Source organism: Miscanthus floridulus, chromosome 3 (assembly GCF_019320115.1).
Source record: "Miscanthus floridulus cultivar M001 chromosome 3, ASM1932011v1, whole genome shotgun sequence".
NCBI lineage: Eukaryota > Viridiplantae > Streptophyta > Magnoliopsida > Poales > Poaceae > Miscanthus > Miscanthus floridulus.
In genome coordinates this window covers 70,879,269-70,951,357 of record NC_089582.1, presented here as the reverse complement: position 1 = coordinate 70,951,357, position 72,089 = coordinate 70,879,269, and the positions used below count along the sequence as shown (strand labels likewise).

Genomic DNA, 72,089 nt, shown 5'->3' with positions numbered 1-72,089 from the left:
GGCCGAGTTCTCATACAACAATAGTTATTAGGAAAGCATTAGAATGGCTCCATTTGAAGCACTCTATGGTTGTAGATGCAGAACATCGTTGAGTTGGTCTAAGCCTAGGAGAAAGAAGATTCTTTGGGGTTGACCTTGTGAAAGAAACAGAAGACAAGGTTAAGCAAATACAAAGTAATTTGAAGATAGCTCAATCCTAACAAAAGAGTTATGCGGATAGACGACGTAGACCATTGGTATTTAATAAAGGAGATTTTATATATCTGAAAGTATCACCAATGAAGGGAGTTACCCATTTTGGTGTTAAAGGCAAGTTGGCACCTCGATATATTGGACCATATCAAATTTTGGAGAGGTATGAAAAAGTGGCATATCGCTTGAAATTACCTAAACATCTTGTAGCTATGCATGATGTGTTCCATGTTTCTCAATTGAAGAAGTGTCTCCGAGTGCCTGAGCAGAATGTTGAGGTTGAAGGAGTGGAACTTGAACTAGATTTGACTTATTCCGAATATCCTATCTGAGTTTTGGATAAGAAAGATCATGTTACTCGAAGGAGGACAATCAAGTTCTATAAAATACAATGGAATCAACATTCAGAAGAGGAAGCTACTTGGGAATCAGAAGATTACTTGTTAGAAAAGTTTCCAGAGTTTCTAGCGTCAATATAGAATAGAGTAATATTAGTTGAGCTCGGTTGTACATGTTGTGTTTTGTAAAGGGACCTCAACTGTTTTATGGATAGATCTTGAATGTGTTCTCAGTGACACATTTCCTTTTCCATTACTTACCCTATGGCTTTGAATCTCAGGGCGAGATTTCTTTTAGGTGAAGGATTGTAACACCTCGGGTGTTTAAATTTTAAAACCTCACATGTCATCATATGCATTGCAAAGCATTTGGCATTTGGTGAAAACTTTGAGATGCATACACTAAAACAAGTTTATATTTATGTTGTATGTGTTGAATTGTATTATTTGACTCAAGGTCAAAGTTTGTTTGGATTTTGAATTTTCGAGAAAACCCTGATTTTCAGCATTCAAACCCTACCCTAAAAACTCATTTAAAATCTAAGCATATTTTGGGGTTGAGCCCAAAAGCAAAATTGTAGAGCTTGACAAGTTATGCAAAGTTTGTTTTTGGAGTTTTCAAAGTTGTTATGAAAAATTTGGAGTAATTTGAAAAGGCGTAATTCGTTAAATATTCCCTATTTGAATTCAAAAGTTCATTTCAAAAGGTAGATTGAATTAGGGGTTGGTTATAAAAGCAAAGTTGTAGAACTTTTGATTTTGAACAACTTTTATTTTTGGAGATTTTTGAGTTGTTATACAAAATTGGGAGTAATTTGAATTTGAACATGAATGGCAATTATGTAATTACTATGAACAGTGTTCACCGCTCTCGCTACACCGCCGGCGACCTTCGGCTTGCTTCCAGGCGCGTCGTGGCCATCCGTGGCGTCACGCTGGTGCGGGGAAAGACTCCGTCGTGGCTTCCTTTAGCTTCTGAGCCGCGTTATAAGTACCGAGACGCCGTCGTCGTCGTTTTTCTTCCTCCTCTGTTTTCTCCCGCCGCCGCAGTCTTACTCCGTTGAGCTTTTGCCGTCGCCATAGCACCCTCCAATCCTCGGTAACACTTGCCACAACTCCGCTGATTCCCTGTGCGCTCAGCCAAACTATCCTTGATGCTTGACTCCGATGGGAACTCGCTGACCACGCTCTTCTTCCTCGCGGTCGGCAACATCTCCATCGTGGCTGCGTCGTTGTGGCCAGTGCTCTACGGTGAGCCTCTGACCTTGTGAAGCCTTGTTTCAGCTTCTTCGTGATGCCATGGTGCTTCGTGCCTAGTTGATTGACCATTTTGTCCACCGCAGTAGCCGAAACATCATCGTCGTCGTGGCTGGCTCCGCCGTGGTTGCTGTGAACGTCGACCAACTCCTCCGTTGATCATCCGGCTCGGCTCTTGACTTCAACTCGTTTGGGGTGAGCTGTTGGTGCTTCCCGGGCCCTCTATTTAAGCTTTACAAGTCTCATGTCATCAGCATAGCACCACAGCGCCATCATGGCCGCCATGATCAGCGAAGTGCTCGGTCCAGGCAGTAATCGGTCGTGTTTGTGCCACAAATAGATGCGCCGTGATGTAGTGATCATGTTAGTACCTTCGCTGTCGTTGTTGGTCTCGCCGTCGGCGAGGAATCGCCGGTCAACACGCGTGTCACCAGAGTCAAAGCCAGAGGTTGAAGATGACAAGTGGGTTGGGGTTGTCAGTGACTCAACGTTCAAATGGAATTTTTTATTTTAGATTTAAATGAATAGTGATGTAATTTGTTATTTTTGTGTAGATTTATTTAGAGCACCAAAAATTATGAAAATTTTTGTGTGACTTCTCTGTGATGTATAATATTTAATAAAAATATTAAATAATGTTTTTCAGTAATTTTTGAATGTGATGAAAATTGCTCAATTAATTAATAAATGGATTTCTAGGATTTTTCTAGGCTAATATATTTATCCAACAATTATGAAAATTGTTTTGCCACTTAGTTATCATGTGATGAATATTTACAAAAATTTTGAGGTCCTTTGGAACAAGTTGATTTATTTCATAATTGTTAATTAAATAATTAATTCATAAAAGCAAATAGTAACTTTTAATGATTTAAGTTTTGATTGAATTTTTGATTGAGTGATGTCCTTGGGTCATAAGTTGGTAATGATCTTTGGCAATTGATGTAAGTAGTACAAAAAAGATTTGGTTAGTTTGACTTGTAACTGTACCACGAAGGAAAGTTGTATTCAAATTGTTAATTTTTGCATCCGTCATCGAGCATCATGTTTCGTATTCCGCATCATGTTAAACATGGCATTGTTACTACGTGTAGTGAACGAAGGTGAACATGTGATAGTTAATCAAGTTGCAAAGGAGGTTAATCCGTATGTTGAGGTCGGATCAAATACTTGTGAAACATCGCAGGAACCAGACTTTTTTGTCAGCGAACGCAAGCCCCGGATGCATACAACCCTACCTTGCGTTTTACAAATTAATTTCGCTTTTGCTCTTTGATACTGCATTAAGTGATTAGGAGTCAAGTGGAAACCTAATTGGTACATTACCAACCTTGCTTTTCCATATCTACTTTGATTACCTATTTTATTCGTAAATGACTAGTTATGCTTAGTCATGCTCAGTCGGGTGATTATCTGTCACCTGTGAGTTTTAAATGGATCTTTGGTTACTTATGTTATCATGAAATATGAGAATGTGAAGTAATAAATCGAGACCGGGCAGACTCGGTGTATGGGAGCCACAAGACATGGAGGTTTTGTGAGCGGGTTCTTTCCGCCTATGTCGATTAAGACACGCCCGTTGTTGAATTGCATGAGGTGAGAATTTGTTGTACTAACCACATACATCGGTAAGCCTTAACTTGGCAATTCTAGTACGAGAATGGCTACTCGCGCACTGGGAGTGGAGAGATGGCGGGAATAGCGTGTACCCACATGGCCATGGGCTGGATTGGTGGAGTACTGTGTTCTCGGGTGGCATGGACCTGTTCTTGTTTAGAGGATCCGAGGGTAGGTTGGTATATGTAGGTCGAGGACTTGCATATGTTGTGTGGTCTGGAATCCCCAGCTGGGTTTATAATCAGTTCGAATCGTCGTTGCTCCTCGGTTATGGAGACTCAACTCACTGTTCATCATCGTAGTATTAATAACTAGAACTTGAGAATGGTTTGTGAAGGTGTTGGATATGAAGTTTCATGATCTCATTATGGATTGTGTCATCTTTGTATATGATTTTATGAAGTTTTAACTTTTGAAATAAAGAATTTTGTTAAAGAGCTTTTACACAAAATAACTTTGATTATTGCTAAAACCATACCTTGAATCCCTGAGCCTGCATTCCTGAGTCTTCTCAGTTTTATTTCAGTTAAGTCTTGTTGAGTACTTTTGTACTCAGGGTTCATTGACCCTTGTTGTAGGTGAGCCTCATGGGTAGATCTGTTTTGGATCATGCTGCATGACTATTGTTTGATCTGACAATGAGAAGTAAATGTGTGGCCCTTGGGCAAGGCGGTTTCATTGTGTGTTTTGTATTATATTATAATGCCACTCCACTATTTTGTTTTGTAATAATCGTCAAACTTAAATGTTGTAATACTACAATGACTCTGTAATGTGATCCTGCTCAGAAATCGTGGATGATTCGAGGTTCCCCGAGGACACCCGACAGTCTTCTTAAGTTACTAGAAACATATGCACAGATGTCAAAGGTCATCGGACAGTGATTGGTGCATGTGGGCCCTATAATTTAGGAGGTTCTACCACATGTAGGTCAAGCGGAAACTCATTTTGGTGCATTTGGAGATAGTGTTAATCTCAAAGAAAGATAGGTGCATGGTTTGCGCCAAACATACCAGTCCCAAAAATCATTTTGGACACATCCTATGGTACTCCTCGGTGACTTGGGTCAAGTGCATGCTCGTTTCAGTCTATTTGGAGATAGTGTTAATCTGGGCACAAGGTAGGTGCTGGTTTTGCACCAAATTTACAACCTCTAGAACTCCTTGGTGAGGTGGGTCAAACAGAAGCTTGTTTCGATCCATTTGGAGATAGTGTTAAACTCGACGCAAGATAGGTGCATGGTTTATGCTGAATATACCATAGGCTTGGAAATTATTTTGGATGCACCCGATGGTACTCCTAGGTGATGTAGGTCAAGCAAAAACTTATTTCGATGCATTTGGAGATAGTGTTAATCTCAACGCAAGATAGGTGCATGGTTTGCGCCGAACGTACCATAGTCTCAGAAATCATTTTGGACATGTCTGATGGTACTCCTTGATGATGTGGGCAAGTTGAAGCTCATTTTAGGTCTGTGTGGAGATAGTGTTAATCTAGGCGCAAAGGTAGGTGTTGGATTTGCATCGAATGTGCCACAGGCATGAAAATCATTTTTGGGCACAACCTCTAGAACTCCTTGGTGAGATGGGTCAAATGGAAGCTTGTTTTGGTCCATTTGGAGATAGTGTTAACCTCGGTGCAAGATAGGTGCACGGTTTGCGCTGAACATACCATATGCTCAGAAATAAATTTGGGCACAACCTATGGAACTCCTAGGTGATGTGGGTCGAAAGGAAGCTTGTTTTGGTCCATTTGTTGATAGTGTTAATCTTGACACAAGAAAGGTGCATGGTTTGTGCCAAATGTACCAAAGGCTTAGAAATCATTATGGATGCACCTGATGGTATTCCTTTGTGACATGGGTCAAGTGGAAGCTCATTTTGGTCCATTTGGAGATAGTGTTAATCTTAATGCAAGATACGTGCATTGGTTTGCACCGGACATACAATAGGCTTAGAAATCATTTTGGACACACCCGATGGTACTCCTAGGTGACGTGGGTCAAGTGGAAGCTCTTTTCGGTCTAATTGGAGATATCGTTAATCTCAACGCAAGATAGATGCATGGTTTGCAGCCAAATGTACCATAGGCTCGAAAATCATTTTGGACACACCTGATGGGACTCCTAGATGACATGGTTCAAGTGGAAGCACATCTTGGTCCTGTTTGGAGATAGTGTTAATCATGAGGCAAGATAGGTGCACGATTTGCGCCAAATGTACCACATGCTCAGAAATCATTTTGGGCACCACCTAGACAGAACTCCTAGGTGACAGGGTCAAATGGAAGCTTATTTCGATCCCTTTATTGATAGTGTTAATCTCGACACAAGAAAGGCGCATGGTTTGCGCTGAACATACCATAGGCTCAGAAATCATTTTGGACGTACCTGAATGGTACTCCTAGGTGATGCAGGTCCAAGTGGAAACTGCTTTTGGTGCATTTGGAGATAGTGTTAATCTCGAGGCAATATAGGTGCATGGTTTGCAGCCGAATGTACCAGAGGCTCAGAAATCATTTTGGACACACCTGATTGTCCTCCTAGGTGACGTGGGTCAAGTGGAAGCTCGTTTCGATCCGTTTGGAGATAGTTTTAATCTCGGCCCAAGATAGGTGCACGGTTTACGCTGAACATACCACAGGCCTAGGAAATCGCTTTGGGCACACCCGATGGTACTCCTAGGTGATGTAGGTCAAGTGGGAGCTCATTTCGGTCCATTTCGAGATAGTATTAAGTCATGCAAGATAGGTGCATGGTTTGTGCCACACAGTACCATAGGCTTAGAAATAATTTTGGACTGCACCTGATGGTCCTCCTCCTGAGACGTGGGTCAAGTGGAAGCTCGATTTGGTTGGTTTGAAGATAGCGTTAAACTCATCGCTAGATTGGTGCACAGTTTGGGCCAAACATACCATAGGCTCGGAAATCATTTTGGACGCACCCTATGGTACTCCTAGGTGATGTAGGTCAAGTGGAAACTCATTTCGGCGCATTTGGAGATAGCATTAATCTCAACGCAAGATTGGTGCACTGGTTTGTGCCAAACATACCATAGGCTCAAAAATCTTTTGGGACACACCCGATGATACTACTAGGTGACCGTGGGCAAGTGGAAGCTCATTTCGGTCTATTTGGGGATAGTGCTAATCTGGGCGGAAGGTAGGTGCAGGATTTGCACCGAATGTACCACGGGCATGGAAATCATTTTGGCACAACCTATGGAACTCCTTGGTGAGATGGGTGAAAAGGAAGCTTATTTCGGTCCATTTGGAGATAGTATTAACCTCAGGCGCAAGATAGGTGCATGGTTTGCGCTGAATGGACCATAGGCTCTAAAATAATTTTGGGCTGCAACCTATGGAACTCCTAGGTGATGTGGGTCAAACGAAGCTTGTTTCGGTCCTATTTGTTTATAGTGTTAATCTTGACACAAGAACGGTGCATGGTTTGCGCCGAACGTACCATAGGCTCATAAATCCTTATGGATGCACCTAATGGTATTCCTTTGTGACGTGGGTCAAGTGGAAGCTTGTTTTGGACCGTTTAGAGATAGTGTTAATCTCAACGCAAGATAGGCGCACGGTTTGTGCCGGACATACTAGTAGGCTCATAAATCATTTTGGACACTCCCGATGGTACCCCTAGGTGCACTACAAGGATTCACCTCTAATGCCATGCCACACGATTGCAACAGCCACTATTTTGGTTGCCATAGGGGGGTCGTATTGCAACCTTTCCATAAAATGGTTGCAATATGTGTCTATAATACAACGGACTTAATGTGCTACAATATGTGTGATTTGTCGTTGCAATAGGCATGTGCTACTGCAACCATTTAAGAATTGTGTTGCAATTTGTTGCCATTATTGCCATGGAGCTTTTGAGTTGCATTAGTATTGATTTTCGTTGCAATTACTTGGTGTTATTGCAACTATATTGGATTTGGTTGCTTTTGCTTATAACTATTGCCACGATTGTTCTGGGTTGTCATAATCTTTAGTGGTGTTGCAATTGCTAGGTGGTTATTGCAACAAAAATTCTGAATGGATGCAAAGCATGTTCCTATTGCCACTGTATTTTGGGGTTGTAATAATCTTCTGTGGTGTTGCAATTATTAGGTACTTATTGCAACTAGAATCCTAAATGGACGCAATAACATGTTACTATTGCCATGTTTTTTTTGTGTTGCTAAAGACCAATGTGTTCGTTGCAATAGACTGTTGTTGGTGACACTCATATTTGGTGGGCCTCTGAGCGTGGGCAAGGGCCCAACAAATTGATAGCTATCTAGTTAGTGTTGTTGGCAACTACATGATCCATCTATCCTAACAAATATGTACATGTCCCTTCCGATCAAATTTTTGAACAACTCACATAATGACCAAAACCAAAGTTGAGTTATGTTCGAAGTTCTCATATACTAATCTTTAACATGGCATGGAAAAAATGACAAGAAAAATAAAAAGGGGGTCCACCAAGATTTGAACCTACAACCTCACCACCACCACCACCAAGAGGACACCAACACCCCCTACAACCACTAGACCACTTGCATGTTTGTGAAAGAGTGTTTTATTTTATTTGTTATAGGAAACAACAGCTTGAGCTATGAGGTCACAAATTTCAAATTGTTCAAACAAAGTCAGATGGAGAAAATGACCTAAAAAAAGTTCTGAAGTAATCTGGTCATGGGCTTAGCTATCTTGGAAAAATCTAGAATAAAACAATGATAAGAACCTGCTAGCCCTAGAAAACTTTGAACTTCATGAACCGAAGTCAGGGCCTTCCAATCCATGACCTCTTGAACTTTAGATGGATCTATAGAAATTCCATTTTCTGACAGTACATGACCTAAGAAAGGTACTTTCCATAGCCAAAATTCACACTTGCTAAACTTTGCACACAATTTATGCTCTCTCAACCTAGACAAGACAACTCTCAGATGCTCTACATGATCTGCCTCATTATCAGAGTAAATCAAGATATCATCGATAAACATGACCATGAACTTATCAAGCTCAGGCATGAACACCGAATTCATCAAATACATGAAATAGACAAGAGCATTTGTCAGTCCAAAAGACATGACCAAATACTCATACAAGCTGTATCTAGTGGAGAAAGTTGTCTTAGGTATATCCTCTGGCCTGATCTTAATCTGGTGGTAGCCTGATCTAGAATCGATCTTAGAGAATACTTTTGCTCTTGCCAATTGATTAAACAAAATATCAATACGAGGCAAAGGGTACATGTTCTTACTGGTTACGGCATTAAGCGGCCTATAGTCCACACACATCCATAACAATTTATCCTTTTTCTTCACAAATAAGGTTGGACAACCCTAGGGAGATGAACTAGGTCAAATGAGACCTTTGTCCAAAAGTTCTTGTAGCTGAATTTTAAGTTCTGCTAACTCATTGGGTGGCATCCTATAGGGTCTTACTTGTGATAGGTGATATACCTGGCACTAACTCAATTCTAAATTCCACATCCCTATGAGGCAACAAACCAAGCAACTCATCTAGAAATACATCTAGAAACTCACAAACTATAGGAATATCACAGAGAGTAGTGGTTTGGATGGCACAAGCAAGTTTTGAAGATAAAAACTTCTAGGAAGTGGCACTAGGAAAGCACCATCCCCTTTTGGTTCCCTCAACATAATGGTTTGAGTCGATGTGTCGATAAGAACTTCAGTGCCCACTCATCCATTTCATGCCCAATATCAAATATATGGCTAATCTTGGCAATACTATAAGATCCATAGTGTACTACCGCTCTTGTATGGAGATGAGTACATCTCTGACTATTTGGTTTGTAGAGATAGTAGCCCCAGCTGAACTTATACTATAACTACCCTTGTCTACCTCAATTATCTTTTGATCATGCTTAGATGCAAATGTTTGGCTCATAAATGAATGTGAGGCTCCAGAATCGAATAAAACAATTGTGGGGTGTTTGTTAACAAGAAACATACCAGCGGTCACAACTTCCCCTGCATGGAATCTCCTACACAAGCTATGTAGTGCACATACCCAGGATGTGCCTTAGGATTGGCCTACTTCTAATTACCCTAGTTTGGATTTCCATTCCTCTTGGGATAGGGGCACTCCTTGTCCTAGTGGCCTATCTAATTGCAATTAAAGCACGACTGGTTACTTCTTGGCCTTGCTGAGCTTCTATAGCATAACCGTCCAATTTATAAGAGCACAAGTACAATAGCAGCCCACAAGCAGTTCGCACTATCATACTTGAGCCCATATAAACCCAGTAGTCCATCGAGTACCACGAAGGGTATCGATTAACCATCAACATACAACCAAGATTGTACATGATTCAACATACATGTCACACATTACATAAAGTTCACAATTACAATTCCATATATCAAAGTATGATTAAAAGTTATTACAAACCAAGTTCAGGTAAAATAGTAGCGGAAGCAACTAAAGTTTGAAACCAACATCTCCATTGTTGTTCAAATACTATGCCAGCTCATGATGACAATCCCACAAAAGCATAAGAGAGGGATTAACAAGAGATGCCTTCCCAAGGCCCTACTCCTCGTCCATGGTGGGACAGAAGTAGCTCTTATAGTAGCCATGATACATCGTATTATCTGCAACAATGGGAAATAAACCCTAAGTACAAGAAGGTACTCAGCTAGACTAACCCATCATAAACCAAAAATAAAGTGACTCCAAGGATCATGCAAGGCTTTATAAGTGGAGCTAGCTTAACAACATTTTTGCATAAAAAGCCACTAATTCAACTATACCTTTTATAACTCGATCATCAAGTTAATTATAGCTATTCATTGCTAGATTAGCAACTAACCTGTGCCAATCATGTAATATATTGTTAATGACAGCACAATAATAACCATAGCCATTTAATATTTCATTCTCAGAACCCTTCCACTTGCCATTACCACTATGATAGAAGGAAGCTCAGTCAAGTTTCTCACTATCTAGGAGAGACGACGATTCGAATCAATTTCAACCAGCTAGGGAATTTATTCCTAACACAAACCCAGGTAGACCAGATCAACGGTCACCTTAGGTCACCTTTGGTAGAACTCAAGTCCACATTTCGTGGGTTTGATCAGCACCGCACAATTAGGGATGACCAGCTACCAGGACATTTAGGCCCTGCCTGCCCTTGGGCTCACATCTGGCTCCCCGCACATCCTTACTACCATCCAGAGTGTGCACTCTTATAGAATGGGGCCTAGCCTAAGTTGAGCTACTCGGCTTCACGGTCAAAACGAGTTATCCGTCCAGCTAATTGATAGGCATGCATTCAAAATGACCAAGGACCAACAATGGTATGGTCCTTAATCGGCGTAGACAGAATCACAAACATAAAAGACTCCATCCAACATAGACTCCATCTGGCCTCAATTTACAACATCCATGGTTCTTTTACACAATCACAAATATAGCCAAACATGGTTCAGTGCCCACCTATATCCCGCATGTTATAGGAAATCACCTAACTTCTACTGGTCTAAGCATAGCTAAGCATATATTCGATCCTAGACCTACACAGGGTTAAAGGTATATATCTAGACAAGGTAGTTCTATGTATCAAGTGCTTCCAACCAAGTCTTATAACCTAATGCATCAAACATAAAAGACTCAAGTGATATTTTGTAAAACATGGGAGACTTAGAATGCTTCGGGGCTTGCCTTTGATAAAGGAAGTTGGCCTATGATGTCGGCACTCGGGTAGGTCCTCAAGAGTTTGCTCCTCTCCTTCTAGAGCTATGGACTGAGGTGCCTCCTATTGTTCCTTCGGCTCTTCATTGAATTCCAATAGAGTTATCCCCTCGGACGATCCTATATGCATGAGCAAGAAATAAGATATAGTGTTCTCAGCAGCATTGCATTAAGGTGATAACAATTTATGTTTTATTTTTCTGAGTAGGTGCATATCTCTTCTCTAGTAACTTAAACAAACAATTATGTAAATCAGTTTCTAGACTACAAGACAGTAGCCACTTGTTTTGACCATAACTAGAGTTATACACATCAAAATAATATGGTTGTGGACATTATGGAAATCCTATGAAATTTCCTACAACTTTATTTTAATCATCTTAATGAAATTCAGCAGTTATCTAGGTCAAACAATTCAATCTTTTTAGATCTGTCTAGAGAGCAAGCATTTCAAATAGCAGACTTCCAACCACCATAATTCTCAAACCATAAGGCCTATAACTGTTAAAATTTAACACAAGGTAGATAAGTAAATTATCTACAACTTTTTTATTAACCATATTTACAGGAAAGATCATTATCGTCATGAAATCATCACCACAACAGAAACTACACATGCAGTCATCTAGTTGAATTATAAATCAATAATTAACTAGTTGCCTCTAAACAAATACTTCTAAGACTCACTAACAGTATCAACAGATTATATGCATCACACACACCATAGAAAACATCATGGTTATGCCTAACTAATTTATTTACATTCATTTATTATTTTCCTTAGATAATAAGATGATTTACATAGTAAATATTTGCATTGCTCAATAAATTCTATAAAAATTATAGTAGGCTACACATGACCCTAATAGTCCACTGCACAAATTTCATACCATTTGGATAAGTATAGCTACCTCTACAAAAATGACAAGTTACATATGCCTATTTTAGCAAAAATAGTTTAGCATAGTGAAGAGTGTCAAGCAACAGATTTAATATTTTTCTTACTTTCCTCCTAGCGTGAGAATACTGTGTAAAATTTTGTATGATCATTTGTTATGTATTTTTACCGCAATTAATTTCGCTAGAATCTAGCAATTAATTAAGATTAAATAGGAAGACCATATTACAAGTATGAATCCAACAAAATTTGGTTCACCTCATTTGGATACTCCTAGATCTAGATATAATTTTTGCAAGTTAGCAACAAAATCTATGAAAACTAAATAAAGAAAATCAAATTTCCACTCGGGCGCTACAGCTAGGTGCACCTGGTCCATACACCCACTGCTGACTGACAGTAGGGGCCCACGGTCAATGGGACCCACTGGACAGACGCATAGAGCTGAGGCGGCGCTTTGATCGGCTGAGAACTCATCGACGGTGAGGTCACTGGTGATGAGGTCACCACCGATGTGTTCCCCTCCTCATTCTGCACCTAGTGAAATAAGTGGGTGAACCCCTGACGGTGGTTGGCTACGGCGGTGGTGCTAATAGCGGACGGCAGGCGGCGCTGTGGTGGCACACCGGTCGTTTCTGGCCACGGCAAGCTCTGATGAGCACGGCTATGGCTTCCTAGTGGAGTAGCAGAGATCTAGGGTTAAGTTGGGGTTATGGTGGAGCGGCGGCGAAGCTTGGCCGCGTGCGTGGTAGCACGGCAGTGCGAGCGCAATGGCGGCACGGCAACAGTTCTGCTCCAACTGAGGCCAGCATCGGCCTTAGGCTCTTGCCTTGAGTTAGACCTAGCTCTATCCTAACCCTAACAAGAGGAATGCATGAGGGAGATGGCTCAGTGGACCACAGGCCATAGTGAGCGAAAGCTCAACGGTGCTCCGGCGACGGCAAACTCGAACTGTGGCCTCACCGGAGCTCGAATGATAGCACAGGCGGTTTAGGGAGGTGGAGGAGATGATGGCGGAGGTGTGGGCGAGATGTCGTGGATAGTGGTACGGTGCTGGCAGTGAGCGGGCATGGCAGAGCTCAATGGCAATGGCGATGGTGCTTAGTGTGCTCTGGCATGGTGAGAGCGGGAGTGAAGGCAGAGTGAGTGAGCATGAGTGAGAGAGAGCAGCGACGTCGCACGGTTTTGCTACTCACCTCGGCCTAACAAAGTGGGCCTAATGCTGGCGTACATCCTCCATGCGGCGGCCATGGCTTGACGCCGGTCGGCCATGACACGCGCGTGGCGCCGGATTCATACACCACTGAACCTGACTGACAAAGCAAGTTCAAGCGATCAGTCCTCCTAATCCATGCCTGCTTTAGCAAAAATTTCCTTAATAAACATTGTAGAGCTACATGAAAGCTACAAGATTGATTAAAAGAGTTTTGTCTAATTCGCAATGGTTTTCAAACTACAAAGCTCTAAAGTGAGCTACTTTGAAACTAAAATCAGCATTCTACACTTAGAAAAATTTTAAGTCACAAAACAACATTTTGTTGGAACTTGTGAGCTCTATTGGACCATGTTAGACACTGAATTAGCTCATGACCCTTAAATAAAGTTTGTTACCCATGATGTGAGCTACAACTTTTATTTAGGTCACATAGCCATGTAAACAATCTAAGCTACTGTTCAACTTTGGTCAAACTAGCATCATGAAAATGGCATTACAAAGTAAACCAACACTTAGAAGCAAAATTGGCTTAAGTCATGAATACAAACATTGTTCCAAATATCATTCTAGATGTGTCTAAGGTATTTTGGTGACCTCACAACCATCTCATGCATTGGTCACATATGATTATAAGCATAAGCATATATATATAAGCAACATTTCATGTGACAATGTATAAGAATGAGATGAAATTTCATATGCTCATGTTCATGATTGCTTGGTTGATGCTTGTGCTCATGAAATGCAAGTGTCAAATGCAATGCTTAACACTAGGGTGTTATAGCCCCTCCCCCTTATAGAAATCTTGTCCTAAGATTTACAAGACCTACCAGTTCTTCATAAAAAGTAGGATAGACTTCACGCAAATCATCCTCCTATTCCCATGTGGCATCTTGTTCTCTGTGGTTATTCCACACCACCTTGTATAACTTAATGACCTTGCTCTAGGTTACTCTTTTCATTTCTTCTAGCACTCGAATTAGTTTCTCTTCATAAGTCAAATCCGATTGGAGCTTAATGTTGGTGGGTGCAATAGCTTCATCAGGTATGCGGAGGCATCTTTTTAACTAAGAAACATGAAAGACATTGAATATTGTACTCATCTCTGGAGGAAGTTGTAACTTGTAGGTGACATTTTCCTTCTATTAATAATCTGGTATGAGCCTACATATCTAGGCGCAAGCTTCCATTTCACTCCGAATCTCTACACTCCCTTCATGGGTGAAACTTTTAAGTACACATAGTCTCCCACTTCAAAGGTTAGTGGTCTTCTCCTTTTATCAGCATAACTCTTTTGTCTTGACTGAAGCTACTTTCATGTGCTGTTGGATAATACATACTTGTTCTTCATCTTCTATGACAAAATCTATGCCATAGTACCTCCTTTCTCTAGGCTCAATCCAATTCAAAGGAGTTCTACATTTGCTACCGTACAAGGCCTTAAAAGGAGTCATCTTGATGCTCTCTTGATAACTGTTGTTATAGGAAAACTCGGCTAAAGGTAACCATTTCTCCCATGAACCCTTGGAGGATATAACACAAGATCTCAGCATGTCTTCTAAGATTTGATTCACTCGCTCAGTCTATCTAGAGGTCTGAGGGTGATAAGCTGAGCTTCGCACAAGGTTGGTCCCTAACTACTTATGCAAGTGCTCCCACAATCGAGCAAGTGAATTGAGAGCCTCTATCTGATACAATGGTTCTTGGCACCCCATGCAAGCGTACTATCTAAGCTATGTAGATTTATGCATACTGATGCGGTCGATAGTTGGTTCTCATAGGAATGAAGTGCACGGACTTGGTCAAGCGGTCTACAATTACCCGTATTGAGTCAAAACCCTTCTGAGTAGTCGAGAGTCCAACAATAAAATCCATGCTAATTTCTTCCCACTTCCATCCTAGAATAGATAAAGGTTGCAGTAATCCTAGTGGATTTCAAATGAATGGCCTTGACTCTACTGCAATTATCACACCTAGCAACATAGGTAGCGATCTCTTTCTTCATCTTGGTCCACCAAAAATGGGTTTTCAAATCTTGATACATTTTGCTACTACCTAGATGGATAGACAACTTGGATAAATGAGCTTCATCTAAAATTTGTTTTCTAAGTTCTTGGTCTTTCGGTATCACAAGTCGATCCTCAAACCATAGCGTACCTCTTTCATCCAACCTAAAATGCTTGGTTTCCTATTCTTTCATATTTCGCTTGATGTGGAACACACCCACATCTGTCTTCTGCAGTTCTATGATTTGCTCTCAAGTGAGCAACTGACAGTGTATTGTGCAGCACAACAGGATGTAACAAATTAAATCCATCTTCCAACATGGCTTCTAAGGCGTTATAATGAGATTTTCGACTAAGTGCATCTGCTACAACATTGGCTTTTCCTAGATGGTAGTGCACTTCCAAATTATAGTCCTTGATTAGCTCTAACCATCTATGTTGTGTCATGTTTAGCTTAGGTTGAGTGAAGATGTATTTGACACTTTTGTGGTTAGTGTATATGTGACATATGTTTCCCAACAAATAATGTCTCCATATCTTCAATGCGTGAACAACTACAGTGAGCTCTAAATCATGGGTTGGATAGTTGACTTCATGATTTCTCAATTGCCAGAGAAGCATAGGCAATAACACGGACTTCTTGTATGAGCACGCACCCCAAACCTATGCCCAATGCATCATAGAACACGTCGAAAGGCTTCTTAATATCTGGTTGTGCTAAAATAGGAGTTGTAGTTAGCATGGTTCGCAAAGTGTGAAAAGTAGCTTCACACTACGGAAGTCCAATTGAACTTTTCATCCTTCTGAAGTAGTCTGGTCATGGGCTTAGCTATCTTGGAGAAATCCAAAATGAAACAACGATAGTAGCCTCCTAGCCCTAGAAAACTCTAAACTTCATGAACTGAAGTCGAGGCCTTCCAATCCATGACCTCTTATACTTTAGATGGGTCTACAAAAATTCCATCTTCAAATAAGATGTGACCCAAGAAAGGTACTTTCTTCAACCAGAATTCACATTTGCTAAATTTGGCATATAATTTATGCTCCCTCAATCTAGATAAGACGATCCTCAGAAGCCCTGCATGATCTGCCTCATTCTCCTGAGTAAATCAATATATCATCGATAAACATGACCACGAACTTGTTGAGCTCGGGCATGAATATTGAATTCATCAAATACATGAAGTAGGTAGGAGCATTTGTCAGTCCAAAAGACATGACCAAATACTCATATAGGGCATACCTAGTGGAGAAAGTTGTTTTAGGTACATCTTCTAGTCGGATCTTAATCTGATGATAACCAGACCTCAAGTCAATCTTAGAGAATACCTTTGCTTTTGCCAGTTGATTGAACAAAATATAGATACGAGGCAAAGGATACTTGTTCTTAATGGTTACAGCATTAAGTGGCCTATAATCCATACACATCTGCAAGGATTTGTCCTTCTTTACAAATATAGCTAGACAACCCCACTGGAGACGAACTAGGGTTGAATGAGACCTTTGTCCAATAGTTCTTGTAGCTGAATTTTAAGTTTAGGCTCACTCATTTGGTGGCATCCTATAGGGTCTTCTTGAGATAGGTGCTATACCTCGACACTAACTCGAATCTTAAATTCCACTTCCCTATCAGGCTGTAAACCCGACAACTCATCTAGAAATACATCAGGAAATTCACAGACTACTGGAATATCGCATAGGGTAGTGGCTTGAATAGCACAAGACAAGTTTTGAAGATCAAAACTCTAGGGAAGTGTCACTAGAAAAGCATTATTCCCCTTTGGTTCTCTCAACATAATTGTTCTAGTGGTAGTGTCGATGAGAACTCCATGACCCCTCATCCAATTCATACCCAAAATCACATCTATTGCTAGTCCTGGCAATATTATAAGATCCATAGTGTACTCCCTCTCTTATATAGAGATGAGCATATCTCTCACTAATTGATTAGTAGAAATAGTAGCCCCAGCTGAACTTATACTATAACCACCCTTGTCTCCCCCAATTATCTTATGATGATGCTTAGATGCAAATGTTTGGCTCATAAATGAATGAGAAGCTCTAGAATCAAATAAAACAATGGTGGGATGTTTGTTAACAAGAAACATACCGGCGGTCACAACTTCTCTCGTGGGAATTTCTTCCACTGGTTGTATAATGCACGTATCCAGGACGTGCTTTTGGATTGGCCTATTTCTGATTACCCTAGTTTTGATTGGCATTCTTCTTAGGATGGGGGCACTCCTTGGCCCAATGACCCAACTAATTGTAGTTGAAGCATGGCTGGTTATTCCTTGGTCCTGCTGAGCTTCCCTAGGCCTGCATTTCCCTTAGGTATGGTGATGGTGAATGCCCTATGAAATGTCTTATGAGGGTGATTGGCTTGAGCTTTTGGCTAAGGAGGCCTATACTTAGGTGCTGGTGGATGAAATTGTAGCCTAGCCACCACTAGAGCTTTGGACTAGGATGACCCTGAGGCACCTACCTTAGTTGCTCTTTTGTGGCCCTTTGCTGCTAGTGTGCAAGTTGTGCTGATTCTCCTAGGTTAAGGCATCATTGACAAACTCATTATAGGTAGCACATCTTGAGTTGGCCATAGTCTTCCATTAGTTTGGTGCCAAGGCCTCTCTTGAAGCTTTGCATCTTCTTCCTCATCAAGGAGCGGGTGCAGTTGGTTGTTCAAATAATGCACCTCATGTTGAAGATCAACCACCATGTTTTGGGTATGTGCAAGCTGCTAGTGCAAGTCCCTTTCGACTCGGTCCTACTGCATGGCTAAGGCTTCAGCATTGTTTCAGTGCTGCTTCTACAATTGCTACATGGTTGTTTGCTTGGATCCACTAGCACGTAGCAGTAAGTGCCTTGGTGCAAGCGGTCTCTAGCTGCTCCTATAGTCCTATTAGCACTACCTGATCATCAGCTCTTGCTGCTTGGGGCGACAGCTCTCTGCTGATCGACATGTTCCATCTAAGTGTGGAGAATTCCCAATGCTACATAAGCTTAATCAGGTGTCCCAATGAGCTTCCCTTGCTGCCTTTTTGTGCTTGTGAACATGCTTCCTCAGCTTACGCTGTGTAGCTTCGGCTCTCATGAGCCTATCCATGCAAGTGGTATAGGACTCCTTCTAGAAGTCCTAGGTGTCCTGATGAGCATAAAACATCTTCATCATGGTGAACATTGCACTCATAGCGGGACTAGAACTATCTGCCCGCTCATCCCAGTCTCAGATCAATGCATTTTGGTTGCGCTGTGCCCAAACTATTATGGATGGATCCACCCGAGGAAAAGTACCAGTGGCACTGCCAGGTAAGCTCATCCTCGTGTTGCTAACATATCTAGGCTCAACACCTCAAAAGCAACTACCTGGGCACCTTCCCAAGGAGTTTTTCCTTTAGATTATGCCTTTGACTCCTACCACAGGGGTGCTTTGGTATGAGCTAGTATGGTTAGCTACACCTCATACCATGCCTGTCCTTCTAGGTATACCTCATTCTAGGAATAGAGAGGCGGTTCGGTATACCCCGCATAATGCAGGACCCTCCAAAGTAGGGCAGGGGTACCAAACATTTCTAGGAAAGTCTGTCTCCTAGCTAATGCTACCATCTGTTCCAACAAAACGGTGCAACTCTCATGAGAACAACATTATAATAGAAAAGAGTTACTTAACCGAATAAGACTTATAAAGGGAGGAACAATGCAAGTGTGTAATGAATGATTGATGATGATGCATGTACGTTTTGTATGTCCTCACAAACTTAGGAAAATTAAACTTCTAACGACATACAAGGTGGCATACATGTGTTCTCTCATATATAACGTAGCTAGTCGGGCTACATGTTTCATTGTTAGTGTACCTACACAAGAATTTCATTTTAGCCCAACCCCACAAGTATATATGCAGAAATAAAAATCTAGGCTCTAGGTTGCAAGCTAAATACTTTCATATATATATACCCATATATATACTTCCGCATCAAAGCTATCTGAAAGTAAATACGTCCCATATATACATATAAATATGCATATACAATCGTATCAAAGCTAACCCACAATTAAATACCTCCGTATATATATGAGACATATATATACTTTAGTATCAAAGCTAACTCTCCCCATTAGACCGCACGCTCACATCTTGCGGTCATGCCACTCATCATCTTACCTTGGGCGTAGAGACAACTGATCCATACATTACCACTCAAGTGAATGGCATCCATACAATAGCACGCCGTATGGACGACGAAAATAAAAACCCCCAAGTTAGTAGTTAATTAGCCACCTGAAATCCATAACTGGGCATAAAGGAAGTGATCATTGGCACACTCTAAATTCAAACTTTATATTTAAACACCTATATATATAGCTATAATTTTCTAAAAACTAGTTTTGAAAACAAAAACCTTTATTTTAAATACACATATGGTAATTAATGTTGAATCTTGCTCTAATGCTAGTTGTAGCAAAACCATCAAATTTATAAGAGCACAAGTACAATAGCAGCCTACAAGTGGTCGCACTGTCACACTTGAGTCTATATAAACCCAGTAGTCCGTCGAGTACCACGAAGGGTCTCAATTAACCATCAACATACAACCAAGATCATACATGATTCAATATACATGTCACACGTTACATAAAGTTCACAATTACAATTCCATATATCAGAGTATGATTAAAAGTTATTACAAACCAAGTTCAGGTAAAATAGTAGCAGAAGCAACTAGAGCTTGAAACTAACATCTCCATCGTTGTTCAAATACTGTGCCAGCCTTTCCCAGGGCCCTACTCCTCGTCCACGGTGGGATAGAAGTAGTTCTTATAGTAGCCATGATACATCATATTATCTACAACAATGGGAAATAAACCCTAAGTACAATAAGGTACTCAGCTAGACTTACCCATCATAAACCAAAAATAAAGTGACTCCAAGGATCATGCAAGGCTTTATAAGTGGAGCTAGCTTGACAACATTTTGCATAAAAAAGCCACTAATTCAACTATACCTTTTATAATTTGGTCATCAAGTTAATTATAGCTATTCATCTCTAGATTAGTGACTAACCTATGCCAAACATGTAGTATATTGTTCATGATAGCACAATAATGACCATAGCCATTTAATATTTCATTCACAAAACCATTCCACTTGCCATTAACACTAGGATAGAGGAAAGCTCAGTCAAGTTTCTCACTATCCGGGAGAGACGGTGATTTGAATCGATTTCAACCAGCTAGGAATTTATTCCTATCACAAAAATAGGCAGATCAGATCAACGGTCACCTTAGGTCACCTTTGGTACAACTCAGGTCCACATTTTGCGGGTTCGATTAGTGCCACACAATTAGGGACGACCAGCTGCCAGGACGTTCAGGCCTAACCTAACCTTAGGCTCACGTCTGGCTCCCTACACATCCTTACTACCATCTAAGAGTGCGTACTCTTTTAGAATGGGGCCTAGCCTAAGTTGAGTTACTTGGCTTCACTGTCAAAACTGAGTTATTCGGCTAGCTAAGTGAGAGGCATGTGTTCAAAATGATCGAGGACCGACAATGGTATGGTCCTTAATCAGCGTAGACAGAATCACATGAGTCAACCTACAACATAGACTATGTCCTGCCTCAATTTACAACATATATGGTTCTTTTACACGATAGCAAATATAGCCAACCTTGGTTCAGTGCCAACTATATCTCGTAGGTGACAGGAAATCACTCGACTTCTATCGGTCTAAGCATATCTAAGCATATATTTGATCCTAGACCTACATAGGGTTAAAGGTATATATCTAGATAAGGTAGTTCTATGTATCAAGTGTTTCCAACTAACTCTTATATCCTAATGCATCAAACATAAAAGACTCAAGTGATATTTTGTAAAACATGGGAGACTTAGAATGCTCTAGGGCTTTCCTTTGATAAAGGAAGTTGGCCTATGATCAGGGCACTTTGGTAGGTGCTCAAGAGTTTGCTCCTCTCTTTCTAGATCTATGGGCTAAGGTGCCTCATGTTGTTCCTCCTGGCTCTTCATCGAATTCCAATAGAGTTATCCCATCGGACGATCCTATATGCATGAGCTTAGGATGTCATGGATGCATATATAATGACATGTATAATATGATATGATGTGATGAATGCATCCACTTAGGTGTTATTGGCATCATTGTATTAAGGTGATAACAAGTTATATTTTACTTTACTGAGTAGGTGCATATCTCTTCTCTAGTAACTTAAACAAACACTTATGTAAATTAGTTTCTAGACAATAAGACAACAACCATTTATTTTGACCATAACTGGAGTTATACATGTCAAAATAATATGGTTGTGGATATTGTGGAAAGCTTATGAAATTGCATATAACTTTGTTTCAATCATCTTAATGTGATTCAGCAGTTATGTAGGTCAAACAATTCAATCTTTCAGATCTATCCAGAGAGGAAGCATTTTAGATAGCAGACTTTTGACCACCATATTTCTCAAACTATAAGGCCTATGACTATGAAAAGTTAACACAAAGTAGATAAGTAAGTTATCTACAACTTTGTTATTAACCATCATCACAGAAAAGATCATTATCATCATGAAATCATCACCGCAACAGAAACTACACATGTAGTCATCTAGTTGAATTATAAAGCAATAATTAACTAGTTGCCTATAAACAAATACTTCTAAGACTCACTAATAGTATCAATAGATTATATGCATCGCACACACCATAGAAAACATCGTGGTTATGCCTACCTAATTTATTTATTAATTTCCTTAGATAATAAGGTGATTTATAGAGTAAATATTTCTAGTGCTCAATAAATTCAGAAAAAAGTATAGTAGGCTACACATGACCATAATAGTCTACTGTACAAATTTCATGCCATTTGGATAAGTATAGCTACCTCTACAAAAATGACAAGTTACATATGCTTATTTTAGCAAAAATAGTTTAGCATAGTGAAGAGTGTCAAGCAATAGATTTAATATTTTTCTTACTTTCCTCCTAGCATGAGAATACTATGTAAAAATTTGTATGATCATATGTTATGTGTTTTTACCCCAATTAATTTCACTAGAATCTAGCAATTAATTAAGATTAAATAAGAAGACCATATTACAAGATTAAATAGGAAGACCATATTACTATAGGTTTAGTATTTTTCCTAGCCAAAGCATGTCAACACAAGACTAGCAAAATTGGAATCATAGTTTAATCACTTTCCTAGCTCAAGTTATGCATTTTACAAAATATAAACTACTTTAAAAGCACTTATCTTGCTCAATTTAATTCTCCCAAAAAACTACCCTAAGCAGTAGATTTCATATTCTTATCAAATAGTACTCTTCATGATGAATCCAACAAAATTTGGTTGACCTCATTTGGATACTCCTAGCTCTAGATATAATTTTTGTAAGTTAGCAACAAAATCTATGAAAAATAAATAAAGAAAATCAAATTTCCACTCGGGCGCTATAGCTAGGTGCACCCGGTCCATACACCCACTACGACTAATAGCAGGGGCCTGTGGTCAACTGGACCCACTAGATAGACGCATAGAGCAGAGGTGGCGCTTTGACTAGTGAGAACTCACCAACGATGAGGTCACCACCGATGTGTTCCCCTCCTCATTCCGCACCTAGTGAGCTAAGTGGGTGAACCCCTGATAGTGGTTGGCTATGGCTGGTGGCGCTAATAGCGGACGGTGACGATGCTGTGGTGTACATCAGTCATTTTCAGCCATGGCAAACTCTAATGAGCATGGCTACGGCTTGCTAGTGGCATAGTAGAGATCTATGGTTAAGTTGGGGCTTCAGTGGAGCGGCGGCGAAGCTTGGCCGCGTGCGTTGCGGCATGGCAACGTGAGCGTAACGGCGGTACGACAGCATTCTGCTACAACGAGGCTGGCATCGGCCTTAGGCTCTTCCCTTGAGTTAGACCTAGCTCTAATCTAACCCTAATGAGAGGAATGCGTGAGCGAGATGGCTTGGTGGAGCACGGCCATGGCGAGCGCAAGCTCGGTGGTGCTCCGGTGATGGCGCAGCGATTGGCGAACTCGAACTGTGGCCTCACTAGAGCTCAGGATGATGGCACAGGTGGTTTGGGGAGGTGGAGGAGATGATGGCAGAGCTATGGGTGAGATGTAGTGGATGGTGGTGTGGTGGTGGCACCAAGCGAGCGTGGCGGAGCTCGGCGGCAATTTCGACTGGTGCTCGGTTTTGCTCTAGGCGCGGTGAGAGTGGGAGCGAGAGTGAGGCAGAGAGAGTGAGCTTGACAAAGAGAGAGCAGGGCATCACATGGTTTTGCTGCTCGCCCTGGCCTGACACGTGGGACTGATGCCAGTGGATGCCCTCCACGCGGTGGCCAGTGGCCTGACGCCGATCGTCAACAACGCGCGCGCGCGGCGCCGGTTTAGTCCTCCTAATTCGTGTTGCTTTAGCAAAAATTTCCTTAATAAACATTGTAGAGCTACGTGAAAGCTACAAGATTGATTAAAAGGGTTTTGTATAATTCACAATGGTTTTCAAACTACAAAGCTCTAAAGTGAGTTACTTTGAAACTGAAATCTACATTCTACATAGAAAAAATTTAAGTCACAAAATAGCATTTTGTTGGAAATTGTGAGCTCTATTTGACCATGTTAGACACTGAATTAGCTCATGACCCTTAAATAAAGTTTGTTACCCATGATGTGAACTACAACTTTTATTTAGGTCACATAGCCATGGAAACACTCTAAGCTACTATTCAACTTTGGTGAAACTAGCATCATGAAAATGGCATTACAAAGTAAACCAACACTTAGAAGCAAAATTGGCTTAACTCATGAATATAAACATTGTTCCAAATATCATTCTAGATGTGTCTAAGGTATTTTGGTGACCTCACAACCATGTCATGCACTTGGTCACATATGATTACAAGCAAAAGCATATATATATAATCAACATTTCATGTGATAATGTAGAAGAATGAGATGAAATTTCAAATGCTCATGTTCATGAATGCTTGGATGATGCTTGTGCTCATGAAATGCAAGTGCCAAATGCAATGCTTAACACTAGGGTGTTACAACTTCCTTGGCCTACATTACCCTTTGGTAGGGCAATGGTGAATGCCTTGCAAAACACCTTCTAAGGTCGGCTAGCCTAGGCTTTCTACTGAGGAGGTGTAAACTTAGGCACTAGAGGACGGAACTATGGCTTGGCTGCCATATTAGCTTTGGACTGAGATGATCCTGAGGCACCTGCCTTAGCTGCTCGCTTGTGACCATTTGGTGCCGCTTGTAGGTTGTTCTAGTTTTCTTGCGTTAGGGCATCACTGATGAACTCATTATATGCAGCATATTTAGCATTGGCCATCGTTTTCATCAACTTAGTGCCAAGGCTTCTCTTGAAGCTTTCTATTTTCTTCTCTTCTATATTCACAAACTCTAGGGCATATCTAGGACAAGTTGTTGAATGCATGCATATACTCGGTGAGAGTCTTCGTCCCTTGTGTCAGCTTCATAAACTCAGCAACCTTGATCCGCATTAGCCCCGGGGGTATATGATGCCCCTAAAGGCTATCTTGAATTGCTCCTAGGTAACATTTGCTCTAGTAGGTAAGGTAGACAAATAATGAGTCCACCAGATACCTTGTAGGCCCTTGTAGTTGATGAGATGCATACTCGACCTTCATCATTTCAGTGACCCTCAATAGATGGAACTTCTGTTCAATAGTATTCAACCACTCATCAGCCTAGAGTGGTTCTTCTACCTCTTTAAAGATCAGAGGCTTAGTCTCCAAAATTCCTTGAATGTACTATATTGATTTGACTCTGGCCTCTAATTCTGCTGGCAGACATGGGCTATGTTCTGCGCAATGAGATGTAGTGTTTCTTCCATTGTTCGCTGGCTTCCCAAGAATTGCAGTGAAAAATTCATTCGCGGAGGGTGGTAGTGGTGGTGGTAGGTCGTCATCATTACCACCCTGACTGGTGTCAGCCCCTGTGCGAGTGTGAGTCATCTACAAAATTGCATCAATAAGTGATTATTAGATGATGTCACTGAATTGGAGAAGAATGTGTAATCATGCCAAACTGAATTTACTAGAGAGAATTTAAATTCATACAATAAAATAGAGACATAATTATTCATTCTCATAACATAACAATCACCAATTTGATCACTTGTCATGCTCGCAACGCATTAACATGCATGTCATATTTTTACCTAGTAAAATGAAACTAGGAATTTCATTAAAGTTTGTACCACAGTGGACCAACATGTAAGGTTCTAATATTACATCAACGATACATTTGAAGATCAAAACTTAAGCTACATGTCCATTACATAAGATAGTAGAGGATAACATCCAGTGCACCAAACTAGTCACTAAAGCTGCTCTACACATCAGCATGGTCACCATCAAGGTCGGATAGAGCCTCACCCTCATCCACGGGCACCACTTCTTCCTCCTCCCAACCATCATCCTCAATAAACATTTTCAGGATCTTCTACTTTCTCATCAAGGATCAGGGTGCAGTTGGTTGTTCAGAAAATGCACCTCATGCTGAAGATCAACTACCATGTTTTGGGTATGAGCAAGCTGATGGTGCGAATCCCACTCAACGCGTGCCTGCTGCATAGCCTCAGCTTGGACTCTGTCACGTGCTACTTCTGCCAGGGCTGTGCGGTTGTTGGCTAAGATCCGCTGGCGCATAGTAATGAAGGCCTCAACACAAGCGGCCTCTAGCTACTCCTATAGTCCTGCTAGCACAGCCTAATCATCAGCTCTTGCCACTTGAGTGGTAGCTCTTTGCTGATCAACCCATTCCATCTAAGTCTGGAGGGCTCCCAATGCGATATAAGCTTCATCGGTGTCCCAACGAGCCTCCCTAGCTGCCTTCTTTTGCTTGCGCACGCTCTTCCTCAGCTTTCATTAACAGCTTCAGCTCTCATGAGCCTATCCATACAAGTGGTATAGGACTCTTGCCAAAAGTCCTGGGTGTCCTGACAAACATAAAACATCTTCATCATGGCTGAACATAGCACTCATAGCAGGACTAGAACTCTCTTGCCTGCTCATCCCAGTCTCAGATCAACACATTATGGTTACTGTTATGCCCAAACTGTTGTAGATGGATCCACTTGAGGAAAAGTATCAGCTACTCTGCCGGATCAACTCATCCCCAGTGCTATTGACAAATCTAGCTCAACACCTCAAAAGCAACTACTTAGGCACCTTCCCAAGGAGTTTTTTTCCTCAGAATTCGCCTTCCACTCCTGCCATAGGGGTGCTTGGGTACAAGCAGGTATGGTTAGCTGCACCTCATACCATGGTTGTCCTTCTAGATATCCCTCATTCTAGAAGTAGCAGGTGGTTCGGTATACCCCACAAAGTGTAGTACCCTCCAGAGAAGGGTAGGGTTACCGAAGATCTCTAGAAAGTCTCACTCCTAGTTGATGCTGCCATCTGTACCAATAAAATATGGTGCAACTCTTTGTGAGAACAACAGTTATAATAGAAAAGAGTTACTTAACTGAATAAGAAACTTATAAGGTGAGGAACAATGCAAGTATGTAATGAATGATTTATCATGACGCATGCACGTTCCATACATCCTCACAAACTTAGAAAAATTGAAACTTCTAGCGACATACACTGTGGCATACATACGTTCTCTCATAAATAACATAACTAGTCAGGCTACATGTTTCGTTGTTAGCATACCTGCACAAGAGTTTCATTTCAGCCCAACCCCATAATTATATAAATACAGAAATGAAAATCTAGGCTCTAGGTTGAGTACTAAATACTTCCATATATATACCCATATATATACTTCCGTATCAAAGATACCCGAAAGTAAATACGTCCCATACACACATATAAATATGCATATATATAGCTATATCAAGGCTAACCCACAATTAAATACCTTAGTATATATATAAGACATATATATACTTTAGTATCAAAGCTACCTCTCCCCTTAGACCGCACGCTCATATCTTGTGGTCATGCCACTCATCATCTTACCTTGGGCGTAGAGGCATTTGATCCATACATTACCACTCAAGTGAATGGCATCCATACAATAGCACGCCATATGAACGATGAAAATAAAAAACCCCCATTTAGTACTTATTTAGCCACCTAAAATCCTTAACTGGGCATAAAGGAAGTGATCACTAGCACACTTTAGTTTCAAATTTCAGATTTGAACACCTATATATAGCTATAAGTTGCCAAAAACTGGTTTTGGAAAATAAAAACCTTTGTTTTAAATACACGTGTGGCAATTAATGTTAAATCTTGCTCTGATGCCAACTGTAACAGAACCGTCCAATTTATAAGAGTACAAGTACAATGGCACCCACAAAGCGGTCGCACTTTCATACTTGAGCCCTTATAAACCCGGTAGTCTGTTGAATACCATGAAGGGTCTGAATTCGTCGCCAACATACAACGAAGATCGTACATGATTCAACATACATGCCACATGTTACATAGAGCTTAGAAATACATTGCCATACCTCAAAGTGCGATTGAAGTTATTACAATCCAAGTTCAAATAAAGTAGTAGCGGAAGAAAAGTAGTTTTTAAACCAACACCTCACACCATGGTTCAAATACTTGCCAGTTTGTGATCACAACCCACAAAAGCAGGATAGCTTAGATATATAAATGGAAGCTCCTTGCCTGGGCCTACTCCTCGTCCACCATGGGAGAAAAGCAGTTCTTACAGTAGCCATGATAAATAGTGTTATCTACAACAAGTGGGAAATAAACCCTGAGTACAAGAAGGTACTTAGCTAGACTTACCCATCATAAACCAAAAATAAAGTGACTCCAAGGATCATGCAAGGCTTTATAAGTGGAGCTAGCTTGACAACATTTTGCATAAAAAGCCACTAATTCAGCTATATATTTTATAATTCGGTCATCAAGTTAATTATAGCTATTCCTCTCTAGATTAACAACTAACATGTGCCAAACATGTGGTATATCCATAGTGATAGAACAATAGTAACCATAGCAATTTATTATATCATTCTCAGAACCATTCCACTTGCCATTATCACTACAATAGAAGGAAGCTCAGTCAAGTTTCTCACTATCCGAGAGATGGCATGATGTGCACACGCCTAGGGATTGCGTGTGACGAGTAGTTGTGGCCCGATCTTCTCAAAGGATCCACGAACTTGATAACTATTGCTGCATGACCTAACGATGAGGTAGTGCACCACGAGTTCTACACTCACAACAAACTGCTGAGACAATTGCCCTTCCACACACCAAAGATGCCAGGCCACGCAATCATGCCGTAAAGACGTGAAGGCACAAACTGGGTGAACCACAGTTCGGCATTCTACAACTCCCTCAGGAATCGAAAGAACAAGTTTTGCAAGCCTCTCAGGACTCACGTGTGGTTGTTCTGAATAGAACACAAGTGTTTACACAAAATTTGATAGCCAAAAGATACCTCTCACATCCTATTACAATCATACTTATAGTTTAATTGAGTGCTTTTCAGTTTATACTCAAACATAAGTGATAACTGCTAGTGTGAAAGTAAAACACATGACTATTGGCTTCCTGAAGTGGTTGGGCTTCCTAGGCCTATAGAGTGACATGAACAGTAGTATATGCTCTCCTTCCATCTTCTTGGACCTAATTTATAGGTGGCATTGACATCCTTGATTTGCATTTGAGCATAATTCGCAGCTGCCGATCCTCTTTTAGCTTCTGTCTTGATTGAACATAGTTGCATATTCTTTCCTAATACTTGTAGCAGCCTTGCACATACATGAATTAAGTGGAATCTTTTTAGCCCTAAATTTTGCACTTGAAGAATTCACTAGAGCAACACTTGTGGACTAAAATTATCATCATCCCATGCACTTTCATGTGCTCCATCATTCCTAAGAATAATAAAGCAACAACCTAAATGCATCAATGAATCTTTAACATTGTTTGTAATGAATGAAAGGTTAGCGTTCACCTAAGCATTTATTTCTTTCCCCAACTGTTTTGCCCGTTGTCTTGTAATAGGTCCAACAATGTCAATAGCATTTTGTTTAGATGTGGGAGAAGTGTCAACGCTGGGGATGTCCTCATCAGCCTCCCCCTCTTGAGGAGTCGTCCTAGACTCAAACTCACCCACCTATGGAAGTAAGTCTTTGATGTTAAATGTCGCACTCACATTTGAGTATTCAGGTGGCAGCTCTAGTATATAGGCATTATCATTTACTTTCTATAGCACCTTGAATGGATCATCTCCTCATGGTGATAACTTACTCTTGTGCTATTTTTGAAAGCGGTCCTTGCGCAAATGTAGCCACACAATGTCACCTGGCTGAAATAGTACTTGTTTCTTACCTTTGTTAGCTTGCTTTGGATATTGTATAGTCTTAGTCTCTATGTTCTTTCGTGTTTCAGCATGGAGTTTCTTGATTGGCTTAGACCTTTTGGCGGTGTCTAAATCAACCCTATCCTGCAATGGTAAGGGCAAAAGATCCATGGGAGTATGTGGCTTGAAACCATAAACAATTTCAAAAGGACAAAAATTTATAGTAGAGTGGACTGCCCCATTGTAAGCAAATTTGACAGTGTGGAAGACATTCTTCCCACATTTTTAGGTTCTTTTTCAGCGTAAGCTCTCAGCATTATAGATAGAGTATGGTTGACAACCTCAGTTTGTACCATCAGTTTGTGGGTGACAAGTGGTAGAAAATAACAACTAGGTGCCAAGTTTTCCCCATAGTGTCTTCCAAAAATAGCTCAAAAATTTTGTATCCCAATTTGGAACAATAGTCTTTGGCACTCCATGTAAACGAACTATCTCCCTAAAAAATAATTCAGCAACGTGTGAAGGCATCATCGCTCTTATGACATGGAATAAAATGTGCCATCTCTGAGAAGCAATCTACAACAACAAAAATGGAATCGCTCCCCCTCGGAGATCGAGGTAACCCTAGAATAAAATCCATGGATATATCTTCCCAAGGTACATTCAGAATTGGTAGTGGAATATATAGACCATGGGGATTAAGGCAGGACTTAGCTCTCAAGCAAGTGATGCACCGCTCAACATGTCGCTAGGCGTCACGTCTCATATGTAGCCAAAAGGAATGATTAGAAAGCATGTCCAATGTCTTTTTTACACCAAAATGACTAGCTAACCCACCAGCATGTGCTTCCTTCAAAACAACATTGCGAATAGAGCAAGCTAGAATACATAGTTTGTTAGTTCAAAATAAGAATCCATCATGCACATAGAACTTGTCCCATCCTTTAGCAACAATGCACTTAGGGAAAGGTTCTTTAAAATTAGAGTCATTAGCATGAAGTGTTTTAACTGATTCCAATCCAAGAACTTTTGTATCTAGTTGTGTAATCAAACCACATCTTTGTGACAAAGCATCTGCAACAATGTTATCTTTACCATGCTTATGTTTGACAACTTAGGGAAATGTTTTAATGAACTCAATCCATTTTGCATGGCGACGGTTCAATTTACCTTGGCTTTTGAGATATTTCAAAGCTTCATGATTGTAACACACTAGGTGTTTGTCACCAATTAAGCAGTGGGTTTGACCTCCAACATGACAAGTTTAGTGGTAATCAAGAGCTCTAGTTCAAACTTGTAAGTTGTGACAATGGTGTTGGTATCAACTCTCTAAGAATGAGCCACAACTTAAACTTGGACAACACACCTTGCTTCTATGTTGACCCTTTTCAGAGGTATGCTTGAGTAATGTAGAAGGTGCCCATTTTCATGTGTCTCACATCTATTTCCATCTACATTGACTATTGGAAAAGTTTCATGAAGTTTGGAGTCAAGAAGTCACATGAAATGATAAGTTATAACCTTGCTTGAATTGCTGTATTAAGTGAATGAAACATGGGATGTCGACCAAACCTTGCAACCTTGCTCAAACAACTCTAATTCAACTCATAAACAAAAGTCATGAAGGGTTCATGTTGAGCAAATGCCAAGAAAATGCTTCTAAGTGTGGGAATAGCTAAAATTATCTTTTTCATGATATGGTTTTGACCTAGGTTGACCAACTATTTGGAGTGCTTGCATGGAGTTGGACCTTAAATAAAAGTTGAAGTTTGAATGGAGTACAACAAACTTTATTTTTGGACCAAGCCCTGATTCAACACCTAAGTGGCTCAAACAGTGGCCTCAAGTTTGAATGCAGTGCTGTTTTGGCCCCTCTAAAATATTTCCAAGTCCCTGATTGACAACAGCGAGTTGACATGTTGTGACATTTTTATCTTCCAAATTCATATGGTAACTCAACTGGGTTTCTTAATATGAGTTGAAGTACACTTTGTGCTAGAAAAAATGAAGCAAGTCTCATCAAATTTGGAGTTCATCTGGATCTTTGAAGTTAGTTTCAAAATAAGCAAAGACTAACTATTTCCAGGAGTTAACTGAATCTCAATTTCAGTTTCGTGTACCCCACTTTGGAGAATTGTATCTTCCTAACCAAGCTGAACCAGCCCATCATTCTTTAAGCAAAGTTGCAGACCAAGGGGTGCACAACAATCTTTGTTTAAGGGTCATGGGCTAGTTTAGTCCCTCACATAGTCAAACTGGGGACTCAAAACTGAACCTAGTGCTATTTTGGATCTCAAAAAATGGCTGTCTGGAATTTTAGTGGCAATGATGATTAGCATCTCGTGTTCTTGGATTTTTGTTAAGCAACTCAAGTTGAGCCAAATATAAAAGTTGGACTATATGTTTTGGGGAAGAGCATGCAAAAAGATGGCACCAGTTTGACTTGGTTTTGACCATCAATTCAGATTTTTGCTAAATGTTGTCAATGCATTGACACTATCACCTTGGGGCTTAATTAACCGCTAATGGAGAGCTCTAATGGTGGGGCACCCTTAATAGAAATTGTAGAGCAGTTCGTGGGCTTAAACTTTGCTTTTGGGCCCAAGGTACAAATCGGCCCGTTGGTAGGCCAATTTGGCTCCCACCTTGCCCACTTCGCTGTACGCCACATGCTCGAAGAAATGCTGACGCGTCGTCCAAGCGCGAGTGCGCGCCCCACCATGGCTGGACACATGCCTTGGCCTCCTCGCTCACATCGGTAGTGGAGCGCTAGAGCGCTCACCTGCTCTCCATTCTTCTCAACCACGCACTCCTCTCGGTTCCCTTCCTTGCCCCTTCCTCGCTCTGTGCTCGCGCAGTAGCTGCCGCCATGGACGCTGGCAACTTGAGTTCCCACCACCACTGTTCCCTTGCCTCTGGCCTTCCTCTGCTCAGGCTGGCAATACCGCCACTACTCTCTATTGATGTAGCCACCAGAGCCGCATCCGTTGTGGGCTCCTATGCCATGGACAGGAGGGCCATAGGCTATAGCTGGCCGTGCCGTTGGCCAGGCGCGGCAAGGCTGAGCCCGGCCGGCCCCTCCCCGCTGCTACCGGCTCCCATTGGCCAAGCCCGGCCAACCCCAAGCCGAGCTCTGCTCCATTCCTGTGAAGAAGAGAAGGCGAAGGACCTAGCGCAATAATAGAAGAAAAGACAGGGGTGAAGTGAACAGCCATGTCTCAGGGGAATAGTACAAAGAAGGACCTGTTCATTGGAATTTATTTTCATGGAAGTTGAGGGGCCTCGATGCAATTGTGTTTTCCTTTATTGCATTTATTTGGCTAAAACTTTGGAAAATCAAAATAAATTGTACAAAAATCATAAAATAGCAATTGAGGACTTTTTGGAATCCTTGTGAGTAGATATACACAGTAGAGTAATCTTGTGATATATGTTAGTAGAAGGTTTTTGTTGTTTTTATTTATCTAAGTTAATTAGGGTTTTCTTGGGATAAATTCATATATAAAGTTGTGGTGCTCCAATTGCTATGAAAATTTATGGTAGGCTACTGATGCTATGTGTGTGCTGTGGTAAAAATTTCATGGTCATTGCATGCAGTATGATTGATTTATTGATTTAATTTGTTTATTGCTTGATAAATGGTTTTAAATAAGTTATAATTTTTATGAAGATGCAAAAATGGAAAAGGTGGTGCCATTACCTTGGTATGATGTTGTTGTGTCATGTTGATACATAATATGGCCATTTGTTTGTAAAAAGTAGTGTGTTTTAGATTTATCTTGCTCTCACATGTTTTCTTGCATTAGCAATTTGTCTTTTTTTTGTAATAATTAATCTATAAAACCAAGCAAGTGAAATTTGTGCAGTAGCCATGCTTTGGTAACATATACCACTCATAAAAATCTCAGCCCCAAACTAGTTGTTCTCATATAGTACTAAAAATACTACATATGTTGCATTATTAAAGTAGAGGATGAATGTTGATAGCATATACATGTATTTATTGTCATGTGATGCTTCTAGTAGCTATTCGTACATGCTATGATTGTTTGAATATGATTCCAAGATGTTTGGGGTAGCATATATGTCAAGAATATGTTATTTTGTAGCAACTAAATGATAGATGAATGCAGTATGCCTCTGCTGTTTGGTCTGCATGTACAGTTTTGGTTAAGCAATTAATTTCATGATGCAAATTATGTTTTCTATGAATATGTTGAATACCAAAGTTATAGATAAATTCCTTATCTTGCTTTTCATTGAATTTCATTATTTTAGGCCTGATGGTTTAGGAGTTATACATTTTACAAATTTGATGTCAGGTTTTGCATGTTCTCTAGATAGTTCTGAATGATTATATTGTTTGGCTTATTTAAACATAGAATCATGTATTGGTGATATTAGGAGAGTTATAGTGGTTTTCCTAAGCTTTCTAAAATGTCTAATATCACTGGTTTTGGTGGTCTATAATTCTAGTTTTTGCTATTCAAAGTGGAACGATAGATTCTATCCAAATCTGGATAGAGATGCCTTCTTGATGTTATTTAACCTTATTAGCTGTAAAATCATCTTAAGATGACAATAAGAAAGTTGTAGATAACTTAATAATATTTTCAGAAAGTTAAGAATCATGTTTACTGGATGTCTAGAACTTCATATATACATTTATGAAGTTATTGTCAGATTTCTGTCCTAGTGTGTGCAGATCTGCTTGTTAGTATTTTTCAACCTTGTTAACCTTTAAACAAGCTCTAAGTGTAAATAACAAAGTTGTAGACAATTTCTTTAGATTTCCAGAAAGTCTAGGATCACTAGTATTGGATGTCAGGATCTCTGTTTATGACTAAAACAATTGCCTTCTATGCTGTTGTCCAGATTTTGTGCATGTACTTTGAATTGATTGCTTAACCTTGATATTACTTGCATACCTACAATAGCTTGACTTAAGTTAAACTTGTGTGCCATGCTATCTTGACCTTGTGCTTGTCTTGCTTGCTTTATTGTAATGCATCATATATGGCACTTCCATGCATTCATACATTTGCACTGTTGCATCTCATCTAGGTAAGCTACATGCACCACGCGAAGGATGTGAAGTTGGAGCTGAACCCAAAGATGGAGTTTGGTGAATCCATCCAGAAGATGGAAGGACTAAGCAAGTACTGAGATGGGAGATGCTCGCCAAGCGAGTGTTATCAAACAAACACTGACCTAGTGTTGTATCCCAAGCAAGTCCTAGAGCATTCTAAGCCTCATATGTTTTACAAATATCAACTTGAGTCCTTTTATTTTTGATGCATTAGATTATAAGAGTTGATTGGAACCACTTCATGCATATAATTTCCTTGTCCAAAAATATACCTTGAACCCTATGTAGGTCTAGGATCAAATATATGCTTAGCAATGCTTAGACCGGTAGAAGTCAGGTGATTTCCTATCACCTGCGAGATATAGGTGGATACCAAAGCACGGTTGGTTATATTTGACATTGTGGAACATAACCATGGGGTAATGTAACTAGAGGCTGGATCGAGTCTATGTGTAGGTTGACTCATGTGATTCCGTCTGTGCCGATTAAGGACCGTACCGTTGTTGGCGCTTCTATCGAGATTGAACACATGCCTCTCAATTAGCTGGCCGCATAACTCATTCGGACCACGAAGCCGAGTAGCTCAACTTAGGTCGGGCCCTATTCTATAAAAGTGCACACTTTGGATGGTAGTAAGGATGTGCGTGGAGCCATACGTGAGCCCAAGGGTAGGCCGGGCCTAAACGTCTTGGTAGCTAGTTGTCCATGATTGTGCGGCGCTGGTCGAACCCACGAAATGTGGACCTGAGTTGTTCCAAAGGTGACCTAAGGCTACCATGGCTGGTAGACCTAGGTTTGTGTTAGGAATAAATTCCCAACTGGTCGAAATCAATTTGAATCACCGTCTCTCCCGGATAGTGAGAAACTTGGCTAGTCCCAACATCATAGTAACTGGATTATGGAATATGGTGGTAATGATGAACATGGAATTATTACACTAGCTATGGTTACTATTGGTATGCTACTAAATGATATACCACATGTTTGGCACATGTTAGTTGCTAATCTAGAGATGCATAGCTATAATTAACTTGATGACCAAATTATAAAATGTATAGCTGAATTAGTGGCTTTGTATGCAAAATGTTGTCAATCTAGCTCCACTTATAAAGCCTTGCATGATCCTTGGTGTCACTTTATTTTTGGTTAATGATGGATAAGTCTAGCTGAGTACATTTGAGTACTCAAGGTTTATCCCACCATGTTGTAGGTGAAGTTTTGGCCTGCTGAAGATGGTCGCTAACCGCCGGTGGGCTCGGTGACTCTATATTTATTTCTCATCTATATGCTTTTATAAGAGGATGTCACTTATGCTAGCAATGTATTTGGAACTTATATTAATGTAATCACTGAAAGCTATGTTGTTTTCCTTAACCGGTTTTGAAACCCAAACTTGTACTATTATTTGTGAACCCATTTGTAATATTATTTCCATTGCAACTCTATGTATGTGATGTGTATATGCTTAATCACGTGATCTTGGTTGTGGAGTTGATTTATCGAGGTCCTTCATGACAATCGGTGGACTACCGGGTTTATATATGTGAGAGTATGCACGTGTCAACGTGTTTAACGGGGACAGCCGTACTTGATCTTGTATAAATTGGGCGGTTCTATCACAATGATCAGAATGGATTACAAATTCTTAGGTAATAAGTAATGTTGCCATACTTCCAATACTTGAACTAAGGCATAAAACTCTTTGTCATAGACCTTAGATGTGGACCATTTAGTTTTTCAAAAAAGTAGACAATAGGTTTACCTTCTTGAAGTAGCACACCTCCAATGCCAATACCACTTGCATCACATTCGATCTCAAAGGTCTTACCAAAGTTTGTTAGTTGTAGTAGCGGTACTTCACAAAGCTTTCTTTTTAACTCTTCTAAGGCTTGGTCCTGTTCATCTCCCCACTTGAATGGAACATCCTTCTTTGTTAAATTGTTAAGAGGTGTAGCGATAGTGCTGAAATCTTTAACAAATCTACGGTAGAATCCTGCAAGACCATGGAAACTTCTAACTTGGCTCACATTTTTAGGAGTAGGCCAATCCTTTATCGCTTTAATCTTCTCTTCATCAACCTGGATGCCATCTGTAGTCACAACAAAACCAAGAAAAACAACACGATCTGTGAAAAATGTGCACCTAGAAATATTTCCATACAATTTCTCTGCTCGCAAAATAGCAAGGACTACATGGATATGATCATGATGTTCATCAAATGATTGACTATAGATCAAGATATCATCAAAATATACAACAACGGATTTTCTAATGAAAGCTCTTAAAACATGGTTCATTAAATGCATAAAAGTTGAAGGAGCATTTGTCAAACCAAAGGGCATCACAAGCCATTCATATAAGCCAAATTTAGTCTTAAATGTTGTCTTCCATTCATCACCAATTTTCATGCGAATTTGGTGAAAGCCGCTACGTAAATCAATCTTGGTGAAAATAGTTGAGCCACTCAATTCATCTAACATGTCATCAAGCCTAGGAATGGGATGGTGATATCTAACAGTTATAGCATTGATTGCACAACAATCAACACACATGCGCCAAGAGCCGTCTTTCTTAGGGACCAAAAGTACTAGAACAGCACAAGGTGATAGAGATTCATGAACATACCCTCTGTCCAAAAGCTCTTTTACCTATCACTGAATTTCTTTTGTTTCTTCAAGATTGGTGCGGTAGGCTGGACGATTTGGAAGAGAAGCACCAGGTACCAAATCAATTTGGTGCTCAATGCCACGGATGGGGGGAAGACCAGCTTGCACCGCATCTAGAAAAATGTCCTCAAAGTCCTATAACAAATCATGAACAACACATGGCAGCAATGAAGGTAAATCATTAGTTGAAAATAGAATCTCCGTGTGCAGGAGCACAAAGAATGGGGCTGTGGTGTTCCTCACTTCTCTCAAATCACTCTTGCTCACAAATAAACACTCAGTTTGTCATGGTAGGCGTGTATTTTCAGGAGGCTTTATGTGGCTAGATGCTTTAGGAGTCACTCCCTAACTATTTTTGGAGGTCTCATATAATTTTCTTTTCTCACTCTCCTCCCTTTTCATGCGAGCAACATCAGAAGAATGTATGTCTTCTAGAGATAATGGAACAAGAACCAACTTCTTCTCTTTGTGAATAAATGTGTATTTGTTTGATCGGCCAAAGTGCATTGAATCCACATCGAATTGCCATGGACGACCTAGAAGTAAGTGGCACAATTGCATAGGAACAATATCACAGTCAACCTCATCATGATAGTCACCAATTGAGAACGATAAGCGAACCATGGATGAAACCTTATCTGTCCCTAAATTATTCAACCATTGCATATGGTACGGGTGTGGATGGCGACATGTGGGTAGACCAAGCTTTTCAACAAGTAGGGCACTAACAATATTGTTATAGCTCCCACCATCAATTATGAATCTACACACCTGTCCTTTCACTTTACATCGTGATTGAAACAAATTATGGAGCTACCCTTGCTCCACTAGAAGTAACTGAGTAGAAAGAACTTGCCGAACCACCAAAGAATGATCTGGTGCACTCAAAATATAAGCACTCATAGTGGAATTTGTAGCATACCCAAATGAACTACTATGTTGGGACAAAATAGGAGCCGCTAAATTATTAATATCAGCAAGCAAATCATCAAAATCAACACTTGTGATTTCCTCTGGATTCATAGGAATAACAACTTATGGTATGTCACCCTGAGCAACATGTGGAATAGACTGAATGGCCAAACAATTCAACCCTAGCTCATATTCACCATCCTCGGCTTGATACACAAGTTTCAAGATTCTCATCTGCTAATGCCATGATATTGTGCTCATCCTCCTCTTCACTCTGAGAGTCATAAGAGCCATCAGCAAGTGTTATAATAGCATGCCTATTGGGGCATTCAGCCTACTTATGTCCATGACCACCACACTTAAAACACTCAATCTTACTTGTCTTCCTTGGGGCTGTAGCAGCGGAGGAGTTGGACTGATTAGAGCTTACAGCTTTGCCTTTCAAATCAAATTGTTTGGTAGAAGTTGAAACTGAATGAGAAGTTGCGTGAGATGAAGGTGTGTGCATCCCTGACCCTTGCTATTGTGAATGGTGCCATGGAGTAGAACTATTATGAGCTGAAAATGAAACACGGTTCTTATAAGATTCAGCAAGCTACCTTTCTGCCCTTTTTGCAAAATGAACTAATTCTGTTAGATTTGTGTAGTTAGTCATGTCCACTTTATCAGCGATTGGTTTATTCAGACCAACCAAGAATCGAGCCATTGTGGATTCCTCATCCTCAGTGATTTCCTTATGGAGGAGTCACATTTCCATCTCTTGAAAATATTCATCAACGCTGCGAGTACCTTGCAAAAGGCATTTGAGCCGCAAATGTAAGTCACAGGAATAATATGCAGGAACAAAACAACGTCGCAGTTCCTTCTTCATTTCTTCCCATGTAATACGGTGATGTCCAAATCATTAGTATTCTGCACGAATTTGATTCCACCAAGTTAGAGCATAACCTTTAAACTCAATGGTGGCAAGCTTTGTCTTCCTTTCAGCAGGGTAATCATACAAATCAAATATCTGGTCCACCTTGGTCTCCCTTTCAAAGTAAGCATCAACATTCTCATTCCCACTAAAAGGAGGAATGGACACTTTAACTTTACCCAAACCATCATCATCTCGGTAGCATGCATGATCATGACAACCTCGATCATGGTATCCATCATGTTCGCCAAACTGGTTGTCCCCATAATTTCTAAAGCGGCCAAAATTACCACCTCCATGAGGCATCATAACCACTAGGGTATTTATCCCACAGTAGATCCTTTAGATTCAACCTCAACTATGTTACAGCCTTGGATCATTGGCAATGAACATTATGAAACTGCATAAAGAGTTAAGGAAACTTTACAACATTACAAAGAACTTAGGACATTATCGCAATTCTTGGATTGGATGAATTATTGGAGGAGGATCATTTAACTATAGCAAGAGCATGAAAAATCAAGCGGTTCTTATCACAACCGTTCTTTGTGGCAAAAGTTTTTACTGGTTCTCTAGGAAGGTTTGTTGGTCTTGTAGAAACAATTTGGGGATTTCAACTAATCATTTCTGGAGAATTAGACGGCCTACCCGAACAGGCTTTTTATTTAGTGGGGAACATCGATGAAGCTAGCACAAAAGCTATACACTTAGAAGAGGAGAGCAAATTGAAGAAATGAAATTAAATCTTTATGTACTGACTCCTAAACGAATTATTTGGGATTGTGAAGTGAAAGAAATCATTTTATCTACTAATAGTGGCCAAATTGGTGTATTACCAAACCACGCCCCCATTAACACAGCTGTAGATATGGGTCCTTTGAGAATACGCCTCCTCAACGACCAATGGTTAACGGCGGTTCTGTGGAGTGGTTTTGCGAGAATAGTTAATAATGAGATCATCATTTTAGGAAATGATGCAGAACTGGGTAGTGACATTGATCCAGAAGAAGCTCAACAGGCACTTGAAATAGCCGAAGCTAACTTGAGTAAAGCTGAGGGTACGAAAGAATTGGTTGAAGCGAAGCTAGCTCTCAGACGAGCTAGGATACGAGTCGAGGCTGTCAATTGGATTCCCCCATCCAATTGAAGACAATCCAAAGGTTTCGTTGATACAAAGAAAAAGGAAAGAAGGGTAGAAAAAGTTATTAGATAGCGAAGCGAAGTAAGTCCAATGCTATCTAGTAATTTTTCTACCTACCTACCTACTATTGGATTTGAACCAATGACTCCCGCCGTATGAAAGCAATACTCTAACCACTGAGTTAAGTAGGCAATTTATCACCACAAAAGAAGCCCCATTACTTCGATCGATTATAGATTGAATCCTTTTTATAAGCAATACCGCTCCATTATTGGTATGTTTATGTTATGTTATTCCGTTATTGGTATGGTTATGTTATATAGTAAACGGATGAAAGGGATATCCTCTGGCATTAGAGAATATTCATCTTGACAAGAAATTATCTATATGTTAAGATATCTCTGACAAGGGCTATAGCTCAGTTCGGTAGAGCAACTCGTTTACACGTGCGCCAATGCTTTTCAAGGGAACTTATTATGCAATGAACATAATTGACCTTGTTGCAAAATCAATGTCTTACTTCATGGATTCGAAAGAATAGAAGAACAGTAGCCTGACAATGACAAACAGCTGGTTCAGTCCGATTCAGGTGCCAATTCAGGTACTTACTCAAATAGAACCCCTATTGATTTGCTAGTTGATAAGGTAAATATCCAGCCCACTCAATGCTAGGCGTAATGAGGATAAGGGCCTCCAAAAAACTTCTTTTCGTTCTATGAACTTTAAGGTGTATGAAGTCTCATAGTAAACTCTTGCAGCGGAACGATAGAGACTCCATTTCACTTAGGTTGATTTAATTTAGGCCGGAGGCAGACCTAAGTCAAGGTAATCCTTCTTTGAAACACTTTGGTATTGTTCCTAGATAGATCATAAGACAAATAATCAATCAGAGCACAGGGAGCCATCTTATTATCTTTCCCTAAAGAAAAACTATGGCGAATTAACTGATCTTTACATCAGTTGATGAAAGAGCCCAATGCAGAAAAATGCATGTTGGGTCTTTGAAACAGTTCGAATCATTTCGATAATAATCCGTTTGATCTGTTTTACCGAGAAGGTCTACGGTTCGAATCCGTATAGCCCTAATATATACGTCTTTTTTTCCATTTTAGGATGGATATCTTATGTTTCTTTTAGTATAGTTTTCTTTTCCTTATTTAGTACTTGTTTATAGACTCGACGGTCGATTGCGCCATAGAATAGAGATAAAAACATTACCATAGGCTCATTCATCGAAAATCAGAGAGACAGGAAAAGAAAAAAGAATTTTGATCAAATCAATAGAAGGAAGGATCGCTTACCTGATTTGAATTTCATCCTCCTTCAAATAGGATATGCTCTAAGTCTCCCTATACTTTCCTATAATGACTGCAACGATTTTCTCCATTTTGCGAATTCCTATTTTGTTTGAAGTATATTACTATCATATACATTATCTAAATATACATTGTATAAATATACATTATATACATTATCTAAATCGATCCACTTTAAATAAAATAGAAAAAATCGAAAGAAAAAAAGAAAGAGTAAATAATAAAACAGGATATTCTGTTTCATAATTCTGAAATAGAGTTCTTTTTTTTAGTATTACTCCTCATTAGGATGTATATATTAATCATCCGATTTTAATTAGGTTCTAATCTAATTAGTAGTAAGTATTTTCTTTTTTATTTAATAGTCTCTGACTATCATTAACTAAAGGGTAGAGCTATTCTTTTTTCTAGAGATTCTAGAGAAAGTGAGACAAAGTGAAGCGAAAGAGTTTTCTTTGTATAAGAATTAGGTCTATATCATATCTAAATAGAAGGGAAATCAAAAAGAAGGGAAGTGGGGATTACATTGGATGAATCCTTAAGGAAGACATATCACAAAAGAAACAAAGGCTAAAGTAAGCGCTTCTTGCCTTTGGTTTGAGCAAAACAGATTCTTGTTTCACCGAGGAAAAGAGAGAAGTTCTGGATAAATTGACAATGTCAACTTGAATTGACTAATTCAGTTCCGCCTATTCCACATTAATGGGAGTACATTTATGTTTCTGCTTCACGAATATGATATTTTTTGGACATTTCTAATAATAGCAAGCCTTATTCCTATTTTGGTATTTTGGATTTCAGGACTTTTAGCCCCGGTTAGTGAAGGACCAGAGAAGCTTTCTAGTTATGAATCGGGTATAGAACCCATGGGGGGGGCTTGGTTACAATTCCGAATACGCTATTACATGTTTGCGCTAGTTTTTGTTGTTTTTGATGTGGAAACAGTCTTTCTCTACCCTTGGGCAATGAGTTTCGACGTATTGGGTGTATCCGTTTTTATCGAAGCTTTCATTTTTGTGCTTATCCTAGTTGTTGGTTTAGTTTATGCATGGCGAAAAGGAGCCTTGGAATGGTCTTAACTGAATATTCAGAAAAAAAAAAAAAAGAAGGAAAAGATTCCATTGAGACAATTATGAGTTTGATTGAGTTTCCGTTACTCGACCAAACAAGTTCTAATTCCGTTATTTCAACTACACCAAACGATCTTTCGAATTGGTCAAGACTCTCAAGTTTATGGCCCCTTCTATATGGTACCAGTTGTTGTTTCATTGAATTTGCTTCATTAATAGGCTCACGATTCGACTTTGATCGTTATGGATTGGTACCAAGATCAAGTCCTAGACAAGCGGACCTAATTTTAACAGCTGGTACGGTAACAATGAAAATGGCTCCATCTTTAGTGCGATTATATGAGCAAATGCCTGAACCGAAATACGTCATTGCTATGGGAGCCTGTACTATTACAGGGGGCATGTTCAGTACAGATTCCTATAGTACTGTTCGAGGAGTTGATAAGTTAATTCCTGTGGACGTCTACCTGCCGGGTTGCCCGCCTAAACCAGAGGCTGTTATAGATGCCCTAACAAAACTTCGTAAGAAGATAGCGCGAGAAATAATTGAGGATCGAACTCTATGTCAAAGTCAAAAGAAAAATAGATCTTTTACTACCCGTCACAAACTTTATGTTCGGCGCAGTACTCACACTGGAACTTACGAACAAGAATTGCTCTATCAATCACCATCTACTTTAGATATATCTTCTGAAACTTTTTTCAAATCCAAAAGTTCAGTATCTTCCTACAAATTAGTGAATTAGGAGGGGTTCTTTTGTGCAGAAAAAGAAAGAGCAGTGCAATCTTTCAAACTTGCATTTGAAATGTGAAATATTTATACAAAGGGGGAGAGATCAAGACAATGCAGCAGGGTTGGTTATCTAATTGGCTAGTTAAACATGACGTGGTTCATAGGTCTTTGGGCTTCGATCATCGAGGAGTCGAGACTTTACAAATAAAAGCGGGGGATTGGGATTCCATTGCTGTCATTTTATATGTATATGGTTACAATTATTTACGTTCCCAATGTGCTTATGACGTAGCACCCGGTGGATCTTTAGCTAGCGTGTATCATCTTACGAGAATACAGTATGGTATAGATAACCCAGAAGAGGTATGCATAAAAGTCTTTGCCCAAAAGGATAATCCTAGAATCCCGTCTGTTTTCTGGGTTTGGAGAAGTGCCGATTTTCAAGAACGCGAATCTTATGATATGGTGGGAATTTCTTATGATAATCATCCACGTCTTAAACGTATCTTAATGCCTGAAAGTTGGATAGGCTGGCCCTTACGTAAGGACTATATAACCCCCAATTTCTATGAAATACAAGATGCTCATTGAGTGATAATAAATTCATGTTCACTTATACAACACAATTCCAGATTTTATTCAAGTCAAGGAATATTTTGAGGTTCTGTTCCTAGACGAAACGAAATACTTAGAATATAATATTCTAATTAATTCCTATTATACAAAAAGGTCCAGATAGACTGAACAAAAAGGGCTTCATTTCGATTTTCCAATTTGGAAAATCACATATTTGTTTCCTTCGTATGAACAGAAAAATACAATGACTCAAAGAAGTTCCTACCACGAACTTTGTACCGCGCATATTACTTAGAACAACTAGGAAAGTAGGATAAGCAAGAATAAAAAAAATATTCTTCGGAATAGCGGCATACAAAATTAATAAGAAATGCAAAATGAAGAAAAGGGCACCTAATCTCACCTCTTTCTATACCATAAAGAAAAGAACCAGAGATTTGAACCCTTTTTTATTTTAAAAAGAAAAAGAAGTGTTTAGAGATTTATCTACTTACTCTAGACATTTATCTACTTACTCTAGACTAAGTAGATTTTTAATGAATATTTACCCCAATCCATCTCAAAATATTTGTATCAATATCTATTCGGTAGATCCTTTTTTTCTGTGCCAGGAACCAGATTTGAACTGGTGACACGAGGATTTTCAGTCCTCTGCTCTACCAACTGAGCTATCCTGACCCTTTCTTGTGCATCATCTTAGTAAAGTATTTGCATCTATGTCAATTAAAGGGACTAAAAAATCAATAAAGTATTCCATTCAAAATTAGGAAATGGGGAGGGGTAGTCCTATGCATTGTGGATGGCTTACTTAATAATACTTAAAAAAATCGAATTAATAATCGAGATTCCTTGCCGATACTCTACTCTAATAAATAAAAAAAAGAAATAAAATAAATAAAAAAAAAGAAATCATCTATTTAATGAATAGCATAAGATTCATTGAGTTCTTGTCGCACTCCTTTGTGAAAGAGTAGAATGAGAAAGCTAGTGAATCTTAAACCCATTGATAAAAGAAAAAAAGGATAACAACTATGGTTAGGGAATAAAAGAGGGTTTGGGGATAGAGGGACTTGAACCCTCACGACTTATAAAGTCGACGGATTTTCCTTTTACTAGAAATTTCATTGTTGTCAGTATTGACATGTAGAATGGGACTCTCTCTTTATCCTCGTCCGATTAATCCACTTTTTAAAATATCTCGAAAACAATGAATTGAAGGATTTGATTACTCAATATTCGATTGGAATAGATTCACAATAATTCTAAAAAAATTATGAATTTTCTATTTCATAATCATTCCTAATTTCATTCTAAAAATAAAATAAAGAACCTATATTATAATATGGGTTCTGTGATTAATCGTTATTACTTCGATTCGTTAGAACAGCTTCCATTGAGTCTCTGCACCTATCCTTTTCCTTTGGGTTCTAGTTTGAGAACCACTTGTTTTTTCAAAAAAGTGGATTTGGCTCAGGATTGCCCATTTTTCATTCCAGGGTTTCTCTGAATTTGGAAGTTACCACTTAGCAGGTTTCCATACCAAGGCTCAATACAATCAAGTCCGTAGCGTCTACCGATTTCGCCATATCCCCATTTTACTTTTCTTTGAAACCAGGATTCCTTGTATAATTTAATCCATCTTTTAGTTTTTTTGAATCATTGAATTCATTATTCGACGTAGTCTAGCAACTCATCTCTATTTGAGACACCCCGCTCGCTTATTGCAATTCAGAATTGAATTGATTTTATCGTTGATATATTTGCAATTCAATCGGAATGAATATATCCAAAAGTTTTTATCTCTCCCGCCTCCCTCCTTCCTTTTTAGAGTATTCAAAATCATACTATAACGCTTGATATTCATTCTTTTTTTCTAAGCTGAATTAGAAATTTCATTTGCTATGATTCTATCTTCTCCTTAGTGAACTATTTATCCTTAAATTATTAACAAATAAAAAAAAACAAAATATCTCAAAAATGTATATAATGATCAAATGAAAATGCCAAGAGATTTGCATTTTCTCTTTATTATATTATTCATATATATTCTTCTTTTCTATGTATTAGATTATTCGTCCGAGCCATATCAAATTGAAAATATCTGAAATCAAATTCAATATAGAATTTGGAATAGATTCTATTAGAAAAATCCATTTGCGAATTAGAGAAATAAAAAGAAAGTTCAATAAATTCTATAATCCTATTTAAGAATATCATTTAGTTAAGCATATCAAGCTAACTTTATCTTTATGAAATTCTAGTATTTTTTTCTAAGTGGAACTTCCAATTTAGAACTAGTTAATAACTAAGATTAATAATTAAGATCTGACATTTTACAGATTCCCTATATATATTTTTATTTGTTACACTATTTCTGTTATGTAAGCCCACTTAGCTCAGAGGTTAGAGCATCGCATTTGTAATGCGAGGGTCATCGGTTCAAATCCGATAGTCGGCTTTTTTTCTATCGATGTTCCATGAACAAGAATTTCTCTTTTTCTCCGAATTAAATGGGGAATCCAGGGTCTATTATGTCGTTTTACCTTACAATTTTGCTAGATACAAAGCATAAAAATAAATAATATATATACAAAAAATCCAGATGTTGATGAAATTCCATTTGTTTGTGTTACTCTACTCCATTTTTGTGTTACTTTAGTAGATTTTACTCTGTTTATCCTTTAGTTTAATTCTGTTGAATTTCGCTGTATTCTGTAATGTAAATAGAACGAAATTTATTGTGTAAAATGAAATTTCAATAAAATAAAAAAGGAGTCTTCATGTCCCGTTATCGAGGGCCTCGTTTAAAAAAAATACGCCGTCCTGGGAGCTTTACCAGGACTCACTAGAAAAACGCCTAAATCCGGAAGTAATCAGAAAAAGAAATTCCATTCTGGGAAAAAAGAGCAATATCGTATTCGTCTTCAAGAAAAACAAAATTGTATCCAAAAGTTTTTATCTCTCCCGCCTCCCTCCTTCCTTTTTTAGAGTATTCAAAATCATACTATAACGCTTGATATTCATTCTTTTTTTCTAAGCTGAATTAGAAATTTCATTTGCTATGATTCTATCTTCTCCTTAGTGAACTATTTATCCTTAAATTATTAACAAATAAAAAAAACAAAATATCTCAAAAATGTATATAATGATCAAATGAAAATGCCAAGAGATTTGCATTTTCTCTTTATTATATTATTCATATATATTCTTCTTTTCTATGTATTAGATTATTCGTCCGAGCCATATCAAATTGAAAATATCTGAAATCAAATTCAATATAGAATTTGGAATAGATTCTATTAGAAAAATCCATTTGCGAATTAGAGAAATAAAAAGAAAGTTCAATAAATTCTATAATCCTATTTAAGAATATCATTTAGTTAAGCATATCAAGCTAACTTTATCTTTATGAAATTCTAGTATTTTTTTTCTAAGTGGAACTTCCAATTTAGAACTAGTTAATAACTAAGATTAATAATTAAGATCTGACATTTTACAGATTCCCTATATATATTTTTATTTGTTACACTATTTCTGTTATGTAAGCCCACTTAGCTCAGAGGTTAGAGCATCGCATTTGTAATGCGAGGGTCATCGGTTCAAATCCGATAGTCGGCTTTTTTTTCTATCGATGTTCCATGAACAAGAATTTCTCTTTTTCTCCGAATTAAATGGGGAATCCAGGGTCTATTATGTCGTTTTACCTTACAATTTTGCTAGATACAAAGCATAAAAATAAATAATATATATACAAAAAATCCAGATGTTGATGAAATTCCATTTTTTGTGTTACTCCATTTTTTGTGTTACTTTAGTAGATTTTACTCTGTTTATCCTTTAGTTTAATTCTGTTTGAATTTCGCTGTATTCTGTAATGTAAATAGAACGAAATTTATTGTGTAAAATGAAATTTCAATAAAATAAAAAAGGAGTCTTCATGTCCCGTTATCGAGGGCCTCGTTTAAAAAAAATACGCCGTCTGGGAGCTTTACCAGGACTCACTAGAAAAACGCCTAAATCCGGAAGTAATCAGAAAAAGAAATTCCATTCTGGGAAAAAAGAGCAATATCGTATTCGTCTTCAAGAAAAACAGAAATTGCGTTTTCATTATGGTCTGACAGAACGACAATTACTTAGATATGTACATATCGCTGGAAAAGCAAAAAGATCCACAGGTCAGGTTTTACTACAATTACTTGAAATGCGTTTGGATAATATCCTTTTTCGATTGGGTATGGCTTCAACCATTCCTGGGGCCCGACAATTAGTTAACCATAGACATATTTTAGTTAATGGTCGTATAGTTGATATACCAAGCTTTCGTTGCAAACCCCGAGATATTATTACTACGAAGGATAACCAACGATCAAAACGTTTGGTTCAAAATTATATTGCTTCATCTGATCCGGGCAAATTACCAAAGCATTTGACGGTTGACACATTGCAATATAAAGGACTAGTAAAAAAAATTCTAGATAGGAAGTGGGTCGGTCTCAAAATAAATGAGTTGTTAGTTGTAGAATATTATTCTCGCCAGACTTGAACTTAACGAAAAAAGGAAAGGTTCATAGAATTTTTTTCCCCTTCCCCTTTCCCCGAACTAAATCGACCTAAGGCTCTTAATTCGTATTTTCCCGTTCACCTAGCAGAAATAGATTAACCCTAGGATCCTTTTTTATTTTTTGTTATTTCCTCGATGTGTATTTTACATACCACAGTAATTTGCTATAGATAATTTCTATTAATTAAAGGTATTATTGTTGGAATAAATTGTTATTTAATTTGATACATTGTGATCGCTAACATTGATGAATTAAGAGAAACGGAAAGAGAGGGATTCGAACCCTCGGTAAACAAAAGTCTACATAGCAGTTCCAATGCTACGCCTTGAACCGCTCGGCCATCTCTCCTACATAATCTTATTATGGAAAATAAACTGAGTGAATAGCGAGTTTTCGTATTCCTGCAGTACAGGTACAGCCACAACGGCTCGGGAATTCCATGGCTCTATTGGATTGTATGGAAAAATTCCTTTTCATCTAAGTGGAAGGATCCTGTATTTTTTTACTAGGAATTCCGCTCCCTCGAAAAGTTTTTCTTTGGGGAAAACCAAAATCAAAAGAGAATGGAAGAATTCTTCTTATTCCATAAGAAAATAAAGGAACCCTAGAATTCTATTTGCATAAGGTACATTACGCCATACAATCTAAATATAAAAGGGGTATGGGGCAATTAATTACTTTGAAAACGCGAAATAGCTGATGAGAGAAGTTGTTGTTGAGAAATAGGAAAGTGGAATGAAATCCAGTCTTAGTCAAATATTTCATATCTCTTCTTGTCCAAACAGAAGGAAAAGGAGACAATTTGAGCTGAGCGGAAAATCCATACCTCTCTTATCCATTTAGAGCATATGGATCGATTTATAAGAATCGAATGTTTTGTTTTTATGTTATTTTGTGATAGAATGAAAAGAATTCTATATAGAATGGGTTGGGAATTATGCCTAGATCCCGTATAAATGGAAATTTCATTGATAAGACCTCCTCGATTGTAGCCAATATTTTATTGCAAATAATTCCGACAACCTCCGGGGAAAAAAGGGCATTTACTTATTATAGAGATGGTGCGATTTGACTCTTTTTTTTAGCCCTACCTATATCTCATTCTTACGAGAAAGAGAGAGGGTTCGCATAGAGAGAACAAAATTAGTAAAGGAAACCCGCGCTTGGGGAAGGTGAGGTGAACTAACAATTCCTTCTGTCGTGTATCCTCGATTGATGTGGCCTCAGATGCTTCAATTGTAGATTTGAGTATTGAGCGAAAGGTTACACCTACAGGATAGGTTCTGTATTACAGGCCAATCCGACTCTACTAGTACCAATAGGCAGCATAGGGGAGAAAAGCACTACACCACGAAATAGGAATCAACAAGAGAAAAACTTTGTTAGAAATTAGCCCTTTCCTGATTGGTATCAGGGTTGGGAAGAATGGTTGGGATAACAAACAACCATCAGGTTTGTACTTTGGATACCCTTATAACCATCAAAGGTCGTTGAAGTGGCTAATTCCTCTAAATAGGAGGCGTTGAGAACAAAGAAATTCTTGGAGCTATCGTTTTCCTCTAGCATTAATATAATTCATTGGTGTTAAGAAAAACCTCTTGGGGGAAGGTTGGCTAGAGATTTCTTGGAAAAATACCAGCCCCCTTCGGTCCATAATGAGATGGGACTAATTCTATTTTTATTCTATAGATTTTTCGCTTAGTACTATGTATAGAAGGGAGAAGCCGTATGAGAGTATAGAAGGGAGAAGCCGTATGAGATGAAAACCTCATGTACGGTTTTGGAACGGAGATTTTTTGAATAGAATGAACGACCGTAACGGATGTTGGCTCAATCCGAAGGAAATTATGCGGAAGCTTTGCAGAATTATTATGAAGCTACGCGACTAGAAATTGATCCCTATGATCGAAGTTATATACTATATAACATAGGCCTTATACACACAAGCAATGGAGAGCATACAAAGGCTTTGGAATATTATTTCTGGGCGCTAGAATGAAACCCCTTCTTACTAGCAAGCTTTTAATAATATGGCCATGATCTATCATTTACGTGTGACTATCTCCACTATAGAAAGAAAAAAAGAAAGGAGGAAGTTTTCTAGTAATACTAGAAAAGAGGGCTTTCTACATAGGGATTGTCAAAACAACGATTTTACCCTATGAGCTGTAGGAAGGAAGGACACTTCATGAGAATCAAAATAGGAAGAAAGTAGAACCTATACTACTATTCTATGGATAAAGCTAAATTGATAGAGAAAACACCATAAAGATCAATTAGTGAGCGACTAGGGTCGATACAACTAAAAGAACTGCTTCATTATACTGATGATATGGGACAAAATTTAGGAATCCGCTGATGTCATAAAGCCTATCCACTAAGGGATTAAGCAGCGGTGTAGTATTAGATCCCAAAGATAGTAAGTTCTTTTTTCTTTCTTATGGAAAAAGGTCTTTTTCCAGGATTCTATAGAAATTTCATATATGAAAGAAACGAAACTGAGATAGTTACCTTTCAGAAAATTCGAACGAAGGGAAGGATATAGGTCTATCTATGCTTCATTCTTCTGAAGGTGGGAGAAAAGATCAAACTGATTATTGATCAAAATTAGGGTTTGAAACTTAGGTAATTAACTTCTTCTGCTTAACCCAAGAAGAAATTGGATTGATTTTTGAGAAATCGAATTCAGTTAATATAGGGGAAATTCAGATAGCAATTTATGAGCCGTATGAGGTAGGAAACTCTCAAGTACGGTTCTAGGGAAAGGAACTGCCTATTCCGACCGAGGAGAACAGGCCATTCTACAGGGCGATTCGGAAATTGCGGAAGCTTGGTTTGATCAAGCTGCTGAGTATTGGAAACAAGCTATAGCGCTTACTCCAGGAAATTATATTGAAGCACAGAACTGGTTAAAGATTACGAAGCGCTTTGAATTTGAATAAGACCACTCTCCATTTTCATAAAAAGGGTGGTTTGGTTGAAGATCAAATCAAGAATTTCATTATATCCCTTTCTTCTACCTTCAATTTTATATCATATTTCATAAGGATAAACAATAGGGATAGGCTCTGGAACAGAAGTAATAAAGTACATAAAAGTCGGCAATCTAAATATTCCTACCTAATATATCAGGACGGTCTTATTAATAATTCTAATGAGTTATCTTGGAATTTGGAATCGAATCAAAAAAATCTATATTATGCTCACTCAAGGAAAGTAGATGTAGATAGGGGCTTATACCCTCAGAAAAAAATACACTAGCTTCTTAAATTAAAACGTAAAAAAGATTTTTTGTTATGTCGGGAAATAATTTTCCAGAATAACCAATGTCCGTTAGGCACCTAATCCTTATGTCATAATAGATCCGAACACTTGCCTCAGGATTGACTTCAATATATAATTGCTCCAGTGAATAACTAAAAAAAGTAGAAGGACTGGTAGATAGTAAAGAAAAGGACTAATCATAATATCTATCTTAAAAGATTCCATAAAAAGACAGTTGGCGGGTCTCTTTGTATGTCTTGTCCTAAAAGAGGAGGACTTAATGATTATTCAGTCCGTCTGAAATCAGAAGTTAAAATTGCTTGTGGATAGGGATCCTGTAAAAACATCTTTTGAGGAATGGGCCAGACCCGGGCATTTCTCAAGAACAATAGCTAAGGGCCCTGACACTACCACTTGGATCTGGAACCTACATGCTGATGCTCACTGATTTCGATAGTCATACCGATGATTTGGAGGAGATCTCCTGAAAAGTCTTTAGTGCTCATTTCGGCCAACTCTCCATTATCTTTCTTTGGTTGAGTGGCATGTACTTCCACAGGTGCCCTGTTTTTTCCAATTATGAAGCATGGCTAAGTGATCCTACTCACATTGGACCCTAGTGCTCAGGTAGTTTGGCCAATAGTAGGACAAGAAATTTTGAACTGGTGATGTAGGCGGGGGTTTCTGAGGAATCCAAATAACCTCTGGTTTTTTTCAGATTTGGCGAGCATCCGGAATAACTAGTGAATTACAACTCTATTGTACCTGCAATTGGTTATTGATTTTTGCATCAGTTAATGCTTTTTGCTGGTTGGTTCCATTATCACAAAGCCAGCTCCCGAAATTGGCCTGGTTCCTAAGATGTAGAATCCATGTTGAATCACCACTTAGCGGGGTTATTAGGACTTGGGTCTCTTTCTTGGGCGGGACACCAAATCCATGTATCTTTACCGATTAACCAATTTCTCGACGCTGGGGTTGATCCTAAAGAGATACCACTTCCTCATGAATGTATCTTGAATCGATGACCTTTTGGCTCAACTTTATCCTAGTTTTGCTGAAGGAGCAACCCCCTTTTTCACCTTGAATTGGTCCAAATATGCGGAATTTCTTAGTTTTCAGCGGAGGACTAGATCCAATAACCGGTGGTCTATGGTTGAGCGATATTGCACACCATCATTTAGCTATTGCTATTCTTTTCCTGATCGCTTGGTCATATGTATAGGACCAATTGGGGTATTGGTCATGGACTTAAAGATATTTTGGAGGCTCATAAGGGCCCAGTTTACTAGGACAAGGCCATAAAGGTCTCTATGAAATCCTAACAACGTCATGGCATGCTCAATTATCTCTTAACCTAGCTATGCTAGGCTCTACAACTATTGTTGTAGCTCATCATATGTACTCTATGCCCCCCTATCCATACCTAGCTACTGACTATGGTACACAACTTTCCTTGTTCACACACCACATGTGGATTGGCGGATTTCTAATAGTTGGTGCTGCTGCACATGCAGCCATTTTTATGGTAAGAGACTATGATCCAACTACTCGATACAACGATCTATTAGATCGCGTCCTTAGACACCGCGAATGCAATCATATTCCCACCTTAACTGGGTATGTATATTTCTGGGTTTTCATAGTTTTGGCTTGTACATTCATAATTGATACCATGAGTGCTTTAGGCCAGTCCCCAAGATATGTTTTCAGGATACCGCCATACAATTACAACCCATCTTTGCTCAATGGATACAAAATATCCATGCTGGCGCGCCTAGGCGTAACAGCTCCTGGTGCAACAACAAGTACCAGCTTAACGTGGGGAGGCGGCGAGTTAGTAGCTGTAGGCGGCAAAGTAGCTTTGTTACCTATTCCATTAGGAACCGCAGATTTTTTAGTCCATCACATTCACGCATTTACCATCCATGTGACTGTATTAATACTTTTGAAAGGTGTTTTATTTGCTCGCAGTTCCCGTCTGATACCTGATAAAGCAAATCTTGGCTTTCGCTTCCCTTGCGACGGACCTGGGCGAGGGGGAACATGTCAAGTATCCGCCTGGGATCATGTTTTCTTAGGTCTATTCTGGATGTACAATTCTATTTCGGTAGTCATTTTCCATTTCAGTTGGAAAATGCAGTCGGATGTTTGGGGTACTATAAGTGATCAAGGGATAGTAACTCATATCACAGGGGGAAACTTTGCGCAGAGTTCCATTACGATTAATGGTTGGCTTCGAGATTTCTTGTGGGCACAGGCATCCCAAGTAATTCAGTCTTATGGTTCTTCATTATCTGCATATGGTCTTTTTTTCTTAGGCGCTCATTTTGTCTAGGGCTATCAGTTTAATGTTTTTATTCAGCGGCCGTGGTTATTGGCAATGAACTCATTGAATCTATCAGTTTGGGCTCATAACAAATTAAAAGTTGCTCCTGCTACTCAGCCTAGAGCCTTGAGCATTATACAAGGACGTGCTGTAGGAGTAACCCATTACCTTCTGGGTGGAATTGCCACAACATGGGCATTCTTCTTAGCGAGAATTATTGCAGTAGGATAGTGGCTAGGAGGATTTGCAAGGCATTATTGAATTAAGATTTCCTAGGTTTAGCCAAGGCTTAGCTCAGGACCCCACTACTCGTCGTATTTGGTTTGGTATTAGCTACCGCACATGATTTCGAAAGTCATGATGATATTACTGAGGAATGTCTTTATCAGAACATTTTTGCTTCTCACTTTGGGCAGTTAGCAATAATCTTTCTATGGACGTCCAGGAAATCTAGTTTCATGTAGATTGGCAAGGAAATTTTGAATCATGGATACAGGATCCTTTACACGTAAGACCTATTGCTCATGCCATTTGGGATCCTCATTTTGGGCATCCCGCCGTGGAAGCCTTTACTCGAGGAGGTGCCATCGGTCTAGTGAATATCGCTTATTCTAGGGTTTATCAGTGGTGGTATACAATTGGATTACGCACCAATGAAGATCTTTATACTAGAGCTCTTTTTCTATTATTTCTTTCTATGCTATCCTTAATAGGGGGTTGGTTACATCTACAACCCAAATGGAAGCCAAGCCTTTCATGGTTCAAAAATGTCGAATCTTGTTTGAATCATCATTTGTCAGGACTTTTCGGAGTAAGTTCTTTGGCTTGGACAGGACATTTAGTTCATGTTGCTATTCCTAGATCCAGGGGGGAGTACGTTTGATGGAATAATTTCTTAGACGTATTACCCTATCCCTAGGGGTTGGGTCCCCTTCTAATGGGTCAGTGGAATCTTTATGCCCAAAATCCTGATTTGAGTAATCATTTATTTGGTACCACTCAAGGAGCGGGAATTGCCATTCTGACCCTTCTTGGGGGATTCCATCCACAAACACAAAGTTTGTGGCTGACTGATATTGCTCATCATCATTTAGCTATTGCATTTATTTTTCTCATTGCCAGTCATATGTATTGAACTAACTTCGAAATTGGGCACAATATCAAAGATCTTTTAGAAGCACATACTCCTTCGGGGGTCAATTAGGACATGGGCATAAAGGCCTTTATGATACAATCAATAATTCGATTCATTTTCAATTAGGCCTTGCTCTAGCTTCCTTAAGGGTTATTACATCCTTAGTAGCTCAACATATGTACTCTTTACCCGCTTATGCATTCATAGCACAAGACTTTACTACTCAAGCTGCTTTATATACTCATCACCAATACATTGCAGGGTTCATCATGACAGGGGCTTTTGCTCATGGAGCTATTTTTTCATTAGGGATTACAATCCAGAACAGAATGAAGATAATGTATTGGCAAGAATGTTAGACCATAAGGAAGATATCATATCTCATTTAAGTTGGGCTAGTCTCTTCCTAGGATTCCATACCTTGGGCCTTTATGTTCTTAACGATGTTATGCTTGCTTTTGGTACTCTAGAAAAGCAAATCTTGATCGAACCTATATTTGCCAAATGGATACAATATGCTCATGGTAAGATGACATATGGGTTTGATATACTCTTATCTTCAATGAATGGCCCCGCTTTCAATGCAGGTCGAAACATATGGTTGCCCGGATGGTTGAATGCTGTTAATGAAAATAGTAATTCACTTTTCTTAACAATAGGACCTTGGGATTTCTTGGTTCATCATGCTATTGCTCTAGGTTTGCATACAACTACATTGATTTTAGTAAAGGGTGCTTTAGATGCACGTGGTTCCAAATTAATGCCTGGATAAAAAGGATTTTAGGTATAGTTTTCCTTGCGACGACCCAGGGCGCGGCGGTACTTGTGATATTTTTGCTTGGGACACATTTTATTTGGCAATTTTCTGGATGTTAAATACTATTGGATGGGTTACTTTTTATTAGCATTGGAAACACATTACATTATGGTAGGGCAACGTTTCACAATTTAATGAATCCTCCACTTATTTGATGGGATGGTTAAGAGATTACCTATGGTTAAACTCTTCACAACTTATTAATGGATATAATCCTTTTAGGAGGAATAGTTTATTAGTATGGGCTTGGATGTTCTTATTTGGACATCTTGTTTGGGCTATAGGATTTATGTTCTTAATTTCCTAGCATGGATATTGGCAGGAATTAATTGAGACTTTAGCATGGGCTCATGAACGCACACCTTTGGCTAATTTAATTCACTGGAGAGATAAGCCCATGTCTCTTTCCATTGTGCAAGCAAGATTTGTTGGATTAGCCCACTTTTCTGTGGGTTATATATTCACTTATGCAACTTTCTTGATTGCCTCAACATCAGGCAAGTTTGGTTAATTTAGTTATTTTTTGTACTATATCAGAACCCAGTTCATAACTCTTGATGGAGAGGGAGGATCCATCCTTTTTAGATTTTTCTATTTATTTTTCTATCTAGGATTAGAACCATATACTTGGTAATAAGAGGAACGACACATTATGGCAAAAAAAAGTTTGATTCAGAGGGAGACGAAGCGGCATAAATTCGAACAAAAAATATCATTTGATTCGTCGATCCTCAAAAAAAAGATAAGAAGCAAAGTTTCCCCTTTGAGTTTGAGCAAAAAAACAAAAAAACAAGAAAAAATGCAATCCCTACCACGTAATAGTGCACCTACACGCCTTCATCGACGTTGTTTTTAATCGGAAGACCTAGAGCTAACTATTGAGACTTTGGGCTATCTGAACACATACTTCGAGAAATGGGTTTATGCATGTTTGTTACTAGGTGCAACAAGATCTAGCTGGTAAGGATAAAATACCCTTTCTTTTATATTTGTATGGTTTTCTCGAATTGATGATCATAGAAGAGCCCTCTTTACCATTCATGCCATTTGGATAAGTATAGCTACCTCTATAAAAATGACAAATTACATATGCTTATTTTAGCAAAAATAGTTTAGCATAGTGAAGAGTGTCGAGCAACAGATTTAATATTTTTCTTACTTTCCTCCTAGCATGAGAATACTGTGTAAAAATTTGTATGATCATAAGTTTTGTATTTTTACCTCAATTAATTTCACTATAATTTAGTAATTAATTAAGATTAAATAGGAAGACCATATTACAAGTATGTCTACTATAGGTTTAGTATTTTTCCTAGCTAGAGCATGTCAACGCAAGACCAGCAAAATTAGAATCACAATTTTATCACTTTCCTAGCTCAAGTTATGCATTTTACAAGATATAAACTACTTTAAAAGCACTTGTCTTGCTCAATTAAATTCTCCTAGAAAAATACAATAAGATGTAGATTTCATATTTTTATAAAATAGTCTCTTCATGATGAATCCAACAAAATTTGGTTCACATCATTTGGATACTCCTAGCTCTAGATATAATTTTTGCAAGTTAGCAACAAAATCTGTGAAAAATAAATAAAGAAAATCAAATTTCCCCTTGGGCGCTATAGCTAGGTGCACCTGGTCCATACACCCACTACTGACTGACAGCAGGGGCCCATGATCAATAGGAACCCACTAGACAGACGCACAGAGCAGAGGCGGCACTTTGACCGGTGAGAACTCGACGACGGCGAGGTCACTAGGCGATGAGGTCACCACCGACATGTTCCCCTCCTCGGTTTGCACCTAGTGAGCTAAGTGCGTGAACCCCTGACAATGGTTGGCGATAGTGGTGGTGCTAATAGCAGGATGACGGTGGCGCTGCGGTGGCGCACCAGTCATTTCTAGTCATGACAAGATCTGATGAGCATGGCTATGGCTTCCTAGTGGCATAGCAGGAGATTTAGAGTTAAGCTTGGGACTTTAGTGGAGCGGCGGCTGAAGCTTGGCATGTGTGCGTGGCAGCATGAGTGCAATGGCGGTACGATAGCGTTCTGCTCGACAAAGCCAGCATCAGCCTTAGGCTCTTGCCTTGAGTTAGACCTAGCTCTAACCTAACCCTAACAAGAGGAACGCGTGAGCGAGATGGCTCGGTGGAGCATGGCCATGGTGAGCGCAAGCTCAGGCGGTGCTCCAGTGATGGCACGGTGATGGCAAACTCGAACTGCTGGCCTCATCGGAGCTTGGATGATGGCACAAGCAATTTGGGGAGGTGGAGGAGATGATGGTGGAGCTATGGGCGAGATGTAGTGGATGGTGGTGTGGTGGTGGCAGCAAGAGAGCATGGTGGAGCTCAGCGGCAATGGCGACTGGTGCTTCGGTTTTGCTCTGGCATGGTGAGAGCAGAAGTGAGAGCGAGGAAGAGAGAGTGAGCGCGAGTGAAAGAAAGCAGCGGCGTCGCGTGGTTTTGCTACCCACCCTAGCCTAATGCGTGGGCCCAACACTAGTGGATGGCCTCCATGCGACAACCATGGCTTGACGTCGGTCGGCCACTGATGCACGCACGGCACTAGTTCAGACACCACTGAACCCGACTGATGAAGCAAGTTCAAGCAATCAGTCCTCCTAATCCAGTGACGCTTTAGCAAAAATTTCCTTAATAAACATTGTGGAGCTATGTGAAAGCTACAAGATTGATTAAAAGAGTTTTATATAATTCGCAATGGTTTTCAATCTACAAAGCTCTAAAGTGAGCTACATTGAAACTGAAAATCAGCATTCTACACTTAGAAAAATTTTAAGTCACAAAACAAGCATTTTGTTGCAAATTCTGAGCTCAATTTGACCATGTTAGACACTGAATTTGCTCATGACCCTTAAATAAAGTTTGTTACCCATGATGTGAACTACAACTTTTATTCAGGTCACATAGCCATGCAAACACTCTAAGCTACTGTTCCACTTTGGTCAAACTAGCATCATGAAAATGGCATTACAAAGTAAACCAACACTTAGAAGCAAAATTGGCTTGTCATGAATATAAACATTGTTCCGAATATCATTCTAGATGTGTCTAAGGTATTTTGGGGACCTCACAACCATCTCATGCATTGGTCACATATGATTACAAGCATAAGCATATATATAATCAATATTTCATGTGACAATGTATAGGAATGAGATGAAATTTCATATGCTCATATTCATGAATGCTTGGATGATGCTTGTGCTCATGAAATGCAAGTGCCAAATGCAATGCTTAACACTAGGGGTGCTATAGCTTCCTTGGCCTACTGTTACCCTTGGGTAGGGCAATGGTGAATGCCTTGTGAAACACCTTCTGAGGTCCGGCTAGCCTGGGCTTTTGGCTAAGGAGGCCTAAACTTAGGCACTAGAGGATGGAACTATGGCTTGGCTATCATAGGAGCTTTGGACTGAGATGATCCTAAGGCACCTGCCTTAGCTAGTTCGCTTGTGGTCCTTTGGTGCCGCATGTAGGTTGTTCTAGTTTTCTTGGGTTAGGGCATCACTGACTGAGGTCATTAAATGCCAGCACATTTAGCATTGGCCATCATGTTCATCAACTTAGTGCCAAGGCCACTCTTGAAGCTTTCTATTTTCTTCTCTTCTGTATTCACAAACTCTAGGGCATATCTAGACAAGTTGTTGAATGCATGCATATACTCGGTGAGAGTCTTCATCCCCTGTGTTAGCTTCATAAACTCAGCGGCCTTCATCCGCATCAGCCCTGGGGGTATATGATGCCCCTAAAAGCTATCTTGAATTGCTCCATAGGTAACATTTGCTCCTGTAGGTAAGGCAGACAAATAATGAGTCCACCAGATACCTATAGGCCCCTGCAATTGATGCTGATGCATACTCGGCCTTTATCATTTTAGTGACCCTCAGTAGACGAAACTTCTATTCTATAGTAATCAACCACTCATCAGCCTAGAGTGGTTCTTCTGCCTCTTTAAAGATAGGAAGCTTAATCTCTAGAAAGTCCTTGAATGTACTGTATTGATTTGGCTTCGGCCTTTGATTCTACTGGCTGGGCACGGGCTATGTTCTGCGCAATGAGGTGCAATGTTTCTTCCATTGTTCGCTGGCTTCCAAAGAATTGCATGAAAAATTCATTTGCAGGAGGGTGGTGGTGGTGGTGGTAGGTTGTCATCATTACCACCCTGACTAGTGCCAGCCCCTGTATGAGTGAGAGTCATCTAAAAAATTGCATCAATAAGTGATTATTGGATGATGTCATGAATTGCAGAAGAATATGTAATCATGGCAAACTAAATTTACTGGAGAGAATTTAAATTCATACAATAAAACAGAGGCATAATTATTCATTCTCACAACATAATATCACCAATTTGATCACTTATCATGCTCGCAATGCGTTAACATGCATGCCATATTTTTACTAGTAAAACAAAACTAGTAATTTCATTAAAGTTTGTACCATAGTGGACGAACATGCAAGGTTCTAATATTACATCAATGATACATTCGAAGATCCAAACTTAAGCTACATGTCCATTACATAAGATAGCAGAGGATAACATCTAGCGCACCAAACTAGTCACTAAAGCTGCTCTACACATCAGCATGGTCACCATCGAGGTCGGATAGTGCCTTGCCCTCATCCACGGGCACCACTTCTTCCTCCTCCCAACCATCATCTACAACAAACATTTTCGAATCTTCTTTCTCATCAAGGATCAGGGTGCAGTTGGTTGTTAAGAAAATGCACCTCATGCTGAAGATCAACCACCATGTTCTAGGGTATGAGCAAGCTGATGGCGCAAATCCCACTCAACGTGTGCCTGCTACGCAGCCTCAGCTTCGACTCTGTCAAGTGCTGCTTCTGCCAGGGCTACACGGTTGTTGGCTAAGATCCGCTAGGCATGTAGCAGTGAATGCCTCAGCATGAGTGGCCTCTAGCTGCTCCTATATTCTTGCCAGCATAGCTTGATGATCATATCTTGCCACTTGAGTGGTAGCTCTCTGCTGATAAACCAATTCCATCTGAGTCTGGAGGGCTCCCTAATGAGGTATAAGCATCATCGATGTCCCAATGAGCCTCCCTAGTTGCCTTCTTGAGCTTGCGCACATGCTTCCTCAAGCTTCTGTTGTGCAGCTTTGGCTCTCATGAGCCTATCCATACAAGTGGTATAGGACTCCTGCCAAAAGTCCTAGGTGTCCTAACAAGCATAAAACATCTTCATCACTGGCCAACATAGCACTCATAGCGGGACTAGAACTCTCTACCTGCTCATCCCAGTCTTGGATCAACGCATTGTGGTTATGTTGTGCCCAAACTACTATAGTCAGATCCACTTTAGGAAAAGTATCAACTGCTCTACCGGTCAACTCATCCTCATGCTGCTGACAAATCTAGCTTAGCACCTCAAAAGCAACTACTTGGGCACCTTCCCAAGGAGTTTTTTTCCCTCAGAATCTACCTTCCACTCCTGCCATAGGGGTGCTTGGGTATGAGTAGGTATAGTTAGTTGCACCTCATACCATGGTTGTCCTTCTAGATATCCCTCATTCCAGAAGTAGCGGGGCAGTTTGGTATACCCCACAAAGTGCGGCACCCTCCAGAGTAGGGTAGGGGTACCGAAGATCTCTAGGAAAGTCTCACTCCTAGCTGATGCTGCCATCTATACCAATAAAATATGGTGCAACTCTTTGTTAGAACATTGTTATAATAGAAAAGAGTTACTTAATGGAATAAGAAACTTATAAGTGGAGGAACAATGCAAGTATGTAATGAATGATTTATCATGATGCATGCATGTTCCATACGTCCTCACAAACTTAGAAAAATTGAAACTTCTAGCGACATACACGGTGGCATACATACGTTCTCTCATAAATAATGTAACTAGTTGGGCTACACAGTTTCGTTGTTAGCATACCTACACAAGAGTTTCATTTCAGCCCAACCCCACAATTATATAAATACAGAAATGAAAATCTAGGGCTCTAGGTTGAATACTAAATACTTCCATATATATATACCCATATATATACTTCTGTATCAAAGCTACCCAAAAGTAAATACGTCCCATACACACATATAAATATGCATATACAGCCGTATCAAAGCTAACCCACAATTAAATACCTTAGTATATATATGAGACATATATATACTTTAGTATCAAAGCTACCTCTCCCCTTCGACCGCACGCTCACATCTTGTGGTCATGCCACTCATCATCTTACCTTAGGGCATAGAGGCATTTGATCCATGCATTACCACTCATGTGAATGGCATCCATACAATAGCACGTCGTATGGACGATGAAAATAAAAACCTCCATGTTAGTACTTATTTAGCCACTTGAAATCCTTAACTGGGCATAAAGGAAGTGATCACTAGAACACTGTAGATTCAAATTTCAGATTTGAACACCAATATATAGCTATAAGTTGCCAAAAAACTGGTTTTGGAAAACAAAAACCTTTGTTTTAAATACACATGTGGCAATTAATGTTAAATCTTACTCTGATGCCAGCTATGATAGAATTGTCTAATTTATAAGAGTACAATTACAATGGCAGCCATGGAGCGGTCGCACTTTCATACTTGAGCCCATATAAACCCGGTAGTCCATCGAGTACAACGAAGGGTCTCGATTCGTCACCAACATACAACCAAGATCGTACATGATTCAACATACATGCCACATGTTGCATAGAGCTCACAAATACAATGCCATACCTCAGAGTGCGATTGAAGTTATTACAAACCAAGTTCAAATAAAGTAGTAGTGGAAGCAAAGTAGTTTTTAAACCAATACCTCACACCATGGTTCAAATACTTGTTAGTCTGTGATCACACCCCACAAAAGCATCATAGCTTAGATATATAAATGGAAGCGCCTTGCCTGGGCCTACTCCTCGTCCACTGTGGGACTAGAAGCAGTTCTTACAGTAGCCATGATAAATAGTGTTATCTGCAACAAGTGGGAAATAAACCCTGAGTACAAGAAGGTACTCAACTAGACTTACCCGTCATAAACCAAAAATATAGTGACTCCAAGGATCATGCAAGGCTTTATAAGCGGAGCTAGCTTGACAATATTTTGCATAAAAAACCACTAATTCAGCTATACATTTTATAATTCTGTCAACAATTTAATTATAGCTACTCATCTCTAGATTAGCAGCTAACCTGTGCCAAACATGTGGTATATTCGTAGTGATAGAACAATAGTAACCATATCAATTTGTTATATCATTCTCAAAACCATTCCACTTGCCATTATCACTATGATAGAAGGAAGCTCAGTCAAGTTTCTCACTATCCGGGAGAGAGGGCATGATGTGCACATGCAAGGGATTACGTGTGACGAGTAGTTGTGACCCGATCTTCTTGAACGATCCACAAACTTGATAACTATTGCTACATGACCTAATGATGAGGCAGTGCACCATGAGTTCTACACTCAAAATGAACTACCAAGACAATCGCCCTTCCACACACCAAAGATGCCAGCACACGCAATCACGTCGTAAAGACATGAAGGCACAAACTAGGTGAACCATAGTTCAACGTTCTACAACTCCCTTAGGAATCGAAAGAACAAGTTTTGTAAGCCTCTCAAGACTCATGTGTGGTTGTTCTGAATAGAACACAAGTGTTTACATGAAATTTGATAGCCAAAAGATACCTCTCACATCCTATTACAATCATACTTATAGTTTAATTGAGTGCTTTTCAGTTTACACTCAAACATAAGTGATAACTGCTAGTGGGAAAGTAAAACAGCATGACTGTTGGCTTCCTAAAGTGGTTGGGCTTCCTAGGCCAATAAAGTGACATGAATAGTAGTATATGCTCTCCTTCCATCTTCTTGGACCTAATTAATAGGTGGCATTGACATCCTTGATTTGCATTTGAGCATAATTTGTAGCTGTCGGTCCTCTTTTAGCTTCTGTCTTGATTGAACATAGTTGCATATTCTTTCCTAATACTTGTAGTAGCCTTGCACATCCATGAATTAAGTGGAATCTTTTTAGCCCTGAATTTTGCACTTGAAGAATTTAGGTGGCAGCTTTCATATGCACTTTCATATGCTCCATCATTCCTAAGAATAATAAAGCAACAACCTGAATGCATCGATGAATCTTCAACATTGTTTGTAACAAATGAAAGGTTAGCGTTCACCTGAGCATTTATTTCCTTCCCCAATTGTTTTGCCCATTGTCTTATAATAGGTCCAACAATGTCAATAGCATTTTATTTAGATGTGGGAGAAGTGTCAATGCTGGGGATGTCCTCATCAGCCCCCCCACTTGAGAAGGAGTCATCCTCGACTCAAACTCATCCACATATGGAAGTAAGTCTTTGATTTTAAATGTCACACTCACATTTGAGTATTCAGGTGGTAGCTCTAGTATATAGGCATTATCATTTACTTTCTATAGCACCTTGAATGGACCATCTCCTCGTGGTGATAACTTACTCTTGTGCTATTTTGGAAAGCGGCCCTTACGCAAATGTAGCCACACAATGTCACCTAGCTAAAATAGTACTTGTTTCTTACCTTTGTTAGCTTGCTTTACATATTGTATAGTCTTAGTCTCTATGTTCTTTCATGTTTCAGCATGGAGTTTCTTGATCAGCTTAGATCTTTTGGCGGCATCTAAATCAACCCTATCCTGCAGTGGTAAGGGCAAAAGATCCATGGGAGTATGTGGTTTGAATCCATAAACAATTTCAAAAGGACAAAAATTTGTAGTAGAGTGGACTGCCTTGTTGTAAGCAAATTCAACATGTGGAAGACATTCTTCCCACATTTTAGGTTCTTTTTTAGCACAACTCTTAGCTTTGTAGATAGAGTATGGTTGACAACCATAGTTTGACCATCAGTTTGTGGGTGATAAGTGGTAGAAAATAACAACTAGGTGCCAAGTTTTCCCCATAGTGTCTTCCAAAAATAGCTCAAAAATTTTGTATCCCGATCTGAAACAATAGTCTTTGGCACTCCATGTAAACGAACTATCTCCCTAAAAAATAATTCAGCAACGTGCGAGGCATCATTGCTCTTGTGACATGGAATAAAATGTGCCATCCTTGAGAAGTGATCTACAACAATGAAAATGGAATCCCTCCCCCTAGCAGACCAAGGTAACCCTAGAATAAAATCCATGGATATATCTTCCCAAGGTACATTCGGAATTGGTAGTGGAATATATAAACCAAGGGGATTAAGATGGGACTTAGCTTTCAAGCAAGTGATGCACCGCTCAACATGTCGCTGGACATCACGTCTGATATGTGGCCAAAAGAAATGATCAGAAAGCATGTCCATTGTCTTTTTTACACCAAAATGACCAACTAACCCACCAGCATGTGCTTCCTACAAAAGAACATTGCGAATAGAGCAAGCTAGAAAACATAGTTTGTTAGTCTGAAATAAGAATCCATCATGCACATAGAACTTGTCCCATCCTTTGGCAACAATGCACTTAGAGAAAGGTTCTTTAAAATTAGAGTCATTAGCATAAAGTGTTTTAACTGATTCCAATCCAAGCACTTTTGTATCTAGTTGTGTAATCAAACCACATCTTTGTGACAAAGCATCTGCAATAATGTTACCTTTACCACGCTTATGTTTGACAACATAGGGAAATGTTTTAATGAATTCAATCCATTTTGCATGGCGACGGTTCAATTTACCTTGGCTTTTGAGATATTTCAAAGCTTCATTTTTATAACACCATAGGTGTTTGTCACCAATTAAGCAGTGGGTTTGAGCTCCAACATGACAAGTTCAGTGGTAATCAAGAGCTCTAGTTCAAACTTGTAAGTGGTGACAAAGGTGTTGGGATCAACTCTCTAAGAATGAGCCCCAACTTAAACTTGGACAACACACCTTGCTTCTATGTTGACCCTTTTTAGAGGTATGCATGAGTAATGTAGAAGGTGCCCATTTTCATGTGTCTCACATCTATTTCTATTTACATTGACTATTGGAAAAGTTTCATGAAGTTTGGAGTCAAGAAGTCACATGAAATGATAAGTTATAACCTTGCTTGAATTGTTGTATTAAGTGAATGGAAACATAGGATGTCGACCAAACCTTACAACCTTTCTCAAACAACTCTAATTGAACTCATGAACAAAAGTCATGAAGGGTTCGTGTTGAGCAAATGTCAAGAAAATGCTTCTAAGTGTGGAAATAGCTAAAATTGTCTTTTTCATGATATGGTATTGACCTAGGTTGACCAACTATTTGGAGTGCTTGCATGGAGTTGGACCTTAAATAAAAGTTGAAGTTTGAATGGAGTACAACAAACTTTATTTTTAGACCAAACCCTCATTCAACTCCTAAGTGGCTCAAACAGTGGCCTCAAATTTGAATGCAAATGCAATGCTGTTTTGGCCCCTCTAAAATATTTCTAAGTCCCTGATTGACAACAGCGAGTTGACATGTTGTGACATTTTTATCTTCCAAATTCATATTTTAACTCAACTAGGTTTCTTAATATTAGTTGAAGTACACTTTGTGCTAGAGAAAATGAAGCAAGTCTCATCAAGTTTGGAGTTCAAAATCAGCAAAGACTATCTGTTTCCACGAGTTAACTGAATCTCGGTTTTAGTTTCGTGTACCCCACTTTGGAGAATTGTATCTTCCTAACCAAGCTGAACTAGTCCATGATTATTTAAGCAAAGTTGCAGACCAAGAGGTGCACAACAAACTTTGTTTAAGGGTCATGGGATAGTTTAGTCCCTAACTTAGTCAAACTGGGGACTCAAACCTGAACCTAGTGCTGTTTGGATCTCGAAAAAATGGCTAAGTCTAGAATTTTAGTGGCAATGATGATTGGCATCTCGCGTTCTCAGATTTTTATTAAGCAACTCAAGTTGAGCCAAATATAAAAGTTGGACTATATGTTTTGGGGAAGAGCATTCAAAAAGATGGCACTAGTTTGACTTGGTTTTGACCATCAATTCAGATTTTTGCTAATCGCTGTCAATGCGTTGACACTATCAACTTTGGTCTTAATTAATTGCTAATGGAGAGCTCTAATGGCAGGGCACCCTTAATAGAAATTGTAGAGCAGTTCATGGGCTTAAACTTTATTTTTGGGCCCAAGGTCCAAATTAGCCCATAGCTGGCCCAATTTGGCTCCCACCTTGCCCACTTCGCTGCACGCCACGTGCTTAGAGAAATGCCAACGCGTCGTCCATGTGCGAGTGCACTCCCCACCATGGCTGGATGCATGCCCTGACCTCCTCGCTCGTGTCAATGTAGTGGAGCACCACAGCGCTCACCTGCTCTCCATTCTTCTCAACCACATGCTCCTCTTGGTTCCCTTCCTCGCCCCTTACTCGCTCTGTGCTCGCGCAGCAGCTACCGCCATGGACACCGGCAGCTCGAGCTCCCACTGCCACTATTCCCTTGCCTCTGGCCTTCCACTGCTTAGGCCAACAATACCTTTACTTTCCCTATTTTGCGCTGTGGCCCCTACCCCGTCAGCTCCATTCGCCGCCGCTACTCCTCTCCGCCAGAGTAGCCACCAGAGCCATGTCCGATGTGGGCTCCTATGCCGTGGCCAGGAGGGCCATGGGCTACAGCTAGCCATGTTGTTGGCTAGGTGCAGCCATGGCCAAGCCCGCCCTGCCCTCCCTGCTGCTGCCGGCTCCTGCTGGCCAAGCCTGGCCGACCCCAAGCCATGCTCTGCTCTGTTCCCGTGAAGAAGAGAAGGTGAAGCACCTCGCACAACAATAGAAGAAAAGACAGGGGGTGAAGTGTATAGTTGTGACTCAGGGGAATAGTATAGAGAAGGACCTGTTCATTGGAATTTATTTTCATGGAAGTTCAGGGGCCATGATGCAATTATATTTTCCTTTATTGCATTTATTTGGCTGAAATTTTGGAAAATCATAATAAATTGTAGAAAAATCATAAAATAGCAAATTATGACTTTTTAGAATCCTTGTGAGTAGATATACATAGTAGAGTCATCTTATGATATGTGTTAGTAGAAGGTTTTTGCTGTTTTTATTTATCTAGGTTAATTAGGGTTTTTTAGGGATAAATTCATATCTAAAGTTGTGTTGTTCCAATTCCTATGAAAATTCTATTGTAGGCTACTGATGGTATGTGTGTGCTGTGGTTAAAAGTTTATGGTCATTGGATGTAGTATGATTGATTTAGTGATTTAACTTGTTTATTGCTTGATAAATGGTTTTAAATAAGTTATAATTTTTATGGAGATGCAAAAATGGAAAAGGTGGTTCGATTACCTTGGTATGATGCTATTGTGTCATGTCAATACATAATATGGCCATGTGTTTGTAGAAAATAGTGTGTTTTAGATTTATCTTGCTCTCACATGTTTTCTTGCATTAGCAATTTGTCTTTTTTTGTAATAATTAATCTATAAAACTTGAGCATGTGAAATTTGTGTAGTAGCCATGCTTTTATAACATATACCACTCATAAAAATCTCAGCCCCAAACTAGTTGTTCTCATATAGTACTAAAAATACTACATATATTGCATTATTAAAGTAGAGGATGAATGTTGTGAGCATATACATATATTTATTGTCATGTGATGCTTCTAGTAGTTATTCCTACATGCTATGATTGTTTGAATATGATTCCAAGATGTTTGGGGTAGCATATATGTCAAGAATATGTTATTTTGTAGCCACTAAATGATAGATGAATGCAGTATGCCTCTACTGTTTGGGCTGCATGTATAGTTTTGGTTAAGCAATTAATTTCATGATGCAAATGATGTTTTCTGTGAATGTGTTGAATACCAAAGTTGTAGACAAATTCCTTTTCTTTCTTGTCCTAGAATTTCATGATTTTAGGCCTAATGGTTTACGAGTTATAGATTTTACAATTTTCTATCAGGTTTTGCATGTCCTCTAGACAGATCTGAATGATTGTATTGTTTGGCTTATTTAAACATAGAGTCATGTATTGGTGATATTAGTAGAGTTGTATTTATTTTCCTAAGCTTTCTAAAATGTCTAATATCACTGCTTTTGGTGGTCTATAATTCTAGTTATTGCTATTCAAAGTGGAATGATAGATTATCCCAATCTAGAAAGAGAGGCCTTCTTGATGTTGTTTAACCTTGTTAGCTGTAGAATCATCTTAATATGATAATAAGAAAGTTGTACATAACTTAATAAGCTTTCCATAAAGTTAAGAATCATGTTTACTGGATGTATAGAACTTTAGATATACATTTTTGTCGTAGTTTGTCCAGATCTACTTGTTAGTATTTTTCAACCTTGTTAGCCTTTAAATCAGCTCTAAGTGTAAATAACAAAGTTGTAGACAATTTCTTTAGCTTTCCAGAAAGTCTAGTATCATCTGTATTGGATGTCGAGATCTCTGTTTATGACTAAAACAATTGGCTTCTATGCTACTATTCAGATTTTGTGCATGTACTTTGAATTGATTGCTTAACCTTGATATTACTTGCATACCTACAATAGCTTGACTTAAGTTAAACTTGTGTGCCATGCAATCTAGACCTTGTGCTTGTCTTGCTTGCTTTCTTGTAATGCATCATCTATGGCACTTCCTTGCATTCATACATTTGCACTATTGCATCTCATCTAGGTATGCTAGATGCACCAAATGAAGGATGTGATGTTGGAGCCGAACCCAAGGATGGAGTTTGGTGAGTGTTGATAGAATATCATCGGTAGATCTCCAAGGGGTATCCCACAAAGGTAGATTGATTGGCAAACATGCGTGTAATCAAGAACAAGAAGGCAACAGAGACACAAGAGTTAGACAGGTTCGGGCTGCTCGCTTAGCGGCTAGCTTGATGGCTCAGGCGGTTCGCTTAGCGGCTAGCTTGATGGCTCAAGCAGTTTGCTTAGCGGCTTGCGATCGGCGATGGTGTAGGAGCAGTAGGAGGGTCCTTAATCCTAGCGGATCTCGTTGACCTGGCAGTGCATAGTTTTAAACATTGCGGTGACCTTGGCGACCTCTGGCGTTTGTTTGAGCTGAGCAAGCTCGTTAGCGGGCATGGCCAAGTTGGCACTTGGGTTCTCATAGATATTGTGGCCATCAACATGGACGAATTCATCATCGAGGTTGCGGCGGAGTGGGCATGGCCTCCCTTGCTAGTCGAGTTGTTCTCCATTACGAATAGCCTTGGCTAACACAATGGTGGCCTCATTCGCTCGGTGCTGTGCATGGTTGGCATTTCTATTGACGTGAGCTACGCGGTCCTCATTGGTTTCTCCATCCCATGGAGGGCTATTGATGCTAACATTAAAAATCTGGCCACCCCAGAAGCGTGGAAAAGGAGATTGGACAGCAGCTATTTCGGTGACAATCTCCGTAGAGCCCTAGGACTCAGAGTCTAGATTTTCCTCTAGGATGGTGTGGAGGGATTCTTTGGGACGTTGGCCGATTTGCAGCATATTGACAGTTCACGAGAGCTGGTCGGTGATTGGGTCGGCAAGAGGATAGATGTCTCCAATCTAGTTAGTGAATTTGTCCCTTAGGGCATCCCGATGGATGGTGGCCATATCCCCTAGAGTTTCCTGGTCAGCGCCAAACTAGAGTGGTTAGAGCTGATTCCATGAGGGAGAGGCAGTCGGCGAGCTTCTAGCCGACCTGATCGATGGATGCGATCGGATCATCATTACTGACCTACTTCCTCGAGTAGCGGGGCAGCAGGCGACAAGTTGTTGGTGAAGACAACCTCAGAGGAGGTTCCGAGATCAGATCTACTGTTGTGGGCGTTGGTGTGGTTGGCGTAGAATCGATCTTCACTGGCTTAAAGATCTCTCCATCTCTGTCAGCATTGATGACCCAAGAGATTGATCTGACTATAAACATTTGGCTAGGCTCTCGAGAGGATGAAGAGCTTGAAGAGTGTACCATCTTGTTTGTCATGGAAACAGCACGCACACCCCAACATGGCATGCCAACTATCAATAGAATATCACCGATAGTCCTCCGAGGGGTATCCTATGAAGGTAGATTGATCGGCAGAGGTGCGCATAATCAAGAATAAGAAGGCAACAGAGACATAATAGTTAGACAGGTTTGGGCCATCAACATGACATAATGCCCTACTCCTGTGGTCTGTTGGTTTATATTGGCTATGGTATGATATTGCCTATGTGATTGGATGTAGGATGGGGCATGCCCACTACAGGACCCCTACCCCTCCTTATATACTCTAGAGGGGTAGGGTTACAAGGAAAGTATCCTAATTAGTTATATGATAGGATTACAATATCTATAATAGTCCTAATAAATCATATCTTGCGGTGTACACCGAGCAGTGCCGTGCGCCTTAAGTCTTGAATCTTGTGGGATGGACCATCCTTGACCGTGCGGCCCATGTCCCTTGCCGTGGGTACCTAGAGTTATACCCCCCACAGTGAATCTATCCACAAGACGGAAGGACTAAGCAAGTGCTAAGTTGGGAGATGCTCGCCAAGCGAGTGTCATCAAACAAACACTAACCTAGTGTTGGATCCCAAGCAAGCCCTAGAGTATTCTAAGCCTCCTATGTTTTACAAATATCAACTAGAGTCCTTTTATGTTTGATGTATTAGGTTATAAGAGTTGATTGGAATCACTTAATGCATATAATTTCCTTGTCAAGAAATATACCTTGAACCCTATGTAGGTCTAGGATTGAATATATGCTTAGCAATGCTTAGACTGGTAGAAGTCGGGTGATTTCCTATCACCTATGAGATATAGGTGGATACCAAAGCACGGTTGGCTATATTTACCATCATGGAACATAACCATGGGGTAATGTAACTAGAGGCTAGGTGGAGTCTATGTGTAGGTTGACTCATGTGATTTCGTCTGTGCTGATTAAGGACCGTACCATTGTTGGCACTTCTGTTGAGATTGAACACATGCCTCTCACTTAGCTGACTAGATAACTCATTCAGACCGTGAAGCCGAGTAGCTCAACTCAGGCTAGGCCCTGTTCTGTAAAAGTGCACACTTTGGAT

At 39.5% G+C, this 72,089-nt stretch overlaps 4 non-coding genes across 4 annotated transcripts; 2 read left to right on the top strand and 2 right to left on the bottom strand.

The window, feature by feature from the left end:
* Positions 1-44,600: 44,600 nt before the first annotated feature.
* On the bottom strand, positions 44,601-44,673 carry TRNAF-GAA (transfer RNA phenylalanine (anticodon GAA)). The gene has a single exon. It is a non-coding gene; the product is annotated as a tRNA-Phe (tRNA).
* Positions 44,674-46,380: 1,707 nt separating this feature from the next.
* Positions 46,381-46,453, top strand: TRNAT-UGU (transfer RNA threonine (anticodon UGU)). Its single transcript has one exon. It is a non-coding gene; the product is annotated as a tRNA-Thr (tRNA).
* A 1,087-nt stretch (positions 46,454-47,540) lies between these two features.
* On the top strand, positions 47,541-47,613 carry TRNAT-UGU (transfer RNA threonine (anticodon UGU)). The gene has a single exon. It is a non-coding gene; the product is annotated as a tRNA-Thr (tRNA).
* A 1,205-nt stretch (positions 47,614-48,818) lies between these two features.
* TRNAS-GGA (transfer RNA serine (anticodon GGA)) lies at positions 48,819-48,905 on the bottom strand. Its single transcript has one exon. It is a non-coding gene; the product is annotated as a tRNA-Ser (tRNA).
* Positions 48,906-72,089: the final 23,184 nt, after the last annotated feature.